General features: G+C 40.3%; 3 protein-coding genes across 14 annotated transcripts; all 3 read right to left on the bottom strand.

Annotated features, from left to right (window-relative positions):
- Positions 1-15,164: 15,164 nt before the first annotated feature.
- LOC115676954 (pentatricopeptide repeat-containing protein At3g49710) lies at positions 15,165-25,459 on the bottom strand. 10 transcript variants are annotated; one of them, XM_056305176.1, is made up of 5 exons: positions 22,964-25,459; positions 21,376-21,529; positions 18,020-21,223; positions 15,602-15,700; positions 15,165-15,430 (listed from the first exon to the last, which is right to left on the bottom strand). In XM_056305176.1, exon 1 carries the CDS (start codon positions 25,160-25,162, stop codon positions 23,003-23,005), a length of 2,160 nt encoding a protein of 719 aa, XP_056161151.1. In that variant the 5' UTR covers positions 25,163-25,459; the 3' UTR covers positions 15,165-15,430; positions 15,602-15,700; positions 18,020-21,223; positions 21,376-21,529; positions 22,964-23,002. The 10 variants fall into 10 exon arrangements, with proteins under 10 accessions (XP_056161151.1, XP_056161149.1, XP_056161152.1 ...); XM_056305174.1 differs by lacking the exon at positions 15,165-15,430 and having other exon boundaries at positions 15,448-15,700; XM_056305177.1 differs by lacking the exons at positions 15,165-15,430; positions 15,602-15,700 and having other exon boundaries at positions 17,311-21,223; positions 22,964-25,181; positions 25,277-25,459.
- A 7,532-nt stretch (positions 25,460-32,991) lies between these two features.
- On the bottom strand, positions 32,992-35,835 carry LOC115676955 (transcription factor GTE7). The gene is made up of 3 exons (XM_030600001.2): positions 34,161-35,835; positions 33,872-34,064; positions 32,992-33,789 (listed from the first exon to the last, which is right to left on the bottom strand). The coding sequence occupies exons 1-3, from the start codon at positions 35,655-35,657 to the stop codon at positions 33,698-33,700; spliced, it is 1,782 nt and encodes a 593-aa protein (XP_030455861.1). The 5' UTR covers positions 35,658-35,835; the 3' UTR covers positions 32,992-33,697.
- A 14,542-nt stretch (positions 35,836-50,377) lies between these two features.
- LOC115676885 (glycine-rich domain-containing protein 1) lies at positions 50,378-58,272 on the bottom strand. 3 transcript variants are annotated; one of them, XM_056305160.1, is made up of 9 exons: positions 58,115-58,272; positions 57,160-57,335; positions 56,172-56,289; positions 55,820-56,074; positions 55,007-55,465; positions 53,975-54,513; positions 52,790-52,988; positions 51,361-51,516; positions 50,378-51,282 (listed from the first exon to the last, which is right to left on the bottom strand). In XM_056305160.1, the coding sequence occupies exons 2-9, from the start codon at positions 57,327-57,329 to the stop codon at positions 50,797-50,799; spliced, it is 2,382 nt and encodes a 793-aa protein (XP_056161135.1). In that variant the 5' UTR covers positions 57,330-57,335; positions 58,115-58,272; the 3' UTR covers positions 50,378-50,796. The 3 variants fall into 3 exon arrangements, with proteins under 3 accessions (XP_056161135.1, XP_030455771.2, XP_030455770.2); XM_030599911.2 differs by lacking the exon at positions 58,115-58,272 and having other exon boundaries at positions 50,378-50,678; positions 50,780-51,282; positions 57,160-57,358; XM_030599910.2 differs by lacking the exon at positions 58,115-58,272 and having other exon boundaries at positions 57,160-57,358.
- Positions 58,273-70,821: the final 12,549 nt, after the last annotated feature.

The raw sequence follows: 70,821 nt of genomic DNA on the forward strand, positions 1-70,821 counted from the left end.
GAGTACCCTGGACCATTAATGATGCGGGTTGTGTTATTTAAGTGCAAGTGGTTCGACCCTGTCAAAGGAATGAAGGTGCATACAAAGTTTAATTTGGTTGAAATAAATCACAAGAAAATGTATATGAAATATGAACCATTTGTCTTGGCACAACAAGCAATTCAAGTATGTTATGCATCATATCCTAGTTTGAAACGTGACAAAACTGATTGGTGGGCTGTATGTAAAATCAAAGCACGGAGAAAAATCGAGGAACACTAGAAGGGTAGAGCCTATCAACAAGAGGAAGTTTGTAACACGGTTGAAAATAAGGAATATAACATTCCAACTTTACGAGATCCATGTGGAGCAACGATAGATGTGGATCCAACTGAAATTTGCGAATTAAATGTACAAGATTGTTCAGAATCTGATTTTGAGACAGATGATGAAGATGATGCTCATGAAAAAGATCAAGATCAAGATCAAGACAAGGACGAAGATGCAGATCAAGACGAAGACGAAAATGAAGATTAAAATTTTTGTGACAAAACACTAATGATGTGTAATTATTATTGCGACAAGTATTATTTTGGTTGTCATAATTATTATTATTGTTCTTGTTATTAATGTTATTGTTATTATCATTATTGTTGTTGTTATTATTGTTGTTGTCGATTATTCTTATTAATTTAATTGATCGTCGGAAAATTTGTTGCTAAATGACGATAAGTCAAATATTATTCGTGCGATGACATTTTTGAAATTCTATTTTCCATTGGATTTGGATCGTTGCTAATTTCGTCGCTCATTTTACGACAACAACTTATTCGTGGCTACTGTTCATCGAAGAATTAGCGACGGAAGTGAAATTCACGGCAATTTTCCGAATCCGTCGCAAATTTGCGACGGATTCGAAAATGTCCTTTATTTTTGGAATCCGAAATAAATCCGTCGGAAGTTTGCGATAGAAAAATAATTCCGTCGCAGATTTATATTGTCCGTCGCAAATTGGGACGGGAAAAAAATTCCGTCCCAAATTTGCTACGGAAAAATATTGTCCGTCGCAAAATTTTGGACGGAAAAACAATTACGTCCAAAATTTGCGACGGACCATAATTCCGTCGCAAATTTGCGACGGACCATATTTTTCCGTCGCAAATTTGTGACGGATTTTTTGTCCGTCGCAAAATTTTGGATGGAAAAAATTACGTCCAAAATTTGGGACGGAAAAATATTGTCCGTCGCAAATTTGCGACGGACAGATTTTATCCGTCGCAAATTTGCGACGGATGTTTTGTGCGTTGCAAATTTGCGACGGAAAAAAAAAGTCCGTCGCAAATTTCGGACTGAAAGAAAATACGTCCCAAATTTGCGACGGACAAAAAATCCGTCGCAAATTTGCGACGGAGAGATTTTATCCGTTGCAAATTTGCGACGGATTTATATTGTCCGTCGCAAATTGGGACGGGAAAAAAATTTCCTCCCAAATTTGCGACCGACAAAAAAATCCGTCGCAAATTGCGACGGACAAACTATTGCGACGGAAAAAAAATGTCTGTCCCAAATTTGCGACGGGAAAAAAATTCCGTCGCAAGTTTGTGACGAACAAAAAAATGTCCGTTGCAAATTTGGGACGGGAAAAAAAATCCGTCGCAAATTTGTGACGGACAAACTATTGCGACGGACAGAAAAATCTGTCGCAAATGTGCGATGGATTCGAAAATGCCCTTTATTTTTTTGGAATCCGTCGCAAATGTGCGACGGATCCTTTTTTTTTTAAATCCGTCGCAAATTTGAGACGGATTTATTTTTCTGTCGCAAAATCCGTCGAAAATTTGCGACGAAAAAATAAATCCGTCGCAACCACATTCGCGCACGTTTCAAATTTTTGCGCCCGTCTCTCTCTCTCTCTCTCTCCCCCCTGCACGCGCACGTGCCCCCCGTCAGACTTTTTCTTCTTTTCAGACTTCTTCCTTTTCTTTTTCTTCTTCACGTGCCCCCCTGCAGCAAGCGACTTCTTCTTTTCCTCTTTTTCCTCTTCTTCTTCTTCTTCTTCTTCCTCTTCTTACCTTTGTCGTCGTCGAGTACCCTGGACCATTTGCGCCAGCCCGCCGTCGCCGTCGTCACCTGGCCGCCCGGCAGCTCGAAGCCACGCCGTCGCGACATCGTCGCCGCCGTCGCCGCCGTCGCCCGTCAATCCTTTGCCCATGCGTCTGCGCTCGCCGCTCGCTGGCGGGCTCGCCGCGGCCCGGCTCGCCGCGCGCCTCGCCCGCCCTCCCGCCTCGCAGCCGTCCAGCGCCGGCCCGGCCGTCGCCACCCGGTCTCGCCCGAGCTCGCGGCCGCCCAGGCCGCCCGCACGTGGCAGTCGCCGCCCGCCGGCTAACCGCCCGACGCCGTCACCGCCCAGCCGTCGCCGCCGAGCGCCATGGCCAAGCGCCGTGTCGAGCGCCTGGCCGACTAACCACCACTTGGGCCCGCGCCCGCGTCGAGCCCGCCACTGGCCGACCGGCCAAAATATTATTATTGTTTGATTTTTCTTGGCCTTGAATCAAGTAAATGACTCCCTAAACCCTACCTAGTATAATAAGTATTAATCGGACTTGTTTAGGGATTTTTTAGTGTTGGATTGGTTGGCTAAGTTAGGGGCCGATTTCAGGATTGCATGTGGCTTTTATCGATGTTCGCCTGGTTAATTTGTCGATTATGTCGCCGATTAAGCGTTCAATGACGATCGTGTGGTTGATTAAGCGTTTTTCCAGAAAATGCATTAAAATTGAAAAATTCTAGAAAAATTCATAAAAATTTCCAGAAAATTAAAAAAAATCAGATTTTGGGAAAATATTAAATTTGGTGAATTTTTTTTTAGAAAATAAAAAAAACCAAATTTTCAAAATATCACAAAATGGCTAAAAATAACTGTGGCCACCCACTTTGAGTGAAATTTAAATTTTTTTAGGTGCCCAAAAAAAGAATAATAATAAAAAAATCAAAATTTTCAAAACTTTATAAAATGGCTAAAAATACCTGTGGCCACCCATTTTGAGAGAAATTTTAATTTTTTTAGGTGCACAAAAAAATTAAAAAATAATAATAAAATAAAAAATTTCAAAACTTCACAGAATGGCTTAGAATACCTGTGGCCATCCACTTTGAGTGAAATTTAAATTTTTTTAGGTAGCCAAAAAAAATTAAATAATTAAAAATTTTCAAAACTTCACAGAATGGCATATAATACATGTGGCCACCCACTTTTAGTGAAATTTAAATTTTTTTAGGTGCCCAAAAATTTTTTGGGAAAATAAAATTAATTTTATTACAAACTTTACAGAATAACTTAGAATACCTGTGGCCACCCACTCTGAGTGAAATTTTAATTTTTGTAGGTGCCCAAAAAAAAATTTTGAGCAAAAAAATTCAACAAATCAAACAGATTTCTCCTTCAGAAGTCAATTTCTAGCAAGAATGCAAACAATCAATTTCTGGCAACAATGTGATTTCTGGAGCAGAATGGTTACCATTCGCACCCTTAGTTGTTTAATGCCAATCGTATGGTTAATTATGTTAATCGTGTGGTTGCTTTGCTTAATTGTGGCTGATTGGTTAACTATGGCCTGATCGTGTGGGTTGATTGATGATCGTGTGGCCGAGAACGAAGATCATGTGGCTGAAATTGATATTTCATGGTTAATCTTGTACTTGATGAATTATCGTGTGGTTTGAAAGTGGATCGTGTGGTTAATTATGGCTATTGTCGGCTTAGCATGGCATATCGTGCTCATATATTGATGTTCGATATCAAAATGAGTGCGATTCATAGTATATTTGTTCGTAGGAAATTGCACGTCATAAACACTCGGCATTGGCTAATTAAGAGAAAACATTTTCTGCTTCTGAAACAAAATGGTAAGCTTCGTCATGTACGTCATTATGTGTCCGTAATACGTGTTTATATTTTTTTACATATTTGTCTAACCTTCCTACTTGTCAGTATAACGTGGAGGTCACATGCATAGAAGACCAGCCTCTTCCTCGTCCTCGTCTCCGTCCCTTTCCTCTTCCTCTGTCCTTTCATCTAACCCTCAACCACAATATGCTGATGGACAATATGGACATGTTGGCCCTTCCTCCAACACTCAAGAACATGTTAGGGGACTTGGCCACATGCGAACTGAATCTCCTCCAGTTCCATCTCCTTTAGCTCTCTCTCCTTCCGTTCCACCTTATTATTCAGCGCAACAATCGAATAATGACGGAAACACAGGTGAAGAAGATAACCGATTCATGATATGCCCATTTGGAGATTCGCAAGTACTTCATTTTTTTTTTTAGTATATGTAATATTTATGGCTTTAGATATGGATGTCAACTGAATTGTCGATGTTGCACAATATCCGTATGTTTGCAGATTCACGGATGCTCCGTTTGTTGTGAGGGAACTGAATAAAATAGTCAAAAACTATTGGATGGGGCAGTATATTAATTACAGAAGTGTTCCACAAGAAGTGAAAGATTTGTGGTGGAATGAGTTCAAGGTAAGTTTTAGATATTCTATTTTCTCACCAACTAAGTTCGGTATAGTATATTGATGGTCAAGAATGATGTAAAGGGACCAGAACAACTCTTTAGTTTTCGGTACTAAAGGGACTAGATATTTTCCCCGAGATGAACTTTACAAAATCTATCGCCGAATTGTCTGGTGCATTGTAATGGATATGTGACCATCATAATAACTTTCAGTTTTTTTTGTATTGATTGCAGCGGAAGTTCAGGTGGGATAAAGAGGAAGAGAATGAAGTGAGAAGAATTTTTCAGAAGAAAGTCGGTGATCACATACGAAATGTGATGAATAGAGCGAAGATCAAGCAAGTGAAGCCGGCTTTCATTACAGCTGACAATTGGGCGGAAATTAATAGAATTTGGGAAACTGAAAAGAGTCAGCAAATCAGTGAGCAGAATAAAAAGAATCGATCTTCTAGTTCTAGTGAAGGGTCTGCCACATATGCTGGGGGGTCTATCAACATTGGGGAGCATCGCAAACGAATGGTACGTTTGTTAAATAAGTTATAAGTTAATTTAATTCAATTACTCATGTTTACATTTTGTAGGCACATGAATTGGGGACAGAACCGACATTTGCAGCTACATTTGAACGCACATTTCAAAAGAAAGATAAGACATGGACTGGCGATCGAGCAAAAGCTATTAAGGTATGTAAGGTTATACTTTGGGCTTTATGGAAACTAGAATGAAAACCGTGAATGCTTTTAATATTTATGGTAGATATATATATGAAGTTATTTTATTTTCATCTATATTGTTAATGTAGGAAAAATATGATGAACTTTTAATGAGCAATGCTAGTGGTAGTGATGGTTGTGCTACGTCTGAGCCATCAGTTGACAGTATGGCATTATGGGTGGAGGCAACGGGTGGGATGAAAAAAGGAAAAATATTTGGGATGGGATCCTTGTCAAGGATGTACATGCCGAATCATGCTGGAACTTCATCATCCAATGCGACTGGTCGAAGGAGGACACGACATGACGAGCAATTGACCCAAGAAGTGAACCAACTGAAAAATATACTTGTAGAGAGGGACGAAGAAATAAATGACTTGAAACAACAAATGCAAATCGTTATGCGACACCTCAACCTCAATTGCGATGAGCTTCCTCTTGTACCTCCCGCCAATCCAATAGGTGATAGGCATAATGATGAGCGACACAATGATGCTGAGATTGCTGATGATGATGATGATTTTCTCGGTCCTTTCTAGTTAAAATTCTCAAAATCGGGGGTAAGCTTGCTTCACAATCTTTTATGACATAAGTGCAGTTTCACCCAATATGTTCCTGCCCTACAATTACTTTTTGTGAACAACTTTCTTACAACTAGGTTCTTTGCTTGCGAAAAACTGAAAATTTAGAAATCCCAGGATGACATGCTTGTTAAAAAAAAATCATGATATTTGAACATTGTAGAAATACATGCCTTAATTGACTTTGAGTCCTCTCTTCCTGGGAATTGGTGTTGGTAATTCACCTTTCTAAGTCATTAAACTATTGAATGCTGTTTGGACAAGGATCTAATTTTTCCTAGGTGATAAAAATACGGTTTACAAGGGTGAAAAAACTACAATGGATGTCAAAGTTGACTCATATTCATATGTAAGAACATTGATGTTCGTCCTGAAACTTTTTTTGTTAACCCTCTTACTTATTTTTTTATACCTAGTACCACATCCACGTATAAACACTTCTTTTTATATTCTTGATTGATTGAATATCTTTATTTATGTATCCACATTTCATCAGGTGTCGACAAAAGTGATTGCTTTTGGTGTCCTGCCGAGTACCAAAGCTGCCCAATCTTGTGTCTGGTTTGTCGAGTTTTCGTTTTTTAAGCAGAATTTATGGTTGTCCCGCCTCCTATGAATGTTTTGAATGTATTATAAGATTGGATATCAAATAGCATCATGTCAGACTTTGCAACTTTGCATATATCATTATTTTTTGCGGACTAGCATCTTTCCCTCAGTTATATTTTTCAATTATATGGCATTGTGTCTGGTTTGTTCATTTTCTATTTCTGAAGCGGAATCTATGGTTGTCTCGTGTCCTTTGATTGTTTTGAATGTATTACATGATGTTCATTAATGCGTAGCTATTGATATGGACAAGATTTGATGGCCGAAATGGTGTAAAATTTGTGACGAATATTTAGAGACAAATTTTGCGACCATTACAGTTCGTGGCTAATTTGCGACGAATAAGTAGCAACGAATCAAGTTCGTGGCTAATTTGCAACGAATAAATTTTGCGACGAATTTTGCAACGAATTTTGCGACGAATTTTGTGACAAATTTTGCGACGAATAAAGTTCGTGCCAAATTTGCGACGGATTTTGTGACGAATTTTGTGACAAATTTTGCGACGAATAACGTTCGTGGCTAATTTGCGACGAATTATTTGCAATGAATTTTGCGACGAATTATTTGCGACGAATTTTGCGACGAAATTTGTGACGAAATTTGCGACGAATTTTGCGACGAAATGTGCGACTAAATTTGTGACGAAATTTGCGACGAATTTTGCGACTACATTTTCGACGAAATTTGCGACGAAATTTCCGACGAATTTTGCGACGAATAAAGTTCGTGGCTATTTTGCGACGAATTATTTGCGACGGATAGTGTTCGTGGCTAATTTGCGACGAATTTTGCGATGAATTATTTGCGACGAATAGTGTTCGTGGCTAATTTGCGACGAATTATTTGCGACGAATTTTTTTCGGTCGCTAAAGTTTGCGACGCCCTAGTAGCGACGGAATTTTTTCCGTCGCTAAATTCGTCGCAAATTCGATTTGCGATGGATTTTACCAAATTTTTCGTCGCTAATCCCTTGTTTTTTTTGTAGCGAGAGGGATTGAGCATGTCGGGCCCGTCCATCTAATCAGCCTTGCTATTGTGGAAATTAAGCACTAGCAAGGCGTGCATTTGAATGCAATGATTTGACAAACGAAGCCGTGTGATTTTTCACCATTACGCGTGATGCCCGAGTGGTGATTTCTGAAGAGTTGTCACATGTCTTTCACGAGATCAAAATTTTAAGCCCCATCGTTGCGAATCCGAGGGCAATTTGTGTCTTGGGCATTTACTATCTCGTGTGGAGAAAATACAACCTTTGTGCATAATCGGAGCTTAGAGTGCCCCACACATTCCTGAGGCAGTTGCTTCAGGCCGTCCGGCCCAACACAAGGCCCAAAATCTGGCCCAACACTCAAGGCCCAACTTTGAGTCTCTTTCATGGCTAATCTTTTTCAGTTAGGCTGGACCACGCAGTAGGGGGCCAAGCTAGAGTGAAAGGTAGATGGGGCTACAGATAAGAGATGTACCCACATTTTATCCATTTATTTATTTTTTACTTTTTTGTGTTTTTATTAGGTCCACTGACAATATATAAAATAAAGTACCTTCCCATTATTGGACAGTCGACATGTGAATGGATGTGATTACAGGACTATCTCCATGCACATATGTGACATCCCTAAATAAATTCAGCGCGGTATTATCCGTTTTGGCCCGTCCCATTCTAAGGCTCACGGATTGGTCCTTTGGCATACAAATGGGTACCTTCCCAGGAGATCGCCGATCCTGAAGTGCTCTCACCTAAGCACACTTAATTTTGGAGTTTCAAAGCTAAATATTGCCGTTACATCAAAAAGCACCTCCGTGAGTTAATTCTAGTTTTCACATATATATCTCATAATTGCTCCCTCTATGTTCGATGCACAGTCCGATTCATTCCTACCCTCTTCACCATCCTAGAAGCTTACCAGAAGCCACTCCTTGTCCGGACCCTCTAGCCCTAGCAATCAATCCCCGCCCTCGTCGGACGGAATCGTCACAACATATGTCACTTAATCAATAAGCAATAGGTTTTTCACACTGACCATGGAACTCATATCGGTACTTATTTTGTCTAATAATTGGAAGAGGCAACTGTCGATGCGCTCCTTCATCTATAAGTGACATGAGCACCTCAATTTTGACTTTTAGAATTCATGCAGACTTATAGTTTGTATTATTGGAAATAGTGTGTGGGTTCTTTTTTTATCAGTGTTATCATCGATCTATTCTATGCGACAACATCAGAAGATGTCGTGTCACTTAATTTCATAAGATATATTAGGTAAAATGGCTATTTTCACTAATATTCAAAGTGTATGCACTAGAACCTCCAAAAGTAAGGTTCATGAATTAATTACCAAAGCCCCAAGAGTGCAAAAGCGGTGGATGAACCGTTTTCCCCTTCTTTTATTGTCTTATCTACCGAAGTTCACATTTAACTTCTTCTTTTTTTCATTGGGATCATATATCATGTATAATGTGTTGCGTGATATCATTATTAAACGAAATACATTTTTCTCGGGAACGCTAAACAGATCAAGACAATGTTGAATTGAGTGCACCAATTTTCTTTGGGGTCCTTCAGACGTAAGTTCCAACCACTCCAAATGGAACCACTCCTCAACACAAGGTGGTTGACCTTGGCATGCGTATGATACTCTCAGCATGACCACCGGATGCTGCTCTTTGATTAATAAGTACCATGATGCTGAGTTAATTCGCTAGACACCTTTTCCTATTGTCCACTAGTGCGTGTGTGTAGGTTAGATTTAAGAGTGCCTTTTAAACATAAATAATAAGAAAATATTCGATTTTCAAAATATTAATTACACGTGTCATGAAAAGAAAAATCAATGGACATTTGTGTGCTCATGTATTATTATGTGGTGGTCCACCCTATCAATTACATAAACATAAAATTTTATGAAATTCCTTATGGTCCTACATGAAAAATACTTTCAAATAACTTACTCTAGTGAACAGCCTCATAACTTTTCAAATTTGAAATTGGAGCCGCTAATCTTTCGGTCTGCATAGCCGCCAATGTTACTTGAATGTGGACTCACTCACTTTTCTTGACCAAAATGACATCCGCCAAATTATCTTGACACCCTTTCCCATGCATCACTTTTTATTTTCTTAACGTCATCAACCATGTCATAGAGCTTACTTCGGTAAAGAAAAATTAGTAAATCCATTTTCAGGTAATAGAAAGTAATGACTATGCAACTATCAAAACTAGCGGCTACAATAAAAATCATATGTGCAACAGTGTCAAAGTTCATGAGATTTCGAGCACTCATCCTATACTTCCTATACTTATAACTTTCAAGCAATTGCTAATTTTCCTCGTTACAGGATGAGATTATTGATCAGGGCAAATTACTAGTCCAAACCACACATTACATTCCTAATTGTGGAGTCACAACTCATCTCTCGAAGTTTAAAAGTGTTGGAAAGGCCCGGAGAAGTTCAATGCCTTCATAACAGGGAGATCCAAGAGAAAACTCATAATTTGAGCAGACTTACAACTTAGTTGGATTCACCCGTACCCAAAGCTTAAATCATTGAATTATGGCCATTTAAGCAGTAGTAATCACTTCTTTTTAGCCGTAGACATATGATGTGGGATTTTTTCCTTTTACACCACTCACACGTGCACATAACAAATTTGAACATATGCTTGCATATTCGCCCATAGGTCAAATCAAAATTGTAATCATTGGGATAATTGTTGGAGACTCAAATGGTGGATATGCAAGTATGATAACCTATATGTTGTTATGTATTTCCATGAATCTAGGAACTTTTGCTTGCATGTACTATTTGGTCTACATATCGAAACTGATAACATTCGAGTTTATGCAAGATTATACACGAAAGATCCGTTTTTGGCTCTCTTTAGCCTTATGTCTCTTATCCTTAGGATGTCTTCCTCCACTAGCAAGTTTTTTAAGAAAAACCCCACTTATCCTGGTAAGGATAGCGGGCAAGCCAATACTTCTTGGTTTCAATAGGACTCCTTACGAGCGTTATTTTTACCCAATATTATCCCAAAATTATCAAGTTATTATAGCTCATGCATATCGAAGAGCGCATAATAAGCAAGAAAGAGGGTCAAATTCACAACTCTTATGTAATGAATTTTCAAAGCTAAATCTGGTATGCTTTAATGGGAGGAGCAGAAGAATCGATTCGGCGGTGCTACTTTTTCGCTCTTTAGAGCGAAGACACGGCTTTAGCCGAAACAAAATCACAATCGAATTCGACCGAAAGAGCCGTCATCATCCAGTTCACCGCACGATTCTTGCCGTCACACCTTCCCCAACTTTATCAACAACACAAGAAAGAGCCGACCATATTATCAGCTCATCCCACATTTTCTCATAGAAAAAAATGAAAAAGAAAATGAATTTTTGTGGGACACCGAAATTATAAAATTAATGAGTAAGAATCCCAGAATATTAAAGGAGTTATATGTCATTAAATTACCAAAAAAAGAAAAAGAACGTCCAATGTGAGGTACGTGTCTATAAGCGAATTTCCTCATGCAAAGCGTCATCATTTGAAGAAAAGCTTTCACTAATGACTTCGGTGCATGCGAGGGCGCGACGTGTTAAGAGGATCGAAAGTTTTTCATGTTTTCAAAGCATGTAGTGTACGAGATCATTTTCTTTTCTCAGGGCAAATCAAATAAGCGATTGCAGCAAAAACACGGAAGCGGAATTGCTTAAAGGCTAAATTACCAAAAATGGGGAAAGAAAATGAATGTGAAAACCAAAAACCAGCGGTGCGATCTGCAGGGGGACAGACGCAAGCAAAGGGACAAGATGAGCTGTCCATCAACCCCTCCGACTAAAGGAAACAAAAGTCCTTTTTCTTCACTTTAATTATGAAAAGATTAAAAAAAAAAAGAGTCTATTTTCTTGCGGCTATCTAAATTATAAGAGGTTTTTTGGTAATTATTACCCCAGTTTCGTGTACACACGTTGTCCTAGTCAATACTAATGTCAATGGTCGTACCATATTGTATTAGTAAGGTTAGTGAGACAATTCGTGGTTGTGAAATTTTTGCGCATTTTTAGTAAAAGAAATTGCATTTGCTTTTACTTATACGAACAAAAAATTTTGTCATTAATTTGTCTGACAATTTCAAACAACTGTACGAAGTGAAGTCGTTTTCTCGAAAGATGATTCAAAGTGAATCTTATCTCAAAAAAGAGCATGAAGCAATCAATTTAGTTTCAAATAATAAGGATCCGAAGTGGTCAATTTAAACTCAAATATAGATCTAAAGTAGACATTGTCTCAAATATGGGATCTAAAGTGACCAAATTAGTCTCAAATAAGGCCACGAGCTCACACGATGGCCAAATCTTCACCAGTCAGCTTGCACATGTGACTCACTTGCTTATTTCGATGGCAACATCAAGGAGCCAAGAATAACAAACATGATTGAAACAAAGAAGCTCTGTCAGTGATAGTAGAAGGAAAATTGCCCTTAGAAGAACTCTTGAAGAACCTAGCTTTAATATGGGCCAAAGTAGCAAATTTCAGACAAAATCTCCCTTTAGGTTGCCGTTGGAATAAGCACATGAGTTGCACATGCAAGCTGCCGAATGAAGATTTGGCCAATCGGTGAGTTCAATCTCATATTTAAGAGTAAGTTTGTCACTTCAACCTTATTTAAGATAATGTCTACTTTACGCCTTTATTCGAGATTTTAAACCTATATTCGAGACAATGTCCATTTCCAATCTTTTTTAGAAGACAGCCCTATTTCGAGTTTTTATTTGAGATTAAGTTGATCATTTCATACCCTTATTTGAACACCTCTTCCACAGCGAGAAACTTTTCCGAAGGATCAGAAAAAAATGGGTCCGAATCCCCTGCGGGAATTATTTGGAAGATCCAAAACCGACGGAAACAAAGCAAGACGACTAGCTAGCCAACAGAGGAGTTAAGCCGCCAGAGGCCGTACATTGACAAGCCCAATCCAACGGAAGGGAGCCTCTAACTTGCATGAAAGTTCTGCTCTAAATCCTCTTTCAAAAAAAAAAACCCCCACTTGAGGTTTAAGCTTCTCTTTGAAATTTTTCCTTAATTTGTAACTCGACTTCCCCACCTTGCACCATGATTTACAAGTTCCACCTTGCACTCAAATCGTGTTCCACGTTAGCTAAGATGTTCTCAAAATAACAAGAGCTTCGAAAACCCATCAAAAAAAAATATATATTTATCCCGTTTTTCTCCCGATCGATAGATGGAAGTAACCTCTTTTTTTCTCGTGTAATTTGGTCCTTCACGAAATAAGAAAGCTCCTCACATGAAACTCGCGGAAGAAAGCACCGAGAATAAGCACTCGTATGCAAATTATATTTATTAAATGATATAGCAGATTTTTATCGAGTGCTTAAATGCGTCTATTAATTTAAATGACCACTTATTTTTTGTCCCATCATTTAGTAAATCCATATAGCATATTGAATTTAAGTATTTCCTCGGATTCGTCGAAGAGCAAGTTCAAAGGAAAACTAAGATGCTAAACAAAAACCAAGCGGTCAATCTGAGGACGAAGACAAGCAAACGAGGAGGCAAAGTCCAATATTCTATTGGTTGTGCCGTAATCGAAGGATCTCGATTTCGACGAACCTCTGAATATTCATAAAATAATAAAAAATTAGTGACCATTGACTTGACGCACATAAAAATTCCCCCAGCTCCAGACACGAGACTATGAGAAAGAAAAGAAAAAGCAGATGAGCACAAAAGAATGACTTCGAAAGTTAATCGAAAAGTCAAAAGGACAGATAAAGCCGGGCCAGCGTGCACTGGATAATCTTTTATAAGGACGGTCTGAATTCCACTTCAATTATTGTTTAATGAATTTGAATTTCGACGAAAGTGAGAGCAAGACCGAAATGGAAATTGCATAAATAGTTACGTACAAGCACGAGTAATCTCGATCATGAGATAATAGTGAATCTCATATGATACTCATTTGATCTAATAATTGATATATCCTGAAGTTATATATATCGTAGCTTGAAATGCGTAAACTAGGTAAAATATATGTGCACATAATACCAAAGCATAAGAATCATTAGATCAGATACATATTTCGTAATCTAATGGCTTGGATCTTCTAGCATGTATGGATTGAGTTCAAATTTTAATCTTATGGTTAATATTAATTTTTTGGCCTATGCATTTTGACTATTGAACGTGAAACACTTGAGACTTTTACGACATGACTGACAAATACTGTTGCATATAGTATTTTCAGAGTATTTTAGAAATATGAAGAGTTCTTTATAATTTCGATGGAAAAGCCAAAAATATACATTTCATTCCTTGCTTAATCTTTAAACAAAGCCGAATTAGTTTTCACCTGTTTTATTTTTTTTTGTTTAATTTAAATTTTGCAGACCACACACACTTTGACTTTTTTTAAATCTGAAACTCCTTAAATAATACATAGATTCACAGGCAAATTTTCATAGCTTCTTTTACGATTTTAATGAGGTTCGTAAATAAACACGCCCTCAAATGCATTTGGACCATGGAACAGCAACTATATAAGGCAGTCATTTTTTGGCCAAAAAGTAAATGTCGTGATCACATGGCGTAGCAATACCAGCATGATCCCAGTTTACACGAACTCACTTGATCTCTATCGTTGAATCATATGAGACCTACGTGGGATCCATGTGTTAAGTGGCTCGGATCAATTGGTGCCTGTGTCTAATAATTTTTTCAGTCATGTGGGGCCTAAGCCTACCAGATCATGTGCCGTGATGCAGTTTACCTACTTCCATGCTAAACTGATGGTACAAAAACGAAGAGCCAAGACCAAAGACACAGAAAAACTCTCCTGCAGCAATCATATCTCGGTTGCCATTTCATCCACAGCTCGCAAGCAGTCTGCGAAAGTTTTCTTGGGTCTCCTCCAAGTCGCGAGAAATGAACGAACCCCCCAAGTATGCTTATCCTTACCCTGCTCAAGGCCAAGGTACTCTCTCTCTCTCTCTCTCTCTCTCTCTCTCTCTCTCTCTCTCTCTCTCTCTCTCTCCACCGTGTTCATGTCTGATCTGGTATGGTGGGGGTTGGTTTTGCAGGGTATTATCAAGGGCCTCCTGTACAAGCACCTCCACAGTACTACGCTGCCGCTCCTCCCAGGAGAGAGACGGGTTTTCTTGAAGGATGGTACTCTCTCTCTCTCTTCTCTCTCTCTTTCCATTTTGTTCTTGGCCAGAAAGGTTTTCATGTTCATATGGTTGATGGAAATTAATTGGTGATGTGTTGTTGGTTGGTTGCAGCCTTGCGGCTCTGTGTTGCTGCTGCCTCATCGACGAGTGTTGCTGCGATCCGTCCATCTTCTTCGTGTGTTAGCGGTTGTGTTGTGTGTGATTCAAAAACAAAAACCACCAAAAATATTAAGAAAATGGAGTCCACCCACTTCCAGATTGTTATTGCACGACTCTGTATTTGACTTCTCGGTGTTTGTCCTGTGTTCTCTAGATGGTTCTACATGATGGGCAGCTTTGTATTTGACTTTTCCCCGTGTGGTCTGTAATCTATAAATTATTGTAGCATGACTCTTTTCGATGAGCTCTGTACATTCTTAATTTGTTCTCTTATACCATTAGGAGTGATTATAAAGCAGAGGCAACGTTTGCTTTTTTTCCTTGAAAAGATCCAACGCAAGTTGAGTAGTCACATGAACCACCAAATTCGGTCGCAGTCGACTTCGGTGACAGTTGGGACTCGGATAGAACCCGTGTAACAAGCAATTCGATTGTGAAGTACCATGTCACATGCTTGCTCGACTTAAATCATTTTACAGTTTTGACACTGGTAACATTAGACACTTTCACCATTGCACGAGTTCAAAAGCGAACTGCGTTCGAGTGAAGCGAAATGAGACCAAACAATATTCGCCCAAACGTGTTTTACCAATTTGACTTCATTTCTTGGCGAAGTTACTACGATCATCTAGCTTCAATTGGTGCAACTGCAGGGAATGATATCCTGTGTAGTCTGTAAAATGCAGGATGCAATTTCAAAATCAAAGATGTTGCTTATTTAAGAGACCGAAATGACATGCAGTATTCATGTAACAACTGAAAATGATGCCTCATCTTGAAAATTAATCTCTTGGGTCCTTTCAGCAGATAGCGGAACAAAGCAAATCTGGCCCGATTACCTTACCTTCGAGATGACGGGATTCAGTGCCCGCTGCTGTAAATTTTCTTCATTTCTGAAAACAAAACCTGCAGATCATCAATTTGCAGGGATCGAAGACATAACCTGTGAAATGCCCAGAAAACTTACTGAAGTCAAAGCCAGAGGCATAGTCAATGTAAAAAGGCCTCATGCCACTGTTACGATTATCTGACATCAAAATCAAACATCCAACGCGCCATATACTATTCGAAAACAAACGTTGAGTGTGAAAACTTTCAAAAGAGTGCTCAACCCATGATTTCTAAAGATCCAGTCCCAATCAGTTGGTTCCACGCTATACTAAAGGCCAGCTTTTAGTTCTACCATTCCTACAAAAGATAAGAAAACGAGTAAAAGGTGAAGCTCAACAAACAACTTTACATGGCCCGCGAAAGGTCTATGTTATGGAAAGTGGCAGACATCCTTTCCAAGATGGGGCATGCTGTGCATCGCCAATAAGCTCATAATCAAGTATATAGATAGTCTCATTCAAATGGCTAACAAGTCTCATTTTTTTGAATCTTACGCCTGAAAATAGTTGAGATTTTGTCAAGATCCACAATCTGATGCTTATAATTAGAATCTTCCACCGTGGTTGCCATCGACCTTCTCATAAGGTTCCGGGGAAGTGATGATGTTACAGATTTAGTTCACATTTTTAGGCGGCAAGTAAAGAAGAGTACTGATAGATTGACTCATTACAGGTTTTTAAATAAGAATTTATAGAAAAGATCTGATGCATCCCATCTACACATCAAGAATCGGCATATAACTAGCTAATGATCATTTCTCTAATGACCTTTCTCTTGCACATGTTTCAATTCAAAACTTTTGCCTCTAGATCCGGAAAAGGAATATATTCACTATTGCAATTCCACAAGGTTACATCAAATTTACCATCACACAAGTCACATCACTCAAAATTCCAATGCAACTTTGACTCCCACAAAACTTGTTCTGCAAATCCAAGAGAACCAGCAAAACACTGCTGAAGGGCCATAAAATACAGCAAACACAATTACAAACGCCTGCTGCTAGCAATTGCATCCAATTTCACTCCCATGTCTATTCTACTATTGCAGATCCCTCAAAAGTCCCCCAAAAAACCCCAATACTAATAATATGAAGCCGAGTATTCTCAAGTAACTGGCTATGCATCCCCATAACCATCGACTCTGGCATCTTGGAAAGGAAACATGCTAGAACCAAATGGGGCATTGAGCGGAACAAAGTGGAAGCAACATAGGAAAGGAACAAGCATATGCATTCTAATATATGATTTCGGGCACACAGCAGCTCTTGATTAATCAGAAGAAATCACATAACACTGTAACAAATTCTCTCCAAATAACAAGGTCCTAGAGATTCGAACTCCAGACCTCCTTTGCCATTTGCTAACCTTGCCACTCGGCCAGCAGCCAAAAGCCACACAAAAAGTAATTGAGAGCTTTTTCGCTAAAGTTAACGGAATAGATCACTGGAAGAGCATTCATGTTGAGACAAACAATGCAACCTAGTAGGTTGATTTAAAGAACTAAATTTTCGCGGGATAATTCAAGTTAAGCTTTGATAGACGCATGAACAGTTTGATAACCATATGCAAATGCTTCTATTAGATAAAAATTTAAATGAGTAAAGGAATAGAAAATCTTGCAGGCAGATTTCACGCGCGTTTGGCTTGTGCCAAGCCTACGTCCACTCTCCCAGACTAATAACCACCAACAAGGCTAGAATCCACTAGTAATCTCAAGAGATTTTACAACATAGCAAGTGTTGTTTCTACCCTAAGCTGATAGATCCCACTATCAATAAACAAGCACTGCTATTACACTTGTATACTTCTCAAATGCAGATTACAATTAACAAGAGATACTAATAGACAAAATCACAAATGAGCAGGATCACGTTGCAATAATCAAAGAGCATGTGACAAGATTAGAGGTATAGCTTTCTCAGTTTGCCGCCCACTCCTTCAGTTTGATTTGAGCTTCTTATATAGTCCTTTAATTAGCCGTTGGAGAATCTTTAAGAAGATGAAATAGCCGTTGGAGTCGATAGACACAATAGCTGAAAATCTGGCCACCCATACAGTTAGACTTTCCTGGAAAGAGTGAGGTTTTTCTAAATAGAGTTAGCTGCCTTTGTCAATTGTCTATTCCTCTGGTTGCTTGAGCAAAATAGGCAAGAACTTATTTGATTCGATCTCAGATCTTCTGTCGTGAATTCCAGTCCTTGACATTAGCCACAAATCTTTTGTTTGATTTCCAATCAAATCAAATGATGTCAACGTCTTCCTATCCAGCTAATAGAAAACGCGATAAGTATCTCCTATACAGTTGATACAGAGAGTTGCCCTTATTAATAATCCAATGAGTTTATCCAAATTGTCCATCGGAAACTGACTTGTGATTTGCTATCTATTGGTCCTCCAAAGCACATTCGGGATCAAGACTTCACCTAGCTGTTCACCTTATCATGGTCTCTCCAAGTCCTCGTGAACACTTCGTTCTACCAGACTTCTTCACCCTCTATTAAAGTTCAACCAGCTTGTAGGTGTCTTTCCACTGTATTGCTCCTTAGAAGAGTGTAGTCCCTGGCAAGAATTGTATCGCTCCTAAGAAGTCAGTTCCATTAGATAAACCAATAAGCTGTAGCATCATTGACTAGATTTCTGTTCTTCCATTTATTAAATCAGAAGAGCTGGAACAAGACAAACGAATCACCCTTAATCAGTCAAAAAACAACAAAAAGGAAACTCTTTTGTATTGTCGTAGTAAATAATGCAAACAGATACATAAAATTTCAATTAAAAAGAAGAATCAAACATAAAAATTAGCTCAGAGTGATCTCTTCATAATAGAGCCACATTGCTCTTAGATAGTCACCCATAGAAGTGACAGTGACACTATAATGAATCCCCATCCCAAAAGTGAGATGACTTGGACCAGAACATCTAAATGGGTTAACGTAAAAAGACTAAACTTAGTCTACTAGCCACAAAGCAAAAGAACAGAATAATGCTTTCCCCATTGCCATAACGAGCAATCTATAATAGACAGACGATACATAATCAAAACGAACTAATTTAACCAATCCATAGAAGGAGAACTTCCTTAAGAATGACCGAAATGTGAACCTAGAACTGCAAAAGCAACGGAGATGATTGTTAGACCTAGGCCTAAGTCACCCGAGATATGGTCCGTTTGACTCATCCTATAATGAGCCCCATGCTCGTGTCCTATGGGTGTAAGTGTAACCTAAGTAAGCATTTTCTAAAAGGTCATCCATACTGATAGTGTTCTCGCCTGAGGACTAGAGCCCTCTGCACCATATCCTACAAGCTTGCTACCAGGAGCCGTAACTTGTCCAAGCCTTCTAGTCCCGGCGGTCAGTCCCCACCCTCATCAAATCGGGTAATTACGATTTCACCAGAAAGAGACGATACTAAGCAACCTATACTTCCTAATGGCAAGGATGAGAATGAAAGAATTAATCCAAAACCACAACCAGCATCTGTGCCCAAACAGCTGAATGTGAGCTAAAACATTACATTACCTTGCTTGTGATCACTAGTCGTCCATCGCCAGTAATCAAGTAAAGGGTTTGCAAAATTGAACAAGAGATGCAGTGGCAAAAGATGCATGTCAAGTAGCAACATGTCGAAAGAAATTGAAAGATTAACGTGTCTTGACTTTCATATTTTCAAAGAAGCAAAACCATTACATTGGCACTGAGTGATTTTTAAACAAGTTAGACCTCACTACTGCCCTCCAGTGACATATCTTATTAACATGTGCAACAATTATAAGATAATTTCTTTCAAGTATGGAGACCTAACATCAGATCCAAGCAACGATCAAGTGTGTGATTCTCAGGTCCACAACCGGTGTATTTACAAGGTGAGCTTCTGATACTATATACTCCATCACAAGAGTTTTCAAGACATCAAGAAAATTTCTGCTATATCTAAAGATACCCTAGATCAATTATGTGATCAAATTTTTCGGCTACAAGCAGTGTTTAAAAAGGAAACAGATCAAAAGAACCTGCCTGATGTCTGCTTCCCATTCAAATGAGGTCAGAAGTTTCAAGTTCCAAACAGTAGCATTACCGAAGACAATAAAGATCAAATTAATTTGTAGAAGTAGAAAGTAAAGTTCATGATTTGATTTTTTTTCAAACAAATAGAAGGTGATATGCACTTACCTAACTTATAGTTGGGTACTCAAGGAACTTATTATGATTTACTACTCTATCATTATATACAAGTAACGATGTTGAACAAAACAATTAATGTGTAGAGTCTCTTTATATTTGTATCCAAATTTTGAAAGTAAAGAACGACTTCAGAATCGGCCCAATCAAGTCAAAGTGAATTGGCCACTTCATGACTGACTTAGTACCTCTTCTGCTCCTACAGGTCAACCAGATCGGACATAGAAAGAGTTCTCAGTTAGTCAATCTAGACCGAGTTTTAAAACGCTAGTAGAGAGCAAAATTAAATCTGTCATCAATAACAGTTTGATTAATCCCATGAAGCGATTATATGAGGTATTGCAAAAGCCTTAGAAACCATGTTACACAATTTTCCCGACACATACATAATCATTAACATTAAAATTAGAAGGAATATAACATAATGTAAGGAAAAATTAAGAAATAGTAATGGTGTGTCCCTGTGTAGGATTCAGCTAAACTTAAATGTAGTCAAAACCCATATTGTTCAACAACTAAAACAGTGGAAAACCTACTTACTGCCAACCAAGATGGAGATAAATACTAAATTCTATACTTCCCTGCAGAAAACTTTAGTATTTCATCCTTCACCCAGACTCTAATCATTCCATTCAAACAGGAGAAAGGATGTGAAGATTACTACTGTCTGAATTGGCTTTTACTTTTTGCTTTTTGCTTAATCTAAATCTTGTGGCTCATTCACTTTGAGTACTTTTCATCTGAATTCCTGAAACTTTCACAACACTCGAGTGTTGACGCTTAGATCTCATATAGTTTTTTCATAATTTTCTGAAATTTTGAATAGTATTTTAGATTTTGGCAGAATGGAAAAAGGTATGTTTAAATTCCAACAAACATGCCCTATATTTCACATTACTAAAATATTTAAACTCGCTATTTAATTGTAGCAAAGATTATCACCATGAGAAGCTTCAAACTAGAAATTTTCAAATCTTATAGATCTCTAGACAATGATAAAACTTATTGCCATCTAAATCATGAAGAAAATAAGTCCAAAGAAATCTCTTGTGTACAAAATCTTGTAAGCATTCTACAATAATTATCGCTTTAGATGTTTCTTTTGATTAGTAAGAAGGTATATCAGAGAACTTCAACGGGGTGCCTCCCATTTAAAAAACTAATCATAAAGATCTAAGCAGCTCAAAAACACTGACCAGCTAAAGGGCACCTCCACAAATACAGAAAAAGTAATGTGGTAAGCCATCTATCCAAAGAAAATGGAAGCAGGGTTTACAAATGGAAGAGCTTCTCCAATGTTTAGGACAATTCAACCCTCATCAAGCTAAGTTCCTCTCTGACAGACCCCACCACAGCCCGAGCAAGAAAAATGCATTCCAAGATCGTCAAACCCTGCGCAATGAAAAAGGAGATGAGAAAACAGATTCTTCGATCTGCTTACAAAGAAAACACCTATTGGCTAACACCACCCTTTTTCTCTTCAAATCTTTTTGTAGTCAGAATTCTCTCCAAACACTCTCCAAGGACAAAAAGCTTGCTCTCACCATTGCTTAAGCATTCGAGGAAATCTTCCGAGGAGAAGGGAGTTCCCAACTTCTGTTGTGTTCTAGAAGTTTAATAAGCTGATTTGACAGTGACGAAATCATCGTCGCAGGCTACAGTGAAACCATAACACAGTATCCTCTTCACATCAATACCCTGAAAAGCATAAAGAGTGCCAAAGATTATTAAGTAGTTCAATTTCCCAATGATGAGCATTTCCATAGATCTTGATGGTGCCACACCATCCCTCCGTTTTCCCTTCACGAAATGAGGCCATTAAAGAATGATCTCCAAAACATTTGACAGATTGCTACCATATTACTTTCTAGATACAGTAGCTCCTAGCCATCTTTTGGATCAAATTAGATCATTCTAGTAAACAGAAGATTGGTAAAAATAAATCCAATAATCCAAGATCAGTTGCCTAAGTTTTCCTATGCAAGCAATTATCTCCCGAGTTGCAACACCATGTTGCTGTTACATTGGGAAAAAAGTCCTTGATTGCGACTTAGCAATAAAAATTGTTGGAGTATTTAAGTATTACACCAGGCCTTCATCTAACAATTTAAGCTTTTAGAATAGTTGACAATGGTCTCACACAATTTTATATAGTATTAGAGTAGGAGGTCTTGAGTTCAAGTTTTTCGAGGTTCTCTTTGTTGCCTCTCCAGTTATATTTTGCGCTTTAGTTTTAGGCCAAAGCCCAACCTATGCGTGAGGGGGAGTGCTGAAGTATATAAAATTTAAACCACGCCTTTATTTAATAGCTTAAACTTTTAGCACAGATGATAGTGGTCCCACACAATTTCACTAGCATGATTGAAGCTTCGTTAACAGTATTATGACCAGTCAACAAAGCTGAATGGTAATATATATCTCATTTGAAGATTGATGAATCACCAGTCAGAATCAATTGAATTCTTAGGTAAAATCCAGGAAATTACACAAAAACAATCAACAAAAGATAAGTATCTTAAAATCTGATAAACCATCCCCTAGTATTTCCCTTGGGGTAATGGAAATTGTGAAACCTGTTTTTATAGATTTACTTAGATTTTGCAACCTCACAACTGCACTTATACTCATTCAGGACCCAACCTACAGATTGGACTTCTTGAGCAGCAATTGTATCACAGAACGCAAGATAAATTCAACTTAAACAGACCGATGAAAGGAAGTGAACATGGGAGGCAACAACTTTCAAGGCTGATAGGTAATGTGAACCTTCCTAATCTTCAATAAGAAAGGATATCTGGGAAAGAGAAAAAAGTTTGAATCAACTCAGTCGAGATTTAGAATCAGATCGAGTGTAAATTGATTTAAATGCTCGAAATTTTTCACTCGCATACTGTTATGTTTCTTCAAAGCAGCAGCCTATATTTTCTTTCCACTATCATCAATTTTGCACCTCAATATAATACCACTGGAATACTCTGAATATCTTGCACATATACTAATCATGATTCACGGTTAACATAAAAGTTAGAACTCAATGCTTTATCATTAGGCTCTAAATCAGACTATAACCAAATGGCACATGACATTAGCTTTTGAATTCAAGACAAATAACTATTATTCTGATTTACATACCAATTAAACTCTCAGAAGGACATAATCAAATGCTTTTAATCACCAGTAATCCTCACAAGAGCATTGCCCTTCCTTGAAGCAATGAAACCTGCGGGTGTCCCTAACAGTGATTTCCCTTTTTGTAATTTTAGAGATATGTTTGATTGCATTATGGCAATCCCCACATATCCTAAGATTTTTCACCACGAGTATTGGCTCCCCATCCTTGGTTGAAATCAACCCAAATGCAACTGCTAGCTTCTCACTGTGATGTCTTAATCTCATTTCCATCTCTTTTTCCTCCTTTCCATCCTCCTTTAATGAAAACCGATTAACATCCGGTACATAACCAACCTTTCTAATCTTCAATAGCATCTCATCCAAGTAATCATATATCACCTTAATCATTGGATGTGAACTGTCTTCTGCAACAAATACATGGGTTCTTCGATTTAGCTCGATCCAGCTGCAACCTGGTTTCTTTTTAACACCTCTGTCTCGCATTAGCCTTCTTACTGCTACCATATCTTCCAATCTGCCAGCACTAGCATACATATTTGAGAGGACAACATATGGAGCAGCATTTGCAGGTTCATGCAGTAAAAACTGATAGGCTGCTTTAACAGCTATCTCCATGTTTCCATGCTTCCTACATGCGCCAAGCAATGAGGCCCAGCCAATGGAGCCAGGACTGAATGGCATTGTCTCGATGAGCTTCTCAGCTTCACTTATTTTGCCTGCCCGACCTAGTAGATCAATCATGCACGAGTAATGTTCTGCTTCTGGTTCAAGCCCAAACTTCTCCTTCATCATGTTGAAATATGCTTGGCCCTCGTGAACTTTCCCAGTATGTGCACATGCAGAGAGAACAGAGATGAAAGTTATACTGGAAGGAGGGATATCAATGTCCAGCATCGCTTGAAAGAGAGTAAGAGATTCCTCTCCTAATCCATGCTGAGCATAACCTGCAATCATTGAGTTAAGTGAGACAGTATTATGCTCTGGCATCCTATCAAATAACCTCCTAGCATCCCCCAGATTCCCGCATTTCGAATACATTGCAACTAGAGCATTATCAACAGAGATCCAATTTGAGGGAATCTCTGATTTGATTACCAAACCATGCATTTGTTTCCCCTGAGAAGGAGATGAGAGATTCGAGCAGGCACTGATTGCACAAACAAAGCTACAATCATCTGGTCTGTACCCAACTCTTCGCAAACTGCGGAAACAGTCTAGAGCCTCCTCTGAGAGTTCCTCGTTTTGTGAATAACCAGAAATCATATTGTTCCATAGAACCAAATCTGGCTCCTCGATCTCTTGAAATACTTTCTCGCAATCCGACATGGCACCCTTGCACTTAGAGTACAAGTCAATCAAGCCACTCCCCACATGTGAATTCTGGTGGAACCCTGTTTTTACGAGCTTAGCATGAAACTGAAGCCCGCCTACCAAATCGCTCAAGCAGGTAAATGCAGTGAGAACACTCGCCAAAGTATACATATCTACATACATGCCCTTCCTAATCATTTCTTGGAACAGCTCCAGTGCTCTTAGCCCTTCCCGGTGCTGTCCAAAAGCAACTATCATTGAATTCCAAGAAACCTCATCTCTAGCCTCTCCCATCTCATCGAACATCCTCTTTGCTTCATTCAAATAACCATTCTTACTGTAGTACGTTAGAAGCGCATTGCTCGGAGAAACGTAAGAATCAAGACCACTGGAAACCGCAAAAGAATGCAATTGTCTCATCAAAGAAACATCATCACCACAAGCCGTGACCACGGCAGATAATGTGAAGCCATCCATGTCAAGCCCCATCTCCCTCATCCCCGAAAACAAGGAGAATGCAGGTCCCATCTCGCCTCGATCGGCAAAAGCAGAAAGCATAGTGTTGTAGGAAACGAGATCTGGCAGGGGAATTCGATCGAACAGCTGGTGGGCGACCTTCATCTGGGACCCCTTGGCGTAGGCAGCGATGATGGCATTGAAGGAGAACACGTTCGGGTTCGGGGTCAGGTCGAAGGCGCGGCGAGCGGCCAAGAGGCGGCGGCATTTGGAATAGAGGAGGATGAAGTGGTTGGAGAGGTAAGTGGAGGAAGGGACGATGGACTTGATGTACAGCGCGTGGAGGGACTTGCCGGTCAAGAAGTCTCTCTCAGCAATGCAGTGCTTCAGGAGGTGGCGAAAGTTGTGGAGGTTCCATGAGATTTGGTTCATCTAACACCAACCAGCAGTGCTGATCAAGAAAGAGTATAAAACCAAACAGGGCAGATGCAAAAAAAACCCTCCTTTAATGATCCTGAGCACGTATATGGGGATCTTGATGATTACCCAAGAACCGAAGCAGCGATGTAAGCATTAATTTGATCAAAGAAGCGATGGAACTCTGCATCTGTTCACGCAATTCATGAAGAACTTTGTCAGCTGTGGAGCACGAAGAGAACCCTCTGAAGAAAGTTCGGAGCTGAGCGACTGCATTGCATTTATATAGCAGTTGGTCGTTGTTTGGGTCGAATGGACTTCCACCCGCCAAAACCTCCAAGAGGGAAAATTACAAGGCCAATAATATCCAAATGATCTACTAAGATTTCAATTTGATTTTGATTTTGATTTTATTTCTATGGGATTTAGTCATTACATGAAAAATGATCATTGATCTTTGGAAAAATAATTCAAAGGGAAATTTCTTTTTATAATTTTAGCAAGTATCGAGCAAGGTTGTTTATAAAGTCAAAAGATTCAAAGTTTAGTTAACTACACCGGAATTAAAATAGAATTATGAATCCACGCATCGTCCATGGATTGAATATGTACAAAATAACTAATTGAAGATACTCCATAGAAATGAAAATTAAGACCTTCAAAAGTAAGGAGAGGAGCAAACTCCATTGAAATGATAATCAATATACTTAAAAACATTTCAACACAATTTTCTTTTCTTGCTAATTTTTGTTCCTTGAATTTGCAGAATCTATGAATAATTCCAAATCTTCATTATTTTCATTCCATTATATTGATTATCATTTCACTGAACGGAAGTGTTTTTCTTTTAATACTTTTTAGTGATTCAATATGGGCGAAAAATATATGCATTCATGAGTTTCGCATCAATGCAACTGCTTTGCAACTTGGTCATGGATAATTGCCCGAATAATCTCTAAGTATGACAAATAATTTTTCGAGAGATAGATAAGGTTAATATATATACTTACTTACATAATGTTAATTTTTTGTTAGCTATTTCAATTTTCTTATCATAAATGTGTAGGGAAAACTTCCTATATTTTGAACATGACAAAATCTTACGTGTGAACTGATATATGTATCTGAATATGCAAACGAGATATTCTCCACGTACATAAATTCATGTGCAGATGATGTCAAGAACACATGTACGTGCCTATGGAGAGTATCCTTAATTTGCGAATGGAGAATAATAGCGGGAAGTGTGATAAAGTTGGAAGGACCTTTGGATTTTGGTGAGCAAATAGGAGATTAGGATCGTTAAAGTGTTTGGACGGGCCAAATAGAAGGTGAACAACTTGGATAATATGAGCACATCAACAACATACTTGGAAAGATTCATAAGGTGAACAGATTGGGATCAAATAAAACCGTCAAGTTTGGATGAACAATACTCCACCTACTTGGAAACGAAGACCAACTCTTAATCGATTTTATTTTTTCGGAGTTAGTTTGAAATCTTAGAATCCGATATACATTGTGGAGAAGTCAAATAGGGTTTGTCATTTTGGCTAAGCATAAGAAGTGTCAAGCGAGTTCATAGAGGCATTTTGGTCTATTTCGGGCAAGATTCATTAATTAGCTCCAAATGAACATTTTGAACTATAAACAACCTTTGCAATGGTTGCTTTGACCAATTTGAAGTCTCCAACATGTTGAGAAAGCTTGGGGGGAAATATATAGACGGTCAAAATGAGAGTTAAAGGCTGAGGAATCAAAACGCTCTCAAATTTGTTTTCGCTTCTTGTGCTAATTCTTTGAGAAAAACTATGACCAACTAAATTTTCCATATATTTAGAATATCGAATAAATTGGTACTTTAAACTTAACCAATCTGTATAATATTTTGGGGTGAGCATAAGCTCAATAAACGCCTAGAAAGCCCTGCCTAGGTGATAGGGGACTCTTGCTCTGCTGGTGCAACTGATGTCTAGTCCTCATCACCTGGCCGTAGGGGACTCGCCCAGCCACCACGGATGGAGGGTGGAGAGAGTGACCCCAACAAAAGCTATTCACCTGGGCCGTAGGGGACTCGCCCAGCCACCACGGATGGAGGGTGGAGAGAGTGACCCCAACAAAAGCTATAATTGACAGTAGAGGGAGGTCCCGAAGCTTATATTCAAGCCTAAAACGCCCTGCCTAGGCAATGTGGGACTCTTGCTCGATAACATGTAACAATCATATCACATATCATTATCAATAGGGAAACCAACACATTATATCAATTCGTTTAAAATAATGCAATGCATAATATATATATATATATATATATATATATATATATATATATATATATGGTTATAATCATGTGTACAATGCATAAAGATGGATGGCATGAGCTGACATTCAGTTAGACACTCAAATGCACATAGATGAACATATTAATCTCTTAATGCACAAATACTAACTCATCAATATACACATGTAAGTATCTGTTTATTACTCCTGATCGGAGCTCATCTTGATTGACGAGGCACCATTATCACCAACTCATGAGGATGGAATCATAAACACATATTTACTATGTATCAACTCATCCATCACAAGTGTCCTCAACATCAATGAGGATTACAACTGCATGATGATGGCAATCTTATACTCATTCTCAAAATTCATACTCATTTTTTTTTCTTTCTTTTTTTTGAAGTTGAACCTCAAGTCCATAATATCACATAACAGGCTACTCAAGCCATATAGCAAACACAAGCCATATCATTTAATGTATGTATCATAGCCCTTAAATGTCATCTCAAATCCATAAAGACTTGTCTTAAACCATGAAATATTTAGTGCAAATACCATAAAAAAAATCCCAAACTATGCCAACATAAATCCCCCAAACTTTTTTGTGTCACCAAAAACCCTAAACCCACTGCGACACAAAAAGTGACACAAATACCCCCAGCTTTTTTTCCGTATAATGAAAAAATCCAAATTTATACACGTGTGACATAATATAGGGTATGCTTGTCACACTGGTATAAGTTCGACATTATTTATAACATAAAAAAAGTTTGAGCTATTTGTGTCACAATGAGCGAATTTAGGGTTTCTAGTGACACAACTGGGTGGCGCTGCTGGAGCGCGCACTCTTCCTCTCGCAAAAGGTTGAGTGTTCGAATCCCGGGCGCCGCAAGGTGACTTAACCGGTGGCACGTGTGTGGTGGCTAGCACGTGTCGCCCCCAGGGTTTACTCCTCGGCTGTCGGCCGTGCGGGGGTTCCCTGGGTTACCAAAAAAAAAAAAAATTTGAGATATTTGTATCACAATAAGAATATTTTGAAATTTTTTTTGTGGTATCGACCTAAATATTTATTTCTATTTTTCCAGAGCGTTTATCTACCCAGTCAACTTGTCGCTTGCGCACGGCATGTGCATTCAATTTCGAGTGGGGACATCTAAAACGGACGAAAGCGATCGAGAAAGAGAATTCCTCTGGCTTCAATAGAAAAGCCCAACTATCGAAGTGGGGTCCGCTCGTATTAGGTGGGGAACTAATCTAATCACAAATTATTTAAATCCATCTCGTTTAGTGGAGCCGCGGATTTTGACCGATTCAAAAACGTCCCGGTCCACATCGACCTGACCCTCCTTCATAAACCAGCTCCCAAACAGCACCTTGAAAAATAAAATAAAATAAAATAAAATAAAAGCTTAAATAGTAGAAAAATGAAATTAATAAAGAGTTATCACATATAAAAAATACTAATTGACTTAATGGTCAAGAAACAAATGTACGGTGCACCGTTCATGCCCGCACATTTTATTTAGTTCATTATATTAGCAGAAATGTTCATGCGACCGAATTTACCTTAATATAATTAGGTCGCCCGTAGTTAGAAAGGAAAAATGACATAAATGGTTTATGAACTTTAGTTTAACGCGCGATGTGGTCTATGAACTTTTAATTTGTTCAATGTGATTTCTGAACTTTAGCCCAATGTGTAATGTGGTTGCTAAACTTTTAATTTATTCGATGTGATCTCTAAACTTTTGATACATGTTCAAACTAGTTTTCGAATTATCGTTCAATGACAACATTGAACATATTCATACAGTTCATGGACCAGTTTGAACATGTACCAAAATATCATGGATCATACCGAACAAATTAAAACTTCATGGATCATATTGCACATTGAGTTAAAGTTGAGGAATCATATTGAACAAATTGAAAGTTGAGTGACCACATCGCACGTTGAACAAGAGTTCATGAATCATAAATGCAAGTCGATCAGGGGAAAAAGACCAAAGCGACCTCGCCATTTATTTGCATTGATTCTTGGGGAAAAAGGGAAAGGAGATTTTATTTTATTTGCATCGAATCTTGGAAAAAGAGAAAAAAATTCATTGTTCTAAATTATCTCTGTTTAATAATATCTTGGCGGTAATTTTTTGTCTGTCCTCGAATATGTTCCCTTCTCTATCAACGGCAAAACAGGGTGGTCCCCCATCCGCATTTTGATTGTGATCATTCATGCTTTTCTTGGTTTTTTCTTTTCCTTCTTTTCGATTATTTTTGCCCCCCTCGAGCAGGTTTAGCAGTACTGCAGGATGCCTGGTTTACCGCACGTTAGACTTCCCTTTTTTATTTTTGAGAATTTTTTTTGGTTGCCAAACCCTTAACATTGATTTGCTGTTCTTGACGTTGATGTCTTTGACGTTCAAGGTGGTTCTTCTTGTTCTTTTTCTTAGCTCATGGAAGGAAATTAAAATCTGGGAAATTGTCCTTTTGGATGGTAACTAAAGCTTTCACATTAATGGTGGGTTGTCTCTTTGCTCTTGTTTTCTTGGTCCTGCGTATCTCTGCAGGAAGAAGCTGAGACAGTAGTACTTAAAGGGTAACTCGAAGTCTTTGAATCTGAGTCAAGATTTGTTGAGCACAGCCACATCTCACTCCAAGGGCTTCTGGGGGAGTTTTTGTCTAATTAATGCTTTATTAATGTGTTGATTTTTTTCTTTGGAGAGTCGAGTATGGTTGATTCCTTGTCCTTTTATTTGCAGGCATAGGTTCAGTGATGTTTCATGTGAATCTAGTTTAAGTAGAATAAAGGTATGATTTCTGAGCCTGTTGTTCCTTTTGGATATTGGATCTGTATCCTGGAAGTTTACAGTACTTAGTTGTTTAGATCTGTGTGATTCAATTCAGTTTATGTTTTCTTCTGGAGGTTCAGCACTGTGGGTCATGTTGAAAAAAAGTTCATCTTGAAATTGATTTAAACACACTGGACATCCAGAGAAAATGAAGTAGATGCTCTTCTTCAGTTGTAGCTTAGGATTCTTTTGTTGCTCGCCGCGCTATCTTCGCTATCCATTTCGTTAGACTCCTGATAGTCTGAAGATATCCCAATTTGGTTGCTAGAGCCTTGATTGGATGATATTATCTGCAGCACTGTAGAGAGCTTAAGGAAATTGAGTTTATTTGCGTCATATAAATGCCACGATCATGCATTTGATTCTCCTTCCAGGTTTTTTGAAACCTTCTTTCTTTGGGTGATTTCGCACTAAAGACTGTGTGATCTGGCAAGATGGTTCGAATAATCCTTGAAACAGCGATTAAGCTGTATCTAGCAATCATATAGCTCATAATTTGCAATTTGTAGTCTTGGAGTGGCTGACGAATTAGCCGATTGGAGGAAAGATCAGTAATATGCTGGAGCTGACATTGATTCAGTGGGCTTTTTTTCGTCAGCGAAAGCATGGTTAGACATTGGTGTGACTTTTCTTCCGTCACAAGTTGAGTCATACTTTCGATTACTGGATGAATAGTCTAGAAGATGTGAGATGAGAAAGATATAAGGTCATTGTAGGATTAATTCCATGGAGGAACTTGGATAGCCTTGATATGCTGCAAAATAGTTAGGAAGATGGATTTAAAGCAGTTTAATATCTTGAAGTGCTTAATCTATAACCAGCCAGTCGCCTTTCCACTATGCTTCTGTAGATCTTGGCTCACCAGAGCCCCCTTATTTCCTCTGGACACGCAATTCTTATTCCAGTGAGTGCTTATTGCTTTGTCTTTTGGTTGGGTATCATCTTCTGACCACCCAATATTCTATCTACAATGAGAGGCATGTGAAATCAGACTGTTTGGGGGCTGATCTCTTTGTGGTGCTTTGCAATTTTGCGGGAGTCTTTCTAGCTTCCATGAAGTAGAAGTACTTAGCAAACATGTTTCTCTCATCTTATCCGCAGGTTTTCAAACTGAATATGTGTCAGCTTCATGTTCTTGACCTGGTGAAACCGGATAGTGCTAGTGGAATTTCAGATTGTGCATATAGTAACCATCATTAATATACGGTTACTTCCGGAATTTGGGGCTTTTATGGTCATTCTGTTGTCTAATTTGCATCGACTAAATGATGTGTTACGTGATTGTTATGTTCCGCAATAACTTAATCGCTCCCTCTTGACCACTGGCAAGATGCTAAGCTGCTGCATCTCATGTGCATTTTGCTTGAGGCTAGAACTGTATAGGTCAGATCTGCCAGTTTCTCACAACCGGGATAGAAAAGCAGGGCAGAGGTAGAAAAATCAAGCGGATGTCAAGTAGCCAACATCAGTCCAATTTGGATTCCTAATGTGAAGTATTAGCACAAGATGGTGGGAGCGTGAATCACTAGATGATATCGCCGTCGCACATTTGTTGCCCCGGTACACCTAGCATTTCCCACGATTTGTTTCATGACTGCGAGGAGGGTCCATATCTGTCTAGATTTAGAAGACAAATTCCGGGTTTTGCGCGGTTTTAGTCGATCTTGGCAGTGGATAGATAGTGAGTTCAGGCTCGGTAAGGCACCTTCTTTATCGAACAATGGAGTGTTCAATCCGAATTCGTGTTATTACATAAACTGAATTTCTGATTCAGCATCTAGCAGGAGTCCAATGTTGGAAGGAAGATTGCAAATCTACTACATTGACAATTAATGTGATGTCGATATGCTGATCGACCCTATGTGGGTGTGTGTGTGTATATATATTGTATCTTTCTTAACGTTTTCGACTTCTTCCCAGGACATGAAATTTGCAATTTTTCGGGCCATGGTTTTGTGGAAGACCTTCGGAACGAGCGCCAGAAGCTAGAAACAGGTGCTTTCTCAATGCAGAGCTCTTCCCTGTGCTGTTTGAGTCTTTTATTTCTCCCAAACTCAGCTTGTGAAGTACGATGATGTGGATGTGCGCTTTGGGTTTCGATTCGATCCGTCCAAAGCCAACCCACCACATCATAGTACCAGCAGTAGCGTTGTGTTCGAACTTGTCCTAGTTCCAAGAAACCGCTTGTTTTTGGTTTCCCTGGACGGCGACTTCGACGGTGACGATCTCTTTGCTTTCTTTTTTAATAGGTCGTTCAGCGTCACGCCTTCGACGAAGTTTCTTCAAAAGAAAGCGACATCGAAGGGGGGATGACATGGACCCCACGCGTTTGTTGGGATGGTGGAAGAATATTATAATTTACGTCGTTGACAGCACAAAACACCTCACCCGACACCGAAGAGAGAGATTAAGCTAAGTCCCCCCGGCGCATCATGGTCAAGCCCTACTATAATTCATTCTTTAGATCCATGTTCTGGGACTCACACCTTTAAGCAACCTGTTCAATACATTCTCTCATCTGCTGTTCGTGGGACACTGCCGAATTCATTTATCTATGTCACTTCTGTCGAACCAAGATGATGGTACTGGGCATCGCCGACTAGGATCGAGAAGTGGGGTTTCGAGTTTTGAATTAGAGGGGCTTCAAGGGGTAAAGAGGAGAGAGCAGGTCGTGCAAAAGCTTGAAAAGCTGCAGAAGGGTAGAAAAGATTGATATAACAGGCGGCTTCTCTTATCACACATACACATAAATATGGATGGACAAGGGAAATCTGAAGAATAGCTCTTAAGCCCACATGGGTTGAACTTGAAGCACTAGAACAAGCAAGCAAGCAAGCAAATTTTTCCCTTTTTCTGCATTTCTGCTTCTCTCTTCTCCCTCTCACTCTGTACATGTTTTTCATTCTTGCTATGCATCTTGACCACAGTGAAACCCATGTGGCGGATTTTACTTGGGGGTATGGTACAAAAAAATTTTCGGCCATCTACTTTGATCATATCATTCATTTCGAAGATTTCGGTACAGCTACACTAAAAGAACACCTACTCCTATCTCTCTCAAATTTGCATTACCCTATCCTAACAGTCGTCCCTACAATATTCTGGTTCTTCCTTTGCTCTGGCAAGTATTATCTCTGGTCCAGCCACTTCAGAGCAAATCCCCACCGTTGCCTTGCAGCAATTCCCCCCTTATCCAGTCCTTGCCCACTCCTTGGAGTTGCAAGCAACATCACAATCGCAATAAACAAAAGGCACAAACATACCTCAACCTTCAAACCCTCTTCTTTACCTCTCACTCAACTCCAACACAACCCCCCCACCAAGATTGCTTCCTTCGACGAGCCAAGGGACTTAGACCGACCCATTATCTCAAGGGTCCCAAATCTTCAACCGAAACAAGAAACTCCTCCCCTCCTCAAGTTCCGTGGGCTCCTTTTGAACCAACAAAGGGCGATTGAACACTGTCCGCCTCGGAATCGCTCCCAGAAGAACTTCTAGAGTCTGACCCTGCAAGATAGAGAGCTCGTCTCAGCCAAAATGGAACGTATTGAACGCTGAAAAGACAAGGGGCAAAAGACCAAATTTTTACCACTAGATGAAGATGAATCACTGCTTGAGCTTGAACTGCTAGAGGTATTAGATCTCGCATCCCGCTCAATCTCCACAGGAGGATAATTACTCATGGGTATCTCGTCCCCAATGTCCACATCCTCCTCTCCACCAGCTTCTCCCCTCCTTCCCTTATGCGGCACAACAGCTTCAGTTACTTCCCTCTCCGGCGACTACATGATTCAAGTACAAAACACCATCAGACCATCGGCCAACCGAACTGAGTAAAAGGAATTGCAAACTCAGAACAGGAAACATCAGCACATTACCTTGTTGGTGATCTCTGAAGCAACAACCTGGTTGTGAATGAGCCCCTGGCGCTTGATCTTGCTCGCTAGCTTCTTGTAATTGCAAACGAACCGATCAAGCTCCCAAAGAGTCTCGGTATCCACGGCCTCGATGTCGAGCTCAATCTCATCTCCATCCTGTGCAAAATGCTTGTTCCTCTTCCTTATGATGGCCAATAACTGACCCATTTTCTCAGGGGGCAAGTTCTGCAAGTTCATCCCCAACTTCGCCTTCTCCTCAAAGCTCATGTCCCTCTTATTCGGATCCTTTGCCTTCGGCTTCGGCAACTTCCCAGACTTCGCTCGCTTCATACCAGGCACAGCCACTGGCGCCGGCTGTGCAACTTGCGGAGAAGTCACCAATGGCTCTTGATTCGACAATGCGGATGGTGGGTTGAATTTTGGGCTGGGGTTTCTCTTCTTTTCCACCAGCATTACTTCTGGATCCCTCCTCGTGGTGCTTTCCGGAACCAATTCCTCATCCCAAACCCTGGGTTTGGGCTCCTCCGCTGCTGCGGCAGCAGACGCCTTCTGCCGCTCCTTTTCGTATTTCCTCAAGGCAGGATCGAACATTTGGTCGAACTGCACGAGCAACGTCTCCGCCATGTGATGCACATCGTGCCCTTTAGGGTTATACGTCAATGCGTTGTTGAAGGTCAGCCTTACGTCGGTCGCGAACTCCTGTGGCGATTGGTAGAAATTCCTCTCGAGATTCGTCTTCACGGTGCCGAGATCCATGGGGTTCTTGATTATCTGGTGGTAATCGTGAAGCCCTAAGTCCACGGCGTCAACAGGGACGTTGAATACCCACCCGTGCTTGTGCTTCATGATCTTCGTCAAGATCAGGCCGCACCGCTTCATCATGCTCGCGACGAACTTATCTGGGCCGGCAGCAACCAAATCCTTCACGGGTCTCTTCGGATCCTTGTCCGACCCGAAAGGGGTTCCACGCTTAATGCCCGAATTCTTCTTCCCCGCGTGCGCCTTCGCCGCAATCCCCTTGTCTTTCAGCCTCGGGGACTCCGTCGCAGCCTCCGGCGAGGGCCGGGTGGCCGAGAACTGCGACGTCTGGTACACGGGCCGGGCCTCGAAGGCAGCCGCGGTCTCTATGCGGGTCCGGAGGACACGGACCTGCTCGAGCTCCGTCACGAGGCGCCTCTTGAGCTCCTTGAGCTGCGGTCTCGAGAAACCCCCGAGATTGAAGGTGACGTACTCGGAGGCGGCGTCGAACCTCGACCTCGGGGCGAACGAGGCCGCGTCATTGTCGACGGCGGCCGCGGCGGCGAAGTCCTCGTCCTTGCGGAAGCGCAAATTGGCGGGATCGTGGACGTGCCTAGGGTTCGGGTTCGGGTTAGGGTTAGGGTTCGAATTGGGGTTGAAGAGGGGATTATCGGCGGCAGCGGCGGTGTATTTCCTCATATACACCTTCCGGTCACCCCACGACGGCTCGATTCGACTGACCAGGAGGGCTGATGCCATAAGAAAGGGTCCCGTTCGGCGCCGGGTCAGATCCGTCGGATCCGAGGCGAGCCGCCGGCGATCAGCAGCGCGACGCCGGAGACCGTCCGTCGGAGCCCGGCGAGGCGGCGGCGGCGGCGGAGAGCATCGGAGGATCGGGATCGCCGGGAGCGAGCGAGGGGGAGGGGGAAAAGGGGGGTAGGGATGGGGACGAGGGTTTTTTTATCGAGCTTGAACGAGGAAGAAGATGAGGGCACCACCCCTTCTTAAAGGCGCTCCAGATCTGCCCGCGAAGGATCTCGACCGTCGATCGTTTCGCCGACGGCCCGGATCCCTCCCCCTGGCTGCCCGATCTCCGTGGCGCTGCCCCGGAGCGACGGACGGCCCAGATCCGAGGTCACCGACACGTGGGCGACCCTCGGCCGCCCGTCCGGAACCCCGGGGGGGGGGGGGGGCGTCGCGATTTCCCCATTTTGCCCCTCTCCCGGTGGCAAAGTTTTAAAAAATTTCGGGGAATTTTCTTTTGGGAGGGCGAGGCAAGTTCGATAATCGGATCAATCAGGGAGGTGCAGATGTTTTCGCTGGGCGGTGGGGCCCCCCTCCCCCGGGGCCATGACGTGGCGGTGGGGCCCGCGCCGGGGGTGGGGAACGGGGAAAATATCTTTCGACTTCTTTTCCTTTTCTTTTCTTCTTTTTTTTCTTTTCTTCTTTTTTTTTTTTTGGGGAGCGGAACCTTCTCGGGGCAAGAATCCGGGGGGCTGGGGGGGGGGGGGGGGGGAGGGGAGGGGGGATCCTCCTGCCAGGTCAGCATTTCGCGAGCCGGTTTCCACGCACCTCGCCCCGCCTGCCACGTCGGCGAATCGGGTGCTGCGCCGGCGGCGCACGGGGGCTTACGCTGCGCCGGCGCGTGCGGTCCACGTCGGATCGGCGGCGAGTGGTAGGTGGTGAGCCGGATGTGGGAAAAACCGTTGGACTTTTCGGGTAAACGGCGTTTTGTTTTTCGTCGCGACTTTTTTTTTTTATTTTTTTTTTTATTTTTATCTGAGTTGATGTCTTTTTGTAAAAGCCTTTGTGTACCGCGAATGTGCAAATGCGACGATTAGAGCAAGGAAGCCAAAACACGCCTAAGCACTTGACAGATCCGATCTTTTGGGACGAGAATGTGTTTATAACTACATGCTACACTTTGTTGTTTTCCAGGTTTTGTTCGGTTTTGCAGCTCTTTGGGATTTGCTTTGCTCGGAAGCTTTCTATGTCTTTCTCATGTTTGATCTTGACAAATGAATGAAATTTTCTTTCAATTAAATTTTTTTTAAAAAGCCTATTCGTTTACGATTAGTAAAAGTATAAGGTGTTTTTTTTTTTTTGGCCAAACTTTGATATGTGGATCTGCAGGTGAAATTTGGATGTGGGGAAGTTTCGGGTATTCCGGACTTAAAAACATTCAAGTTGCAAGAGCAAAAGATTCACATTAAGTAAAAAGTAAAGGATTGACCTTAATTTGTTTCGTAAATTATTTTGTTTTTTTTGTTTCATAAGAATAATTATTTATTTTTTGACACGTGTTGACAAGTACCCCCAATGCACGTACTTCATGAGAAAATTTTTGATTTCCAGAGTATTGATAGCACTTGTACTTTTTTTTAAATTTAAATAAGTATTTCGATGATACTTTTCAAGAAGATCCTTCACATCGACGACAAACTTACATAGGCCTCACTTGTGTGGTACCGACCAAATTCTCATCGGCTCCACATGTTAGATCGAACTTGGAATTGCGACATATAACTACGTAAGTACTTTTCCTAATTAATAAATCTATGATAAAATTTCCAATTTAAGTTTTACTTTTATAACATGATATCTATATCTATCAATCTATACATTAAATTCAAAACCACCTTTTGTCTCTCTTGACTTTTCCACCATTCACTTATTTCTTTAATATCGTAATGCATTTTAGTTTTGAAGAAGGAAAACGTAAAATTGGCAGAATAAAAAAGGATAGAATGGTTAAAACAACAAGTGGAACTACCCACTTTTCACTAAAAATTGCACTGGATGAAAATTCTTATAGAACAATGACACAAACAATCCCTGAACTTTAACTCAATGTACAATATGTTTCTTGAACTTTTAATTTGTCGAATGTAGTCCATGAACTTTAGCCTAATGTTCAATGTAGTTTCTAAACTTTTCATCTGTTCAATGTGGTTCCTAGACTTTTTGGTACATATTCAATGTAATCCTTGGACTATATGAAGATATTCAATGTAGTCTCTGAACTTGAATTAATGAAAAGACTATATTGAACATTTTTATATAGTTTATGGACTATTTGTATCATTTTCCTAATCCTTAATTGTTCTTACAGTACAACAATCAATTTCATCTTCTCTAAAAGAAATTCTTGATTTTTTAGTAAATGATTTTTTAAGCTATTGAAAGTATAGCGGAATTTTCATTTACCGTTTGCTTTCTAAAATAAACTTCACACAATAAAAGAGAGCAATGTAAAGTATTTTATATCCCCACGAATTAAAGTAATTAGTTTTTTCGTTAATTTATCATGACATTGTATAAAGAAATGAAATAATCGTCAACGCTGGTAATGTTTGCATGAAAATTAGTTCAAAATTGAAATGTCTGTTCCTCTCATTCGGTAGGTTTTTTATTATGTCGAATGAAATTCCAATTGAAGTGCTTATTTCTCTAGTCGACGGAACTATAATTCCTACCTGTATAAGGTACAACCATGATTACTAACATTTTCCACCCAAATTTTTTATTTATTAAAATCCAATTACTGATTATTGTGAGGTATAATTGAATAACATTGCTTATTACGTAATCTAGTTTGAATAATCCAACATTAGTCATCATGACTAATTATTATATATAACTGAAATGTTCATAATTATATAAATCAGTAAAAATAATAGTTAAATAAATTGATTACGAGATATGATAGATTAAGTATGAATAATAATTACTGTTTTTATATGGATAACTATGATAAAGTTAATTACTCCTATGTTAAATTATGGATATCTTTTCTCATTTCTTGACAGAAACATAGCAACAAAATGTATCAAATAATTAATGCTTTACATTATGATTTGTTTCTGTAATGTGATTTTTAGCACAATGAGTTTGTTATTTTGCAATTCAATTATAATTACACTGTGAATTCTTTATGAATCCTATTTCCAATTCGTTACCATAATGCTTTTCTTTCAATTAAAAAAAAATAATACCCATTTCATTCCAATTCCACAATTTACCAAATAAAGAGTAGGAATGCTCATTCCATTCTTTCTTCATCCCGCTCTCTTATCCCATTTTATTTCTTCATTCCAGACGCGATATAAACGTTTTCACTCGTGAGCAACAAAGCGAGGACGGTCGTAACTCCGTATTTACACTTTATGCATTGTTGCATCATATTATTGGGAGACAAGATCTAATAATATTAAACTGAAATTGGCTTTTACGTGGAATTTGATGTGGATGTTCATCAACAAAAAGTCTCTTTCCCTTCCTAGAGAAGCTTACCCATGCAACGCATGATTCTTTTCGTATTCACAAAAGAGTTTCAAGTCCTTTCAACAAAAGCAAAAGTTTAGAGAAGATCCTTTATATATCAATCTACAGGTAAACATTTAGTATTCCTCTATCCGGAGTATAATGGATAATGCCTAATAGTCACGAGGTAGAGCATTTTCTAAAATATCTAAATCTACCATCTTTCCAATACGTACATATACACAGTAATACTCGTTATACTTTCGTTGTACCAGCTTAACGTATTATATAAGAAATGATTCTTTTTGAAAAAGAAAAATCTTTATCAACGAATTGTACTTTTAGTAATTGATTTCTTCAAGATGGATTAAAGATTTCAGTTTTTTTTTTGTCTTATCCTATTTCCTCCTTAGAAGCCAATCCAATCCAATCAGCCACATTCCATGACTCTTTGTTTATTCGCTGTCTTCAGATTTATACAACATACACCTGCAGGCATCGTAATTGCTTGTATTACTCATCATACAGTACCGATATTTATACAAGGTGTTGCTTAACAGAAAAGAAAAGGAAAATCTACTAAAATATCTCTAGCTAATTATAAGAGATATTCCCAACATTATGCTAACTAACAAACAAACAAAATCCTAAGTATTGATAAGAGATACACAAAATATTAACAAAATAGAAAGAAAATCTTCAGTAAATCTTCCATTATACTCACCCACAAGTTGGCACATGGAGGTCTTAAAAACCCAACTTGCTAATGAGAAATTAAACCGATCTCGACCCAATGTTTTGGTAAAAATGTCTGCCAGTTGAAGTCTTAGTGGATACGTGCTCGATTCCAAGGGCCCCGAACTATACATGTTTCCAAGCAAAGAGGCAGTCAATTTCAATGTGCTTTTGTTCATGAAATATTGATTTTGCCGCGATGTATAAAGTAGCTTGGTAGTCATAATAAAGACCCATCGGTTTGTTGTGCAATACCCCAAGAGAAACAAGTATGTAATTAAATCAATGGTAATAGTTGCCATAGTGCGATATTCAGCTTTAGTAGAGGACCAAGAAATTGTGGTCTACTTCTTATTTCTCTTAAAGACTGGACAACTACCAAGCATGATAAAGTAATCGGTAACTTATCCAGCAACTCGCCCAATCGGAGTCGCAAAAGGCAATCAAGCGGAGTGAAGTCGGGACTGATAACAGAATTCCTTGTCTGGGGTTTTTCTTAAGATTATCGAAGAACTCGTATAACAAGTTTCCATTGTTGCTCCTTCAATTCCCGCATCAACTGGGAAAGTATGTGGATGGAATAACATAATTTAGGCCGAGTATAGTGAGATAAAGTAGACGTTTCACTAATCGATGATAACGACTTGGGTTTTCATGACAAGTTCGGTTGCTATAGCTAGCCGGTGTTGTTGCTCCATCAAAGAAGTCGCTAGTTTAGCTGCTATCATGCCACTTTACAATAGGATGTCAAGTACTTACTTTCTCTAGCATAGAAATAACCCTGAAATTGTCCGTATCGCTTCAATCCCCCAAACAGTACTTTAATTTGCCAAGGTCTTTGATATGAAAACACTCGTCAAGTTACCATTTAAGCAATGTGCGCTATTTTGAATTATTTCCTTCCAATATGAGATCATTAACATAACACGGCTAGAAAAGTACCATCATGAGAATAGGTAACAATGAGTAATCTGCTGATTGATCAAAATCATACTCCCTCAATGCATTAAAGAAATTTGAAAACCTATTTTGAGATGCCTAACGAAGACAATATAACAACTTTTGTAGTCAACATACATGATTTGAGTTCGTTGTTGTGAAACCTGGTAGATGTTTCATAAACTTCCTCATCCAAGTTGCCATGCATAAATGCGTTGTCAATATCCATTTGATGCAACTCTCAATTATGAGCCAACGCAAGTGCAAGAGGACACTGTATAATGACTAGTTTAACCATTGGTGCAAAGATTTTATGGAAGCCCATGGCATCTATCTAGGTGAGTTCCTTCGCGATAAAACGAGCTTTAATCACTCAATACTGCCATTGGCTCGATGATTGATTTTGTAAACCCACTTGCACCCTATAGTAAAGTTGCTTGTGTCCAGATCCCATTAGTGCCTGAATTTCTATCGCCATCACATCTCTCCATAAATGATAATTAATAGTCTCAATGTAATCTCTAGGCTCAATATCAAAATCAACGAGAAGCTAAAAAGCCATGTGGCACTCAATAAATCGTTCGTATAAAATAAACTTCTCAATTAGATAGATCGTACATGAAGATATTGAAAGAGTGGGCAGAGGAGCTGGGGTCTCTATTTGGAATATATGGCACACATAATCTAAGAGATGGGTCGGCTGTCCTTTCTCTTGTGCAGGACAAGTTGGGATTGAAATTTGGTCATCGGGTTGCTCGCTTAACTACTCTTCAACTTGGATTGGATTGTCACAACCATGCATCACTATTTACCCATTTTCTTCGTGAACTTGGCTAGGCACCCTTTCTTCCTCCTCCTAAGGTTGATTTCGCCTACCATCAAAAGGCCCCGGGTCACAATCTGGAGTCGAAAGAGGAAGAAATGGTAGATCCTCGTGTGCAGGTTGTTAATCTTCGTAGACAACAACATCACCACGTACCAATAATTCTTCCTTTTTCCAAATAAAAAAATTTCCAACCTTTCGCGCTGTATGGATATCCCATACACATTTTCTTGCCCTTTCTTCTTGAAATTTGTCTTTTCCCTTTGATGGTATGTGAGCAAAGCGCAAATGCACCCAAAACTAGCAAATGACTATCATACAGGGGTTTCCCAAACAAAAGCTCAAAAGGCGCTTTTCTTGGTAATAACGATGTTGGAGTATAATTGATTGAATAAGCAGCCGTCAATATGCATTCTCTCCATAACCGAATTGGTAAGTTCGCTTGAAAACGAAGTGCCCGTGCTACATTAAGAATGTGTCGGTGTTTTCTTTCAACCCGCCCATTTTGCTGTGGTGTGTAAGTGCATGAGGTATGATGCATGACTCCACTTTTTGAAAAAAATTCTAATTCATGGCCACTATCACTATAAGGGCCTGTTTGGCAACTTGCCAAATAGTGATTGATTCTATTCTTTTGTTCCCAGAATCAGTTTGGGAACAGAAATCCGTTTGTTAAATTTTTTGTGCCCGAGCAAAATTTTTTGCAAAATTGTGTCCAGAATTAGTTTTGGAACAGAATTAAGAATAAAAAAAAAATGGCTTCTTGATTCTGGAACAATTTTTTCAGAACTGATTCTTCTTGGTTTTTTTCTTTTTTTTTTGTTGTTGTTGTTCTTCGGCCCCGTCACCTGCTGGCCACCGCTGCCGACCGCTGGCAATCGGCCACAGGCTAGGGCCGGCGAGGGCGTCGCCACCGGCAAGGGCGTCTCGGCCCTCACAGGTGGCCGGTGAGGGCGGCTCGCGGCCTCGCCCAGCCAAGGTGAGGCTGACCTCGCCGTCACCAGATCTGGGTGAGGTCGAGCCTCGCCTAGCCAAGGCAAGGCCGACCTCGCCGTCGCCACCGGCGAGGGCCGCGACGCCCTCACCGGCCCTGGCCTGTGGCCGGTCGCCGGCGCCGGTGGCCGGCCATGGCCAAGAAAGGAAGGGGAAAGAAAGAAAAAAAAAAGAAATAAAAGAAATAAATATTAAAAAATTCAAAATATTATTAATAAAAAGAAATTTTGTGTAGTTACCAAACGTATTTTTTTTCTTTTTCTATTCTAAGAACAAAAATTTTGGGCAGTTACCAAACGCCTTCAAATGCTTAGAAATTATTTCCAGGCATAGAATAAAAAAGAATCATTTCTGTCCAGAATCAGATTTTGGGCACAGAATAATTGCCATGCACAGCATAAACCATTTTAACTGCTCAACCAAATTGGGTTTGTATCATATGAGAAAAACTAACGAAAATTTTGTATATCTTTGATTTTTCATTCATCAAAAAGACCCAAATTGCTCAACTATAACCTTCAACGATAGTGCACAAATAATGTGCACCTGAGAGACTCTGTTTGATTTGGCCCTCGAACATTACAATGCAACAAATAAAAAATTCCATCGGTTTTATTATTACTTAAAGGAAATGAAGAATGAGTTTGTTTTGCACGACAGCATACATCACACAAATTAGCCCTTTCTTTTTTTTTTATCTCAATATTAGTGATCGAATTCAAAGCTTGCCGTGATGGGTGCCCCAATGGTTGATGCTAGATGTTGATATTCTATCCCTTAACTGCCGAAAAAGTCGAATGAATGCCTGTTTGTTTGAGATAATAAACCCCTTCTCAAAGATTACCCACTCCAATCAATTTCTTACTGTATGACACATTGAGAAGGGAAGAGGTGTTAGAACAGTTGGTAATTGTCTCGCAAAATCTCACATGCTATCAGAGTGGAAGGTCTCGAGTTTGAACTTTTTAGGCCCCTATTTGCCTGTCCTGTACATATTCTCACGCTATAATCTCAAACCAAAAACCCAGCTTAACATTTTAGAACTGTTGGCAGTGGTTTCACAATATATTACATCCACTTTATAACTCCCATAGAAAATCTCGACATATCCTTTTATTCTATCTTTAATGAGAAAATATTTGGTAGGTTTGTCTTGCCACGTAGGTCATGTGTCACTCCACTTATTGCTCGCCACATGTCCGAGCGAGGCTCACTTTTCAGATTTTTTCTCTCTCCTTTGTTACTCTCTCTCTCTCTCTCTTCTCTCACTGTTTTCTTCACTTCTTTTTTTTAGCCTTTTGAGTCCATGGACGATGCTCGTGGCCGTGGGTAGCAGCATCACACAAACATCATCAGTCATGGACGAGCTAGGCTCGAGAGTGACGCCAACACTCGTCCATGGTCATTGTCATCATCGTCCGGCTAGATCTGATCAACGTTTGGAGACTGAGGTGGGTGAGGCTACATCTGGAATTCTCTAGATCCAAGTCTGGACTAGCGGTTCATGACCAACGCTGAAGCTCGTCCATGGCCGTTGTCGACATCGTTCAGCCACATATGTTCGGCTCGGTCAGCACCAGCGACTCCATCGGTGGCGACGGTTGGGGAGGTGTAGAGGTCGAGCTCAGGTGAGCGAGAGGGCAAGTGAACTTTTTGGTGAAATTCTGGGATGTGTAGGTGAGGGAAGGGGCCGAAGGGAGAAGGAGAGAGAGGAGCAACAGGGAGAGGAGGAAAGAGGGAGAGAGGTCATTATTGTTGCAAAGAGCGAGCTTAGAGAAAGAGGGCAATGGAGGAGAGAGCAAGAGAAAAACTTGACAAGTGGGCCCATAATGGACACGTGGTGATCACTAAATAGAGTGACGCACGGTAACAAGACAAGCCTATCCAATATAATTTACTGAACTTTGCTTGTATAACAGTCTTTAGGCTAGTGTTAGAATATCGGCATGTTCTGAGCTCACAAATTTATAAAGGAATAGAACTCACAAAAATTTTTAATTATTTATTATTTGTTTTTTGTGGCCCAAAACAAACTTTTATTTTCGCAGTAGATTAAAAACAGTCATATAAGTATTTCTCATATTTACTCATATTTAATAGTTTTTTTCTAGAGAGTATGAGAATTTTCGTTTTCCATTCGCATGCAAATACGACTCTTCGTCCTCTCTACAAGCAACGGTATCTCCATCTTGAGGATCTCATAAAAATAGGACATAAATAAATTCATCCTTGCTTTAAGCACGATAAAATCTCCTTCAAATCCTTTTTCATCTATAATTTTGTCTAGGTATACCACGTTATGTTTTCATATCACGCTTTGATAAGTTTTCTTTAACGCTCGAAAACATGTGCCATGAGATTTTTCTTTCACCTTTTGCTATTTGTTAACTATTGAAAAGCAAGAATTTATTTCGCAAAAAATAAATGATTTATAAGACTTTTTCTTAAAGTCGATCACTCATGTCGTTTGAAATAATTAACATACGTAAAATGTCTTCATTTTGAATATTTTCATTGACGGTAAGAATATTTTTTGTTTGTTCATTTTTGTAAGCTATTCGAGGAAGTATCTCAGATTCACTTGGCATGTCACGTACGATACGACTAAAAGAGAGAACTCGCTAATCAAGTTATCAAGTTAGAAAATGGCGAAGGCAAAATTTCAATAAGTCGGAAGCATTATTGCTCAGTTTCTTTATTCATAAGAATTTCCTAAAATGTGAATAAACTCGTTTTGTAAGTCTTATTCAAATCACGTCCACGACACGTCCTCCTCAAACAAAAAGATGGGAAAATAAAAATCATTCATCCCACGTTTATGTCTTCCTCTCCCTTAACAAGATGAAATCCCAATTTTACTAACAACCTATATAGCAGGAAAATTTTGGTAGATTGCTTGTCCTATATGCAATTTGCGTAGTCATAAAAAGAAAATGTCAACTTCTGCATACGATTATATCTATGAATTTTTGTTATTAATTCATTACGATGTTGCACGATGAATAAAATCAATCGCGTCCGCAACTATCGCTCATGACAAAAGCTGCTCATAAGAAATAGCATCGAATCCACATGATTGTGATGAGAGTGACATGCCAAGATGAAAGAGTAGAGATGTAACTAGGAGCAAGTCCTTTTATTTATAATATAAGGGTCATGAATCCATCGAAGTGATAGAACTAGACATTGCCTCAATGTACCAAACTACGAAATGCGGGAACTCATGTGCTCCTCAATCGGTCGGTTCCGTCGTCACCGAAGCCGGTTTCGATGTTGGTGTCAGTTTCGGTGCTGACTTGGACCTCGGCAGCATGCTGGTTCCTCGACTGGGGGTGGTGTTGGCGTCGACGGTGGTGGAGGGTGTCCCATTTGCCGGAGGAGCTGGTGTCGGCGTCGGTTTTGGTGTTGGTTTTGGCGTCGGTTTTGGAGCTGGTTTTGGGGACGGTTTTGGGGACGGTGCCGGCCACGGGAATCCGTGGCACGGAGGCCAGTGAGGGAACGGGAAAGGGGGCAGACGGGGGAAATGAGGGCGGGGGAGCCTGAAAGGCGGCCAATGCCACAGCCATTGAGGATCAGCCGAGCCCTCTGTGGTTTGCATCTTACTGATGCCTTCCCTTGCATTGCAGACCTCACAGCTCAAGCAGAAAACAAGCAAGACAACCAGGGATGCAGTCATGAAGAAGCTCTTCATGCTGGTCTTCTCCATTTCCTCTTTTTTGTGGGGGATGAAGGAGTGGTGTGATGAACACAGTTTGGTGGGGTGAGCTTCTTATAGAGCCAAGATCAACAAACATGATCCACAAAAGATTGTTTTGTAATTCGAACTGACAAAATCTAATGCTATAGATGAATTGAAATCATCATGCTAAATTTGATGGACAAAATTTGTAAATACAGGACATACTTGCATCTGCTAAAAATCTTTCAAATGTGTATTCCAATATTCTCTCATCCACAGATATATTTAGCACAAAATTAGATTAAATATTGGAAAATTTTGTTAATTGATCACATAACCGCATTGATCCATTGCAATGGTTCAAATTTTTAAATCTAATATTCTCCCAGCCACAATATTTATCAATTTAATTGATATTAAGATCTCATTAGCTTTCATCTTTGTGCACAAAAATGTTCCAATTTGACGTTTACTTCTTCTCACACAACAGTGTGTGTTCTCTTTTGCTTACCATATTGTATATATCCATACGTTTTATCTATTTCTAAGCTCTATGTTCAGGAAGGATTCGACCAGGATGAGTACTTGAACCTACAATTGTCTCTCCAATAAGGTTTTTTAATTACTATTTTAAGCTCATTTTCGGGGCTGAATTTGAAATTATGTCTATGTTAAGCTTTCTCTCCTTTTATTTGAGAAAAGGACGAAAAGTCGAAAAGATTTTGAAACAATTATAACAAGAGTTCAAAAATCCGTGTCAACCCGAAACTTGAGTCCAAAAACTTTCGATTCCTGCATTGAAGTCCTAAATCTTGTCACCGTCCCCACGTTAGTCTTTCCGTTAACTTCCTAATTTTTTCATGGATGAAATTCTATGTGGCATTTTTTATTTTTCACAAAAGTGGCACTAAGGCGCCATATAAAAAAAACTAAAAGAAATTGAAAACACTTAAATTTTTTAAAAAAAAAACAAACAAACAGAGAGCGGGTCGAAGGGGTAAGGTCAAGGACAAGTTTACAAAACGTGGTAGGACGTCCTACCCCTTTTTCCTTAATTTTTCAAGTTTTTTTTTAATATTTTCAGTTTAATATTAACAGAAAAACGTTGTTTTTGTTTAATGACACGGTGTTAGATTTTAACTGTTTGATCGGCACGTGGAAGAAAAAATTGATAAAAAAAGCCACCTCTAACTTTTACCTCCACTAGTAATTAATGACCTAATAGAACGATTAACATGTAGGACGACGACAAATTTTAAGACTTGAATATACGAAATAAAAGATTTAATGTTCAAGTGCTAGATCGATATAAATTATGGAATTCATTCTGTAATTTTTCATGAAGATATTTTAAGGGGAAATGCATTTATCACGTCAAACTTTGATATTTGCTCATTTGTTTTTGAAATTCTGGATTACGTAAGGTGGCGATTTTATTCTCTTTTCATTTATTTAGAAATCAGCAAGCTGTTTTTTTCATCACCCTACATAAAAAGATAATAATCTCTTAGGTGCCGTTTGCTTACATCTATTTTTGTTTTCATTTACAAACGGTAGAACATTTAACTTATTTTTAGTTTATTCAAATGTTTCTTGATTAACAAAATTGTTCGATCATGCCAAGTAATAAATGTTTGTCTAGTATCATCTCGCTTAACAATTTTTGTCATGTCATTGTTTATCGGACGTTGGAAAATCATTATTTTATAAAAAGAAAGAGTGTTTGAAGGGGGTTAGAAACCTACAACATCCGCTATCAAAATTTTCGATTTAACGTGCCAACGACACCATTTGCCCATTGGGTGAGCCTATCACTGTAGCCTCATCAGGTTCGAGTGGGAAAGCCTAAAACCAGCAATACACCTAAATTCGGGCCTTGGGGTCTTTAATTGAAATTTTCCCTTGTTTATCGGACGTTGGAAAATCATTATTTTATAAAAAGAAAGAGTGTTTGAAGGGGGTTAGAAACCTACAACATCCGCTATCAAAATTTTCGATTTAACGTGCCAACGACACCATTTGCCCATTGGGTGAGCCATCCGTAGCCTCAAGTGGGAAAGCCTAAAACCAGCAATACACCTAAATTCGGCCCGTCCTTTGTAGACTAATCTCTTGAGACCGAGAATGAAATGGAGAAGCAATTGCAACCAAGTTTTGAACCACTCCACCTGGTTGATAAGAAAATTTTAATCACTAAAAGATGAACAAAATTTTAAAGGTGATGATGGATCTTTCAAAATGATACGAGAGACATTACTACTTATAGTAATGAAATGTAGTTGCCATTGAATTTGCAATGTCATCTCTCACAAAAATTTTACAGGCACAAAAAGCTCTCATTAATTTTGGTGGCAAAGAAGAAGATAGTTCTTAGGGGAAATTTCACTTTACATGTTAAACCTGAAATTTTACCCCCGAGCTCTCAAAATCTCTTACACGTTAAACTCGGAAAAATTGTCTAAAAAGTTCTAAACCTATTGCACCTTTGCCAATTCAGTCCTAAACCTTTTAAGTTTGCCAATTCAGTCATAAACCTTTTCACTTCTTGTCAATTGAGTCCATCTGGCCAATTTTGGCCGGTCGGCGCTAACGTGGCCGCCGGGCGTCCGACCAACGCTGATGTGGCAATTTTTAATATTATTTTCGAATTTTTTCATTTTTTTTTTCTTTTTTTCTTTTCTGCCTTCTTCCCTCTGGCCAGTCCGGTGATTGGCCAAAGGCGCGGGCCGGCGAGGTCGACCTCACTGGCCTCTAGCGAAGCTTGCCCCCGTTGTCCACTAATGAGGGCGAGCCTCGCCCGCCGCTGCTAGGCTGACCTCGCCATCGCTGGGTTTCACCTCACCCAGTGATAGCGAGGCCGGCCTTGCCTTGGCTAGGCGAGGCTCGAGCTAGCCAGATTTGGGCGACCTAGCCGAATTTGGGCGAGGTCAGCCTGGTAGCAGCGGGCAAGGCTCGCCTTCACTAGTGGCCGGCGAGGGCGAGCTTCGCTAAAGGTCGGCGAGGTCGACCTCGCCGACCCGCGCCTCTGGCCGGTTGCCGGATCGGCCATTGGGAAGAAGGTAGGAAAAAAAAGAAAAAAAATATTTAAAAAATTCAAAAAAAAATTAAAAAATTGCCATGTCAATGTTGGCCGGACGGCCGAAATTAGACAGATAAACTCAATTGGCAAGAAGTGAAAAGGTTTAGGACTGAATTGGCAAAAGTTCAATAGATTTATGACTTTTTGGACAATTTTTCCCGTTAAACCCCAAACTGTAAATCTTCACACTTTACAATCTAGAACTCTCACCCCATGACATGTTAAACCATAAATTATAAATCTTCAATTTCGAATATGCACATAAGTTCTATCGTTTGCAATGTATGATTCTTAAGCTGAAACTAGCTGCAACAAATTAAATTCTTTCTTATGGACGAAGATGCCCCCTAATGCTGAAAAATACAACAACAGTTGGCACTATGCGTGCATTGTTTGTACGTAGCAATGACATTTTCGATAATTCTAAACATTCTTTTTTAAGCTTCATCAATCTGCGGGGGCAAATGGAAATGAAAGAATTTACCATTCACTTAATTGTGTTTTCTTTTTGAGAAATTTAATGGGGGCAAAAGTTACATTTTGGACCAAAATCATTTATCATAACTTAAAAATCTTGAACTAACTTCAAGTTTTAGACAAATGAGGGGAGGCAAGAGCGCCCGCTCCATTAAATGTAGGTAAAAAGCAAGTGCACTACACATTTCACGGATAAACTTGATAGTGGACACCAGTGGAATGATTTGTAAATTTGGGTGAATAAAGTATAAAGATGCAAAACTCCCTAACATAAGGGCCAAAATCAAATTTTGTTTAAAGATACAGGGACTAAAAGTATAGTTTCCTTAAACTACCAGGAGTGAACAGATATATAAGAAAACATCTGGACAAAAATCAGCTGCCCGGGGCTCTATGTTTAGTAGGCAAAGAGTCTGAATGACAATGAATTCAGTGATGATAACATTTCACAACAAATCATGCATACATTAACAGTTTCCATTTGTATCATATTTGGCACAACAGATAACAAGCTTTATTCACCTAATAGAACAATAAACACATCTCACAGATGCAGTCCACAACATAAACAATGTATATATACAATAGATCTTGCAAACCGAAGAAACATTGTGGAATTTCTCAACAGCCGGAGCATTCGCCAGGGCAGGGATCAATTGACACGTTGATTCCGCTGCTGTAAAGAAATATCCACTCCTTTTATTTGATTAATCATGATAATGGTTGATTCCTTCGACATGATTCGTCATGTCGACCCAGAATGACCTCATCTGTTTGTAGGAATACTTCCCTCTGGACATGCCCGAAAACAGGAATGACTAGTAAGCACTACCCTTCCATGAGATGATAGTTGTAGAAAAAGAACCAGAATGGAAAATCAACACAGCACGCACCTCGGAGCCGCTCTTGACTAGGTCTGCTGCCTCGACCTTGCAACCATTGCACCACCACCGCAGCCACTACATCCACCGCCGCACCCACCACAACCACTGCTCTTCACCATTTTTCCACACCCACCACCACAGCCGCCACCGCAGCCGCCACCACAGCCACCACCACATCCACCGCATCCACTGCTCTTTACCATGCTGCCACACCCACTCCCGCAGCCGCTCCCGCACCCACTACCGCAGCCACTGACAGTTGAATGAGAATCTGCTGGGACTTCTTCAATCCCTTCAACTGCATCACCATTCGGCTCGACTTGACTTTCAACTGGCAAGGCCGTGACACTCTCTTTGCCTACAGCTGGGAACCCGCTTTCTTTCTTAATTAAATTGTCTGCTTCCACATTGTCCTCCATAGCAGCTACCGCCTCAAATCCTTCATTTTCCATTATATCAGAGAGCACAAAAGCTAGTACCACCATAGTCAACAACAGTGATTCTTCCTTAACCTATTTAACAAATAAAAAAAGTCAATACGGATAATGACACTATCCTGGAAAGAAGCAGTTTTAGAGAATCCATTTTACCTTTACCACTCCCGATTTCAAGTTGATCAGTGCTACTGCTTCTCCATATGGACTATCAGCGGGGAATTCAACTGCAGTCACGAAATCTCTTTCCTTCTTTTGCGTCTCATGATGTTTTGGTTCATAACCCAGTTTTCTGCCAGGAAAAATGTTCACCTGCCAGAGAAAAAGACTAGCTAATGAGAAAAATACAACCCATTGACTTATGTTTGTTTGCAAAGTGATCCTTATTCTTCATTCCTGCAATTCTCCTGGGTATCTTCTATAGTTGTGAAAAATTGAAACAGCATCTTCCATTATGGTTTCAACTTAACCATCTTTTGACTAATATAAATGCTAGTATTCACCAGGATTGCTGAAACCAAAATATAGGGGGGCGACTCTATGAATGTCCCAAGATTACACGGCTTCAACAACATTAATCCTAACAAGCACTGCAATAAAACTCTTTCCACTCTCAAAACCTGTTATATTTCATATTGGTTATGTTTAACAAAGTTTAAGATGACAGAAAAACTAGCTAATTTAAATTTTCCTAAGATCCCATTACATCTCCACAGGAAATTCAGGCCGTGGTTTTCCTAGCCGCGGAACTCTGAATATATTGGACTGGTAATCACATACTGTTTGTATTCTCTGAGGCTACCTTCCCACTTTTTATTTTTCTGTTAATTAGCAAGACCTGTTTCACAGAACAGATTTTGGATTGGAACAGACTTAGAGATCATTTACAGTCCGGCAGAACAGTAATAGCACCAACATGATTCCTGTGCAGAGTTGGTGCTACTACTGAGCACGTGCGGTAAACAAAATTGGGCTGTCTGTTGCCAATTTCAAGTCTCAGCAATGGCATACATGCTTACTCAAGCTTAGTTGAGCGGTGACAGGCATGTTATCCAATGCATCTATGCTATGATGACTCTTTGTTGAGGTAATGTAGGGTCTATCTGGAGTGGGCTTATGGGCATTGGACACTTTCATCCCAAACTAAGATAATTGCAAGTTAGTGTCTTACTGCAGAACTGCTTTAATCTAACTCACCATTAAAAAAAATACCGAAGGAAATTTATCAAAAAATTTGAAGAGAGGAATACTGAAACCCTTGTGAATAATTTGCTTTCTAAAAGTCAAAATACATAAAAAAAAATTCGCATAATAAAGTTCCAGTATTCATGTTTCATATAGATACGGAGTCCATGTATGCCCTATCTTGAGACATAGACAAGCCACATGTCATGATATGCATTTGCTCCCCTCATCACACCTAGATTCAGTCTGAAGAACAGAGATGTGCATGCAAGTTTTAAAAAGCACAATCTGACAAATTTTGCCAATTGTAGGATACACCGATTTATTTCTTTCAAAGAAATAATCTGGCACTAAAGAAGTGCCAAACAGTTTGTTGAATTTTTGAGAGAGGGAGGCATACCACTCTATCACCTATCAGCATGCAGAGATGGCTATTTTCAGAGGAAGATTTCTGAAACTTAAGGGACCAACGAGAACCTAGCAAGGACCATCCATCCTCCATAAACTCAGCCAGTGTACGTGTTTCACCACTTTCTGTAATTCCAATCACCTCCTTCCTAGGGGTGAAGTTGTCCTTCCTCTTTTCTTTCTTCGAGCTCCTGACATTCAATCCATGTTAGGATTTATCAGAGAAATTAAACTTCAGGGCTATATGCCTGTGGAGATTCAAGAGATGCATAAAGCAGCATAATTTGTTATGTTGGAAATTTAACTTCCGATGCCTAGATGCTCCCAGCAGCGATGAAGGAGTGGGTGGCCAACGGGAATGCGGTGTAGAATAATGATTTATTTTTACACTATGGCCCCCTCGAACAATTACATGACTTCATTATATTCCAAATACAAGTAGTACTAAAGATCCATACAAAACCAAAGTCAAATAGAAGTAGATGGAAGTTATATAATAAATTTCAACACAATTGTATGATAAAAAATGGAAGAAGCCAAGTTGCTCCCCTGCACAAATTTAAGCCAATTTTTTCCGTTGATTGACCAAAACCGCTTCAATTCAACCCATCTGCTAAAAACTCGCCTAAAAGACATTTCACCCTATCAACCATGAGAGCATATCGAGCTATCTTGGCTGTGATGGAATTGAGGTAAATAGAAGCAATCTGGTTGATTCCAGGGTACATTGATTTAAAGTTGGGCACGAGAGGTAAATGGAGGAAAAATTGCAGTTTCCCATAGTGTTGTGCAGTGCATTGTCACTTTAACAGGAAAAGTCATGGAATCAATGTGAAATTAAAAAATTGTAAATGTTCTTCTAAATAGGACCAAAAAATAGAGGTGCGAAAAAGACGTCAAATCGAGATGGATTTTTGTACCCAGTAAATACAAAACCAGTAAGTTCTACTTGTAAAATTAGATGCTCTAAGGATTGCCAAATTCTGACTTCCTTGTGAGGCCAAGTAAAATGGCATAAATTTCTAGAACATAATGAGAAAACATGACACTAGTGCCCATAAGTTTATGATTACTTTGCCCATAATTTATTTACTTCCAATGAGATATAGAGCAAGAACCATGTGTGTGTTAGTTTCAGGGAGGCATATTTATAGCATACAGATGTAAACTACTGTACCTCATTTGGAGAGTAATAACCTCAGTACCAGCATCAGTCATTACACGTGTCCAGCTTTTGGCATGTTGAACCCTTCCAGGTAGGGGAAAAAGGCAAGAACTTTTAGAGAATGGCCGAGAACGAACCATGTGAAGCACATGCAATGCAGGGTTTGGAACTGTAAAGGAAAAGCCAACACGCAAGCACATTGATTCTGAGCTTGCATAGCCAGAAGAAGGCACCAACTCCAACCATTTCTCGTCAGAAAGTTTTGAAACTGGAACCAAATAATCCTGTAGAGAGAGTGAGGCAGAGCCCAAAACTCTAGGTGTCTTTTTAATGGGTAAGGTGGAAGGAGAATATGATGCAAGTTCGAAGAGCAACTCTCCTTTGGGTTCACAAGTGAACGAAGCAACCATTTTCTCTCCAGATTCTGACAAAATACTTAGCCTTTGCTTAGCATTGAAAAACAAGTCTGGCTGTGATTTACTAAATAAGACAGAAAGCGTCCCCTTGTGGCCCTCTGGCAAGCCTCTAACTCCAACAAACTCCAAGAGTACCTGCAGATTAAAATGAAAGGAAAGACTAAGACAGTGAGAATATACATGGAAAAATATATTTTACGACAACTAATATCTAAATTGCCCAGAAGTAAAAGAAGAAAAGTATTCTTGCATGCATGAATCGAAGTCTTCCATAATTCTACAACCCTAATTCTGACTAACCAAACTAATTACTAGAGCCAGAACAATTAAAAAACTATTATATAATTACTTAGAAAATCCAAGAACAAGGCAAGATTTGAAGTTACTCTATCTAAGATGTCTTGGAGCTATGAACGCTGAATTGTCCACTATTCTAGTCCCTCTCAGGTGCATTATGGTCAGATCACAAGAAAAAATGTAGGACTAGACCTGCATATTCATGCTGCTAAAACGCTAAGAAATTTGAACAACAATCGTGTCATGGAAAGAGACACATTAACACATCAATGAGACCGAAAAGACGAAAATGGTGCACAAAAAGAGCAGTACGAAGCTTAGCAGCAACTACCTCCACAAACTTCACGTCTGGAACCTGAACTATATTCTGGTATTTGTCTGATGATAACAATTCCTTGATCTTCTTACTCTTAGATGAGAAAGGTACAAGAGTGACTGGACTTGGGGCGGCTCCTCTGTACATGGCCCCAGCCCTCCAATACCTTTTACCAAATGTCTCTTCCCACTGATTTGTAGTTCCAGAAAATCCAACATCCAACTTCTGTCCTTTAGATCTGTCTGAGTCCATGTCATCATGCTCCAAAACTTTGCCATGTACCCTAATGAGGTCTTCACAATAAGAAACAGGATGCAACTGGTGAGAGTGCCACATAAGGTCAATGTCATAAGTGGGAACACAGAAGCGTCTAATTGACTTCTCCTTGTTTCTTCGTATAAGATGAAGAAACCCTTTATATCTGGCCAAGGCTTCTTCAAGGAAGAGATCATGGCTTATATGGGGCCTAGAAACCTGTGAACAAGTACCAAGGAAGATAGCCTTTCTAATCATCACAAAAAATCTTCAAAGTCCAAACTCGCCACAATGCAAATAATCTTTCCAGTCACTTCCTTATTTAATTAAAAAAGATAAGAACACTGATAAATCAGGCAAACAAGAGCAGTTATATCTAATAGAAAACCTTACAAATCAAGTTTTTGGCTGATATGACTCAGCACCCACTGAAGTTGAGAATTCATCAATACAAAAATTATAAACAAACATGTGGAAAAGCATTGGGGAACCGTCACCGTACCTACTACTACTGATATATGTATATGATGTGAAGATGTTGATTTGAAGAATGTCTTATGATCATTGCATTACCTGGTAGAAAAACGGACTCTGTCTTTTGACTGCTGACACCAAATCATATGCAGTGCATTTTTCAAGCCCTAGCATCTTCTCAGAAATATCTTCTTCAAAAGCTGCAGCTAAGTCTAATTCATAGTGCTCTTCTGGATATAGTTTTGTCCAAATTTCTTCGGTCCGCCTTGAGCAGGTGCCTTGAGTAGAAGATACAACATTAGAGTTGTCAAGCATCCTACCATACAGATCCACACAGTCGGATTTGTATCGGATCTGGGAAAAAGAACAAATCCCATAAGAAAACGCGGAAGGTCCAGTGAAAATTTGATGAAGTACAAGATCTATATGGACAAGAAAGCTGAGATCCTACCGGATTGAGCCTGTGACAATGCCATATCCATTCACAATCAAGAGGAACGACCAACGGGCCTTCGACAAGATGGGACTCTGAGTGTTTGGCAAGCAAAGGAAGCCAAAATGCATTGTATCTGTAGTTCACATGTTATGTTTCAGAACTTGGTTATATAGAAAACAGTGAGATAATATTCAGTACTATCATCTTCCAAAAACCATGAGACACCACTGTCAAAACTCCAAATGTGCATCAAATCCCCAAACTAGAGCAAAATTCTAGAATGAATTGAAGAAAAGGAAAGCCTATATTAATTTTGGAAAAAGAATATTAGGCTGCTAAAGTTTCTCATCAAGCATAGAAGTCTCAGTGAAAATATGTTTTGAGCCAGTCCTCCACTACGCTATTCGTGACGGTCCAAGAAAACAAGAGTATGACAAAGCAATAACCACTTGGTGAGATCTTACAATAGTTCAGATAGTCAGACATATACAAACACTTAACATACTCTCTCGGATTCACACATACTTGAGAAGAACATCTTTCACTAACATCAAGGCTTTCCAGAGGATGTAAGTGGTCAAAGGTTCATTGTAAATCTCTCCCCCTCCCTCCCTCTCTCTCCCCTCTCTCTCTCTCTCTCTTGCATCCACTCATGCGCTGATACACTTCTCACCCAAGGCAATCACATTTTACAAGGAACTTCAAATGACTTTACCCTAATCGAAGGTTTGACAAAGAGAAATCAGTACGTGCCTCCTTCCGAAGAAATGCTCCTATTGTCTACCTATTGAATGGCACGTAACACGTGACCGAAGCACTTAGCGAATAAGCCGACACTAGAAAAGTTCAAAAACAAGTCAATTGAAATTTTCTTATTAACAAAACAAAAGACAGTAGTGATTGGAGCAAACGCAAAGGCAAAAGATATACCCAAATCGTAAGCAACGAACACAGATATAACAAAAAAGGAAGGGTCGTAAAACTTGCTGCACCAAATTTTTACCTATATATGGCCCTTTGGAGAGCAGGACCTTCATAGAGGAAACGGTTCCGATCGACAGCCGCGAGGAACTTGAGCTGCTGTGCGGCTGCAGCCACCAGGTCCACACTTATTTCGATCTTGTGCGCTTCGGCCCACTCCGATTCGCGCTTTAATTCGATCTGCATGTCCATTCTCACCTGAGAGCGCATCGTTCAGCGAGCTTCAATCAGATTATGAAGTTCAGATAACCAAAACACATGACATATTATTGCAATTTTACCTCCAGACAAGACAATCAGCGGGAATGAAAAAAAAAAAACAGAAAAACTAATGAATCATGTCAATCTACACGCTCGCTATCCCATTTCACGACCACAAATCAGTTCTCTTTAGTGGATAATCCGCTCCAAAATAGACAAAAACGTCCAAATTACAGTGAATTTTCCTCATTTGACTAGTCAAAAACTAGAGCGAAAGAAGGAAGCGCCCCCCATAAATGATCGAACGCGTAAAGAAAAATTCAATGGAATACAAGAAAATGCGAAGCACTTGATCAGGAAAAGTCAGCAAAGTCCAATTCCAAATTACCCACATTGGAAAATCAACCCAACTTCACCAGCAGATCATTCCTCAAGAAAAACGCGGAAAAAAAAAATTCAAGAACCCCAAAAGGTCGTTCTTTTCAAACGTCAGCTTCGAACTAGCTCAAATGGGTACCCCGAAAACCGATCGTTCGCAACACAAAAGCCGGGACAAACGATTCAAGAATTGACTCTAGTTCGAGCCACCGTCGAAGCCGACGGGCATCGCCGGAGAGAGGAGAGATGAACTGGCCTACCCGCTAAAGATTACTTACTGCACGATCAAGAAAGAGAAAGAGAAACCATCGACATGCGCGGTCCTCTTTGCATGCAAGAAAGATGGATGAAAATCCTCCGCGACTCTGAGACTGTGTGACCTGCTAAAGATTACTTACTGTGCGATGAAGATGGAGAGAATCAGCAGTTCGAGGAGAGGGTCTTGTTCGTGATGATCGATTATGATGCGGGCAAGAAAAATGGATTTAAAATTCTCCGGGTTTGAGACAGGGACGCCGTACTTATAGGCTCGCGCACGATGACGTACGTTGCTCGTGCAGTACAAAAGCTTCCTGGTCATCTTCAAACACGACTTTTCCTTGCACTTAGTTCTTTTCAAAAACCATCCCTGAATTTTCAGCATGGTGGATGAAATTTGATCTAACATGCAATACGAATGCTGAGGGCTAACATCACAATAACTTCAAATTAGTATACATGTAATAAATTTATTTTAAATTAACTTTTTGACAATCAAAAATTTTAAATTAGTACATCTATGACAAATTTACTCTTCATTAGTTTTAGTTAAATTTTACCGTTAAATTTTCGAATTAAATAACACGTAACAGTTAACGAGTGCGTCATTTTTTGGTTTTACCCCTCTATTATTCACAGGTTTATCAATTTATGATTTTTTGTGATATTAATTCAATTTAACGGAAGGTAAATTTATCACAAACGTACCAGTTTATGGTTTTTAGTGGTCAAAATGTTAGCTTATGGTAAATTTATCACAGATGTACCAGTTTGGGGGTTTTTGTGGTAAAAAAATTAGTTCGAGGTAAATTTGTTACAAGTATACCAGTTTGGGATTTTTCGTGGTATTAACCCTGATTTGTTCAATATAATCGCTGAAATTTTGGTACATATTTAATTTAGTCGTTGGACTGTACAAAAATGTTTAATATTGTCTCTGAACTTGAATTGATGGAAGGAGAGCATTAAATATTTTCGTATAGTCTAACGACTAAATTAAATATGGACCAAATTGAACAAATTAAAAGTTGATATTGGAGTAAGTTCAAGGACCACATTACATATTGGGTCAAAGTTTAAGGATCATTTGCGTCATTATGTCATTTTTCTAACCGAGCTTGTATACTTTTAATTATGTCTAATCAAGTCCCTCGATACAAAATTCGCTCAAATTCAGCTTACTCGACTATTGGAGGATGCCAAAACATGATATGACTTAAATATTGGGGAGAAGAACAGCAGGAGTGCCAAAACTTGTGTACGGCGCTCACTTTAATGCCAAAAGTTTCATTTGGATCACTTTAGTGCCAAATTTTTTGAAAAATGCTCATTTCAGTGCCAACTCCGATCAGTTTGGCCGGAAATCCGACGTGGTCTTTTTTTTATTAGTTTCTTAAGCCGACGTGGCTCGCCGGAGAGTCCAGTCAGCATCCCATCCCTAAAACGACACAGTTTAGTGCTCTTTCCCCCAAATAAGAACCCTAAATCCCCAAATTGAGAGAATCCCTCAATTTGCAAAACCGGCTATCTTCTCCCCAATTGAAACCCTATTTTGATTCGCCCCCATAGTTACAAGCTCAATCTTGCAAATGGAGAGCAGCAGCTTCGGCGGCGACTCAAATTCGTTTCAACGAAGCAAACAAGAGGCCGAATGTTACTGTTTTTGCGGGTTACCGAGTCCAATAAGAACATCTTGGACTCGGTTGAATCCTGAAAGAAGATTTAATGATTGCGCCAGGTATAGAGAAGGCTCGAAGTGCAAATATTTCAAATGGATTGATGCGAAATTCTCCGATCGAGCGATAAAGGTGATCTTTGAGCTACTTGAAGGACGCCATCAACGCCCACCTACATTAATGGATGAATTGGAGTATGTGTACTCAATACAAGCTGAAATGAAGGCGTCAGCATCTCTGGCCAATCATTTGAAGAAGGAAGTTTCAAGAATGAAAATTGAAAGGAAGTGTTATCGAGCATTGATTGTATTGTTATTCTGTTGTGTATCATATTTTATGGTCAAATGTAAAGTGAGTGATGAGAAGAAGTTTCTCAGTCTACCATAGTTGAAGATGAGTGGAATATGTACTTGTATTGGGTAATTTGTAAGTATAGTTGTATTAGCCTATTTTTGTATGGAACAAAAGTTTGCTGCAATCTATGGTGGAAATGGAAGGTTGAAATTCATTGGTTGTGACCATTGACAAGTTCTCTTGCTTGGTTGTGTATTCTCAATTCTTATTTGCTTAGTTTTGCTTGAGATGTTTGGATTCTTGCAATGGTTTCTTGGTATTCTGGTAATTGTTTGTTTGAGATTTTCGGTAATGGGATGCTGGTTTGCTGCAATTGTTGCTGCAAACGCTTGTCAAATGAAGGAGTGGTACCAAGTTCAGAAGTCCTTATTTCAGTGTCATACGTTGTAAATAGCGATCGTTTAAGTGCCAAGTTTTTCTGAAACTGATCACTTAAGTGCCAATCGTGGTCAAAAGTGATCACTTAAGTGCCAATCGTGGTGAAAACTGATCACTTAAGTGCCAGTTATTGTTCAAAAGTGAGCACTTAAGTGCTAGTTGTTGATATGTTCGTTTCACTGATACTGCACCAGCAACAATCACATAGCTGGTGTGCTTGCTTGCACCAGCTATGTGTTGGTACAGAGTGCATCTTGTGCTTGCACCCATACATAGCTGGTGCAAGCATAAGATGCCTTTGAGCTGCACCAACACATAGCTAGTGGACTAGCGCACTAGCAACTTGCACCTCACACCTCGCACCAGCATATATAACTACTGGCGCAAGCCCTGCACCAGCCACCAAGTACCACCATCACCACTGCACCACCAATGCGCCACCACCATCACTAGTGCACCACCAGCACCACCAGTACACCAACACAGCCACAGCACCACCACCACTACTAAACTACCACCACTACCAGCCAAGCAACACCACCACCGCTGCACCACAACCACAGCAACACCACCACCTAAATTTGCGAAAACAACACCACCACCATTGCACCACCACCACCACACCAACACCACCACTGCACCACGACCATCACTGCACCACCACCACTGCACCACCAACACCACCACTACACCACTGCACCACTACCACCACCACTGCACCACCGCACCACTACCACCACCACCGCACCACCACTACCACCGCACCACCACCACCGCAGCACTAACACCACCACGCACCACGACCATCACGCACCACCACCACCGCACCACTAACACCACCACCGTACCACCACCACCACCGCACCACCAACACCACCATTGTACCACCACCACCACCGCACCACGGCCATCACTGCACCACCAACACCACCACTACCACCACCACTGCACCACCACGACCACCACTGCACCAGCCAAGCACAACTAGAACATCCAGCAGAACTAGCAACACAACTAGCATAACCAATAACAAAATATGGAAATTTCAAAAGCATAGACAAAATAAATATCGGTCCATTGCCATTAAACTTAGTTTTTACATTTGGTCAATATGAATAACCAACTACAACATTCACATCCAGGGAATGGCTTCCCACCAAACAAAAACATTAAACTGACTCAACGCCGTACAATGTCAATTCCACGAGTCAATGTGCATGTCACGTCCCGAACCCCATCGAGCTAGCGACATCCCTCCTTGGTCGAATTAATGCGGCGTCCCAGGAAAACATCGCTGACCCAAACGATCAGAAGCACATGCAGAAATGAATATCAAAACGCCCGTACTAAAAAGATGACGACGGGGTAGAGCATCAAGACTGTCAATGAACTAACAACATTAACTTATATACACTTTCAACGTACCGAGCATACAAACAACGTTACATACAAACTTAGCAAACGAGCATCCAAAAACCACTGACATAACAAAAAGGATCGGGTGGTTGGGTTAGCTTAGCTTCACTATAGGTCGACCTATCTTCCAAAAAGTGACTGGTCAGATCTAGTTTATACAACCCCTAAAATACCCTGGTGAAACCTAGGGATCACCCTCCTCCCATTCTTCTCCTGAGTCCTCTGGCTCGAACCCCGGAGGAATACTTGGATCGTGATACGGAGGGACCGCCTGCAATGGTTGCACAGTCAACGGCTCCACTGGGGGTACTGTGAATGGCTTCTCATATGGCTCCTCGGGATCAACGATCTCGTCATCGGGAGGAATGATCGCCAAAGGTCCCACTCGCCAACGCCATAAAAAGGGATGTCGAAGCTTCTCAGCGGACCTGTTCCTCCACGCCACCTCGATAAGTCCACGCCACATACGAATACAACTTCAGGTGTAATCCGCCCTCGTCAACCCAAACAACGCTCGAGTGCCTTACGAAAGCTCGGTCGTCTCCTAAAGGGTACTCCACCTCCTGATGATCCACATGACTAGGGATCCCAAAACGAGGAGGCGGGCCTCTTGGGCTCATGGCTGAGGGTCTGAAATTGTGGTTATACAACTATGAGACGAATCTCAATAAGTGCATAACCCCAAACCCCATATAGGCTCTAACGTACCGCCAGACAAAACATGCATAACACACACAACCAATTATACCAACAATCACATGCGATCCTATCTGGGATCCATCATGCACATCCCTGCATGTCAGATAATAATACAGCCAATCCATTCACGTCCTTACTCATCAAACACTATGTCACGCAAGGTAAACCACACTCGCACACTACTCACACCATGCGTCAATTTTCACAAGTCTCGTGTGTCAAACCGAGTCCAGCTCATTCTCAACTTTCCATCACTACTGCGCCCGTGTAAAATGCATCAGGCTAACGGTCTTCTGACCTCATCAGGCATCGTCACCCCGTCGGGTCGGGCATCGTCACCTCGTTAGGGACGGCATCGTCCCGCGTAACAGGCCTCAGGACGGAACCTACCCCGCGTAAACGAACACGCCTCAGGGTATCACTTTTCCAGCCACTCAAACCATCTCGTACCATCGTACCACACATACCACGCGGCCACACAAACACACGGCCACACAATCTCATGCCATACATACGTTTCACCATCACACAATCACACCGTACTGTCACACATACTTGGCACGCGACCTCATTACACGATCACACACATGGCACACGGCCATACCACATTCAGTCCAACATTCACTCAAAAATCAGCCAACAACCACAAGCCACACAATCACATGTACGAGCTCATTCAGGTCATAAAATTGCCAATCAACATACAATTCAGCCAATGTCATGCCGCATCACCACAGCCCCATCCAAGCCTCTAAACCGCACATTTCCATTCATCAAATCAGTCCATAGCAACCATTTTTCCAGCCCCTATCTAAGTCTCAAAACAGCCACTAAAAGTATCCAAATCGAACCCTAAACACGTCCAACAATACCCGAGGTCCTAGGGAGAGTTTGGGGAAGTCACTTACCTTAAAAAGGAGTGACAACAAGCTGGACAGGAGGCCAGAACAGCCGGACCAGCAGCAGCAGCCGAGCAGCGGCGCCGGCGGCTAGGCGGGCAAACGGCGGCAACACCGTGGACGGGCGGCTGGCAGGCGGCGATCGGGTGGCTGGGGGCGGCGATCAGGTCGTATGGGGCAGGGGAGGACGGTCTGGGGTGGCTCAGTAGTGGCTGGACCGAACAGCACAAGCGAGACAGAGAGAGAGAGAGAGAGTGAACGGTGGGGCGCGGTCGGGAAGAAGAAGCAGCGGCGGCGGCGGCGGACGGCTGGGCCGGCGGCGACCAGGCGGCTGGCGAGCTGGTGGCCGGCTAAGCTGGCTCACGCAAGGGAAAGGAGAGAGAGAGAGAGAGCTTCGGTGGGTGTGGGTGAGGAGAGAGAGAGAGAGAGTGAATTATGAGAGAGAGAAAGAGAGGAAATTAATATATATATATATATGGTGCCCCCAATAATTGGTCTCTAAAACCCCACCATCCCACCAGAAATTACCAAATTACCCCTCTAACTACTACACCAATCCAAGGGTCACGGTTCGATCTTATCCAAATCCAATGGCCCACATTCAATCTTATCCAATAATGCAAGGGCAAAAGAGTAATTGCTCATGGAGGGAGAGGGGCATTCTTGTCCTCCTATTTTCAGCCATACAGGCTAATTATCAGTCCCTCGACTTAATCCAATCCTCAAAATTCGTTCGCGGTCCATAAGGGCAAAACGGTCACTTTTCCGGTCCCGAACCAAAATCCATTTTTTTACAGAAATGGGTGGCCCCAAGGTTGGCCACGCCAAAAACGTCATTGGCCACTAAAAATTGTCACTTTCAAAATTCTCGATTCCCGAGCCCGGATTCCAAGAAATGACTAAAATCGAACAATCGCGACTCTAGCTTATCTCTTACTAACGGGTGGCTCATTGGGATTACGCGCTTTCGACCCGTGACCGACACTAAGTCGAGTCACGTTTAAGTTTGCTCGAGCCAAGGCGACCTCGATTGTCATGTAATTGCGAGGGTCTGTCGCTAGTTCCCTTCGGACACGATCGATCAAATAGATCGGTCTCTGTTGGCCCAAAACATTCCCTCGTCAATCCTTATGGTCGAAGGTCGAACCAAGGTCGAGTTCTTTGGTCATGCGAACTCAATCCCGTGAGGGCCTTACCCCTAAGGTTAGCATCCCGAGAATACGCAGTTCCGGGTGAGATCTCACTATAAGTGCATTTGCCAAAATATTCATTTCATAAATCCCGGGAAAAGGATCGAAAATTCGGAATGTTACAATGCACAACCTCCCAACAAAAAACAAAAACTACCATATTTAGCACCCTCCCATTAGTCAATATGAACAACCCCCCCAGTTCCTTTTCCTGTAAATAGACGTTTGATTTGATTCATGATCCTTGCACCTTCTTCTTAGCAGCTGCCATTTTCTTTATAGGCCGTGTCATTTGATGAAAGCTTTGAGTAGGGTTAATGTTGGTGCTAGGATTACTTGGTTGAGATGCAACTGGTGTTGGGTTCCTTGTTGGTGGCTGTTTTGGAGTTGCACCTGATGTCTTCTTTTTTGGGGCAATGGTCTTTGGCGCCGTCCCCCTTGTCTTTCTTCCTGCCACTTGGGTTCCTCTTTTCGGTGCAGCCGTTGACTCTTGAGTTGGGCCATCTTGAGAGATAAGCACTTCCGAACTTCTTCCAAGCTACAACAACATAACGATACTGTCAATAAAAAGGAAATACCATAAATAAATTAAATGTAGGAGTCCTACAAAACTTACATTTAAAATAGTCATTCCGATGCGCTTGTCTGTAAAAAGGCCATAACCATATTGTCTTAGCCTTTTCTCGAGAGCCCCTCTTGTTCGCAGTGGCGCCTCACTCTCAACAACTTTTGCAGTTGGTCTTCTTCTCACCTAATAAAGATATATCAATGTTAAACTTCAGCCCAAAAAATAACACAAACACCAATTGTACAACTTACATGATATTTTCTCCTCATCTGTTCAACAGTTGACTCAGTGGTTGGCCCTTGGGTTGGCCCTTCAGTTGGCGCTTGCGCTGACCTTTCAGTTTGCCCTTAAGCTGGCCCTCCGGCTCGCCCTTTAGCTGGCCCTGCATTAGCCCCTTCAGCTGGCCTTCTAGCTGGCCCTGCATCAGCCCCTACACCTGACTCTACAGCAGTCCCTTTAATTAACCCTTGGGCTGGCCCTGTATCAGCCCCTACATATGGTTGTTGTTGTTGTTATTGTTGTTTCTTCAATGCACAACCCTTTTTATTGTGCCCTTCCTTTTGGCAATAGGAGCACGTCATCTTTACACCAGTCTTGCTCATCCTCTGAGTTGAAATCTCTCCCTCCTGCATTCTTCGTTTCTTTTTTGGCCTTCCAATTTTCTTCTTTAGTGGCAAAGGTTTAGGGGCTTCATGGTTTGTCGGCTCCCAGAATTTGCTACTTCTGATATGCTACATCATGAATTGGTACGAAGCAACATATGTGCTTTTCTTGTACCAATCATCTAAGTAATCCTCTGGGTTTAGTTGCTTCAACTGCATGGCACAAATGGCATGTGCACAAGGAATTCCAGTTAGTTGTCAAGCTCGACATGAGCACTTTTGCCTCTCTAGATGGACGACATACTTATCAGCATTGTTCATGATCTCATATCCATCATCTCCATTCCAAATTGGATGACAGAACCTACTAGCAGCTGTGTTTTCATCCAACCTCTTTGCAATCCTAGGACCACATTGTGTAGTCCACTTTGTAGCCTCATCTCTTTGTCTCTGGAGCCGAGTCATGACCATAACTCGTATGTCTTCAAGCATGCTAATGAGGGGTTTGCACCTAGCCTCTAGTACTCTGCCATTGAAAGCTTCGCTGAGGTTGTTGTTAATGATATCGCACTTGAACTCTTCGCTGAAGAAGGCCCTGCACCAATGCTTAGGTTCCGTTTCGAACAATGCTTCAAAACCTTCATTTGACAACTGAAACAACTCCTGCTTGGCTATTCTAAAATCAGCCATGTTTGTGCTCTTTGCTATATGCCAAAATTGCTTCTGCAGCTTATCCCCTTTATAATTCTTTGCCCAGTTTGCATATATGTGCCTTGCACGCATTCTATGTTCAGCATATGGCATCAACTCAGCTAATGTAGGAACAAGTCCCTACAATAATTCAAACCAAAAAATACTTGTAAGAAAAAATATGCGATTAATATTAAAAAGCCAACAGTTTTAAATGGCATTACCTTTTGTTGGTCGCTCATGAATGCCCAACCTTTCCCATTGGTTATCTTAAGGTCGGCCATTATATTTTTTAGAAACCAGGACCAAGTGTCCTTGGTCTCTACTTTAACAACAGCCCAAGCTATTGGAAATATTTGGTTATTGGCATCTCTCCCAACAGCAGCTAACAACTCTCCCTTGCATAAACCCTTCAAGAAACATCCATCCAATCCTACAATTTTTCTACAACCAACCAAAAATCCCCGTTTGCATGCATCAAAGCAAACATAAAACCTATCGAACTTAGTCCCACAATCAGGCAATGGCCTCTCAATAACCTCTACATATACTCTACTGGATGGGTTTTGAAGCATACATTCGCAAGCATAATCCCAAACCTGGCCATATTCTTCCTTGTACCGACCCATCAGTGTACTCATCACCTTCTGCTTGGCTCTTTTGCACTGATTCCTCGATACATTAACCCCTACCTGCTCCTTCACCAACTGCTTTAACTGAGGACTCTTAATCTCGGGCATCGCTTTGATAGTATTGAAGAAGTGCTTCGACAACCATACACTTGTTACCCTTTTATTGTCAAAAATAATGGAACAAGTATGTTCCTCCTGCAATGACCTAATCTGGAATGACCCGCTTTTCCTATTCAGTGCACCATAGATCTTCCATGAACAATTTGGTTGCGAACACTTAGCTCTCACAAATTCTTTCGTATTTCTAATAAATTCGACACTCCTTTGTTCAGCAATGGAGTTCTTGACAATAGCTTCTTTAAACAGTTTCGCATTGTCAAATTTCATTCCTACAGACGAAACAGAACATGCAGTAGTCTAATCATAGGAAGGATACTTACTTTTCCTTCTACGGACAGGTACTTCGTCATCTTCAAGCTCGTTCTCGGAGCTAGCACTCTCATATTCACCGCCACTCTGTTTATATTCAGTCTGATTACCATCAGCTGGAGCTTCTTGGTGGCTATTCACTGGTTGTGGTACATGCGATTCTCTCAATGAAGCAAATTTATTTCTCAGAAAGTCTCTCTGCTTTTGCCTTGATTCTGCAAGTTCTTCATCATCATCGTCATCACTTAGGAAATTTATATTTCCCAAAACTTCATCATCCGATTTACTAGATTGAGCAAATTCCCAATTTAATTCGATCAATTCTTCATCAGGTATGTCTTCACTAGAAACTTGGGGACATCTTCCCGTTTGATCAACTCTCTCTATATGACTTGCCAGCGTCTCTGGCCTCAGCTGTTGCCTTTCGTCCCCAGCCTGAGTACATTCTCCTACTTCTCCTATTTCAGTGCTCTCATCATCTTCACAGTCACTGTAATACTCAACATAGACTTTAGCTTCCTCGCCATGAAGATAATGGTAAATAATGTCCTTAACACCATTATCATCATTCAAGAATCTCAATCCGTCCTTCAAGCCCTTCCCAGGAACACAATAATGCAATTTATCTACTTTGCATCGTAAATAATGCACTATGTCCCTCATGAATTCAATATATGATGACCTCCTTACATCCAAAAAAATAGTACCTTCATTTCCACCACTATATTCCCATTCCTCGGTGCCAATGACAAATTCCCCACCATAACAAAACAATGATGGCAACAACATTGTCCCCTATGCCCATGCTGCACCGAAAGAAAACAAAATAATCAGCTTTTGGGACCACAACGCACAAAAGCCAACAAGTTGCTCTAATTGTCTCGTTAGACTGAGTCAAGACCCTTGCAAGCTGTTTCAATGTACAGTGACACAATGAAATTTACCCAATGAAGAAGCAGATAGCTCAGAGTTACAATGCACCAGATCAAACATGTTCATAGGTCTGCCGAATCTCATAAGATATGTAGGAGTACATCTGAGTTCATAATTGATATGCTTGTGCTAGAACCTGATAAATAACATTTAGACTTGCAGTTTTTGAGTATGCTCTGATCATTGATGTTACTCAAATTAAACCCTCAAAACATAGCCAACTTTGACAAGATTTTTTGTTATTTTCATAAGGACAGATTGACACTCTTCTGAAGTTCAATCAGATTTCACATATCCCTGGAGTGCATAGCCATTCTGGAGAGACCCTATCCACAAGGAATTCAATCCTTCCGTCGCCTACAGACCTCCTGAATTGTTGACTAATTCTTTGTTGTGACACTACAAGGGTGACGATTATGTACATGTGGAATTCGCCGCTTACTTGGCCTCATGTGAGTAAAATACAAGAAAGAAACGTGCGTATCACACTCTGGAGGATCCCAAAAGAAAACAAAATAATTACCTTTTGGGACCACAACGCACAAAAGCCAACAAGTTCACATGGAGGATCCCACAACCGCAACTAAATGACTAAACAAATTGCCATTGTCGAAATAAAATAACCTCAGTCGCTGTCGTTTAGTACAAACAAAGCAACACAGCTGGCACCGAGCCTTACTTTTGCCTTCACAATTAGAATTTGAGGTCCCCATAATCACTATTTCGCAATTCCTTCTCTACTATTGTCATGCCTAGTTTATCTCTCCCCCCAAGCCTTAGTTTTGCTCTCGGAGCCATAATTGTGCCCTTGAAGCCCTAATTGTCCCCTCGGAGCCCTAATTTTGCCATCCAATGGAGCCATGGAGAGAATATGACAAACCTGAATGACTGAGGGTAAGAGACGACACGCGAGCGGCAGCCAACGAAGACGACGACGGCGACGGCGACGAAGCACAGCGACGGCGAAGGGAACTTCCTTCGCCTGAACGATGACTAGACGAGCCCTAATTTGGTCTTCTTCGTGCATGTCGTTCAATTATCAAGGGGGAAACGACGTCACATTCTTCTCCCAAGCCATGTAGGCGATGCGACGTCGTGTTTGAAGTCCACGTGGACTTTATTTTTTTAAAAATTTGCCAAGTCATTTACAAGATTAAATTAAAAATGCCACGTATACATTTTGGCCGGAATATCTCGCCGTTGGCACTTAAGTGATCGTTTTTCCTCCGATTTGGCACTTAAGTGAGCCGACGAAAACTTTTGGCACTAAAGTGAGCGCTGTACACAAGTTTTGGCACTTCTGCTGTTTTTTTCCCTAAATATTGTGTACGTGAATACCTATTGTGACGTGTATGAATGCTTTGATCTTTTCAAGTTATTTTTTAATTCTCGCACCCATTCTCTCTCCATATTGGGTGTTCATGCAGGTAATGTTTAATCCATATTACACTTTGGCATCCTATGACGAACACGTTAGCTGAATTTGGCAGGATTTTATATTGGAGAGACTTGATTAGTCATTTTGTGCTAGCAAAAGGACTTGATTATAAAAACTAAAATTGTAGAAACTTGGTTAGAAAAGCAATGAAAGTAAATGAACGAAAAGAAACATCGTTGTGAGGCAATGAAAACTTACCATTTTATCGGATGAAAAAAATATGTAAATAAATATCAAACTTGTAAGGCCCTTATGCTCTATATATTAGGAAAAATAACATAAATGATCACTAAACCTTAGCTTAAATTACAATACATTTCCTGAAATTTTAATTTTGTAAATATAGTCCATGACCAATTTGTAAATGTTCAATGTATTCCTCCCATTCGCTCAAATAATAATAAGACGTCATTTGATACGATAGATTATTATATGTTGAGTTGGATAGTTAAAAATGATTATGTCAACGTGCTTATATTTTTATTCATCTACTTTATACATTCAAAAAAATTAAGGCGTTAACATATCCATCGGTTTCTATGATGCATATTATTATATTATGATTTGAGATGAATATCTTATTAGGGGAATCCTCGTGTATTTTTTTTTTTCGATTATCCACCATTCAAACTCGACATATTAGGAGCCATATAAGTAAACTCAGTTAACTTGAATTAAAGAAAGAGTGATATAAATAGGTTAAAGATTAAATTGAATATTTTTATATAATTAAAATATTATATTGAATAAATTAAAAATTTAAATATTATTTGTGCGATTTCTTTCTGACGTTAGGTCGAGAATTGCGATTGCAACCCCCGTTGTCTTTTTCAACATCGTCTAGTCTGAGAGGACGGTTGAAAAAGTCACATGCTTTGTAAAAGTAGCTAAGGAAAGCCTATGGCTTCCAAGACAGAAAAGGCTAAGCATAGGACAAAATTGC

Source organism: Syzygium oleosum, unplaced genomic scaffold (assembly GCF_021117445.2).
Source record: "Syzygium oleosum isolate NSW1041296 unplaced genomic scaffold, Sole_v2.1 Sole_v2.35, whole genome shotgun sequence".
NCBI lineage: Eukaryota > Viridiplantae > Streptophyta > Magnoliopsida > Myrtales > Myrtaceae > Syzygium > Syzygium oleosum.

Excerpts from the sequence above, each read along its gene's own strand:
- LOC115676954 (XM_056305176.1), bottom strand. The coding sequence starts at position 25,162 with ATGAACCAAATCTCATGGAACCTCCACAACTTTCGCCACCTCCTGAAG.
- LOC115676955 (XM_030600001.2), bottom strand. The coding sequence starts at position 35,657 with ATGGCATCAGCCCTCCTGGTCAGTCGAATCGAGCCGTCGTGGGGTGAC. Across the intron at positions 34,065-34,160 it reads CTTCAGAGATCACCAACAAG|TCGCCGGAGAGGGAAGTAAC; the intron begins GTAATGTGCTGA and ends TGAATCATGTAG. Across the intron at positions 33,790-33,871 it reads TGATTCATCTTCATCTAGTG|GGTCAGACTCTAGAAGTTCT; the intron begins GTAAAAATTTGG and ends TCTATCTTGCAG.
- LOC115676885 (XM_030599911.2), bottom strand. The coding sequence starts at position 57,347 with ATGCGCTCTCAGGTGAGAATGGACATGCAGATCGAATTAAAGCGCGAA. Across the intron at positions 56,075-56,171 it reads ATTGTCACAGGCTCAATCCG|ATCCGATACAAATCCGACTG; the intron begins GTAGGATCTCAG and ends TCTTTTTCCCAG. Across the intron at positions 51,517-52,789 it reads TGCTGATAGGTGATAGAGTG|GTGAACATTTTTCCTGGCAG; the intron begins GTATGCCTCCCT and ends TTTCTCTGGCAG.